The sequence below is a fragment of the Equus quagga genome, chromosome 10 (assembly GCF_021613505.1).
Source record: "Equus quagga isolate Etosha38 chromosome 10, UCLA_HA_Equagga_1.0, whole genome shotgun sequence".
NCBI classification, from domain to species: Eukaryota; Metazoa; Chordata; class Mammalia; order Perissodactyla; family Equidae; genus Equus; species Equus quagga.
The window spans coordinates 50,841,937-50,914,025 of NC_060276.1; the positions used below are offsets into that span (position 1 = coordinate 50,841,937).

At 35.0% G+C, this 72,089-nt stretch overlaps 1 pseudogene; it reads left to right on the top strand.

Moving 5' to 3' along the window:
• Positions 1-42,582: 42,582 nt before the first annotated feature.
• On the top strand, positions 42,583-43,401 carry LOC124245897 (60S ribosomal protein L7a-like; annotated as a pseudogene).
• Positions 43,402-72,089: the final 28,688 nt, after the last annotated feature.

Sequence of the window (72,089 nt, forward strand, 5' to 3'; positions counted from 1 at the left end):
GAAATAAGTAAGTTGTACCCCAGAATGGATTTGATATCTTTGGAAAGAGACATACAGCTATAATCTAATTTAATAATCACACGTGATTCATCACACACATGCAATTAAAAACAGAGAACAACTGTGCACCATTAGTTCATAAGTTTTCACAACCTCTGGTAGAAAACATGAAAAATGTGTTTCTACTATATACTGTACTGGGGTTGGGACATTTGGATACTGTACTAGTAACAACCAGAATTTATTACAACCAGAGGTAAAAAGGCAGAAGGAGGAAGAGCAACAAAATGGCCTATTTTATTTCACTAACATACTCTTTCTAAGGATGGTTGAGAAATTTTCCATTTAACAATAGCTTTAAATCTTTTCTTAATTTTTGTCTGGAAGTTTTCTTTGAGTTACCTTTTTCTCAAATAATCCTCTTGAAGCTATTCTGGAAAATCCCCCAGCTTCATTTAACCAAAAACTGCTGAGTCCGTCTTATTTTTAGAGCTATACACTATATATTTAAGTTTCATTCCTTTTGGAAATCTTTTTGCATTTTGAAAATACATGTTTATCTTCTCCTTTTCATACTGAAGTAAATTAAGAAGTAAAAGTGATTCTAGTAATTTGACAAAAGCATAAAAATAAGGAAAAAATGATCTATTCACATTTGGAAACAATCTGAAGCTTACAAAATATTTGCCAGTACAAAGAACATTTTTTCTGATCTATTTGAAAATAAACTGCTGGTTGATGCCCCATGACCTCCCAATACTAGTTTAGTGTATATTTTTTACGAAAAAGGACATTCAAGCACAGTTCAACGATCAAATAGGGAAATTAACATAAACACAATACTACCAGCTAATCATCAGACTCCAAGTTTTGCAAATGTTCAAATATTGCCCTTTATAGCAAAAGAATCTGGTTCAGAATACATACGTAGACTTTCGTTATCATATTCCTTTATTCTCCTTCACTACAGAATAGCCCCAGAATCATTTTTAACTTTCATGATGTTGACAATTTTGAATAATATAGACCAATTATAGTCTAGCAAATCCCACAGTTTGGTTTTGTTTGATGTTTCCTCATAACCTGATTCAGGTCATGCACCTTTGGCAGCAATATCACAGAAGGGATGTTGTGTTCTTCTACTTGCATCCAATAATGGGGTGCAAAGTTTCAATTTGTTCCATTATGACGATGTTCACTTTGATCACTTATGTGATTAAGAAAATGTCTGCTAGACTTCTCCACTATAAACTTTCTACTTTTTCCTCATTGTAATCATGAATTACTTTGATAACAGAATCTATGTGAATATCTCATTCCTCATCAAACGTACGATTTATTCCTTTATTAATTTATACAGGTATGGTTTCACAATTTATTTGAAACGAACAATTTATTAATTGTTTATTTATTATTTACTTTCCCTAATTTATTTAGTGGACTATAATATGCTCTGTAATGATTTATTTCAATGCTGAAATTGTCTCAGATTTGACCAGTGGGAACCTATACAAACTGTCTACTGTGTCCTTTTGACACATCCGCATCATTCCTTGAGCACTTCCTTACTTAATAGTGTCTGAAAATGTCCAAAGCTCATCTTGTACTCTCCATGCCCCAGACCTGGAATCATCTTTGCTCCAAGAAATTCGGATTCCTTTTAGTGGAGAATGGTATTCAGAAACTGCTATCCAGATGCTAATCCAATCTAAAACCGCAACACCACAGAGTTTATTCAGTTTCTCCCTTTCCATATTTGTAATTCCCTTCTTCAATGAAGAAAAAGTGGGCTTTTGTTATCACTTATATTTACTTATTTATTCCCCCCATATGTAACTAATCTCCCATTGCTGAGAATGCAAACCTTATTTCCAGCTAATTGCTCTTTTAATCCTTCATAGAATTTTTGGCTCTTGAAGCAATTGTGAGGAGAAGCTCAAATATCTGTAGTTTTTTCATTTTTCTGCTGACATTTTTTAATATCTTCTTACACAGAAACTATCCAAAAGTTCTTAAGATCTGAATAATATTTGCTCTTTTCTCCTTGTTCATATTTTGTTAATCCCTCTAAGAAAATACAACAGAGTTACTGCACAAAGGGCTCAATCTGCTCTCTACGAAACAAAAGTCAATTCTCAAGAGGCAAGACGTTAGCAAGGAAAGATCATCAGCAAGGGGGAAGATGCCCGACTAATGTATGAAAGAACCATCTTAAGAGTGGCACAGAATCTTGAAGCAGTGATGTAGACTAGGGGGTTACAGGGAAGGGAGTTAGGAATGTTGATCATCTGGTGTTACAGACTGGGAGTGCTGACACCAGATAGACTCTCTTTCCAGGGGTCATCACATTCCTAAGGAGCTCAAAAGAATAAAGATATCATCTTATTGCAGTTGGGAGGTACATGCACAAACAGGAGTCATAAAATCTACAGACCAGTTAGATCTCCTGAAGGGTGCATATCCAGCTGGGTTTGTTATTCAGAGGTCATTCAAAGTTACAATATGGTTTTTTTTGTACAACATGGCTTCCCTTGTGTCAACCTTTGTTGAGTCAATATCAACAGCATATATTATGCTGGCTGAAATGTTCACTGGCTATACTTCCATTATAATGTCTACCTAATATAACTTACCTTGTATGGAAGTTATATTTTTCAGAACTTATATGGCCCTTTCTTCAACTTTGATTATTGGAAGGACCATAGTGGGAGTTATCCAGTCTAGAGAATTTTGTGTGTGTTCATGTAACATATTTTGATCAAAAGTTCCCTGCTTTTACATTGGGATTTTCTCATATGCTTATGTTGGTATTATACATGCCAAGGGGTATATCATAAAGACATGGAAACATGAATTTATCAAAAAAGTTTATCAACTTTTAGGAGTATCTTATCCTATGGAACACTATTTGATTCAGTTCTGGTTAGGATCTTGCACTTTGTGGCTACTACTTCTAAAACTGATTATGCTTCTGGATTAAATGAGGGATATATAATTTAGCAATCTTCTCCACAGATTACTTACTAATTACAAAGGGGAAGAAGAAGTTCCATTAGAGTGGGAAACTCTGATGGATACTACCTCAATCAAGTGATCAAAGTTCACAGTATTAAAATAAATGGACTTTCTCTGCCTCCTGATGGGATAAACCATGAACAACACACATATGATTTCTGTGATATTGTTGCTAAAAACCCATACAATCAATCTAATCATGAGGAAACAATGAGACAAAGCAAAATTGAGAGCTGTTTACAAAACAAGAGGCCTGAATCCTTTTAAAATGTCAGTGCCATGAAGGGAAAAGAAAAGTTAAGGAAATCTCCCACTTTAGTAGAAACTACAGAAAACATGACAATTAAATGCAATGTTTGATCCTGAATTAGAAATATAATTTGTTTTAAAGATATTATTGGGACTATTGGTGAAAGTTTTATAAACTATAGAGTGGATGATATCTTGTATCATGTTTAAATTTCGTTAATGTGATAATTGTATAGGAGCTCTGCAAAAGAATGCCCTTGTTTTTGGAAGACACATGCTAAACTTACTAGGGATAAAGAGTCATGATATCTGCAATTTACTCTCAACTATTTAAGTAAAAATAGTTATATATATCTTATACATATATTCTCATATACACGTATACATTTATGTATGTATACACAGACACACTTATGAATGAGGGAGAAAGAGATTAAGCAAAACGGTGAATCTAGGTGAAAGTTGTACAATTCATGCAATTTTTCTGTAGCTTTGAAATGTTTCCAAAAAATGTTGAACACAGAAAAAATATTCTGTTTCTCCCCCAAACACTATAAAAATCAGATTTCCTCTGTACTCTTCATCATCTTCAGTTGTATAACACAGGTACTGCCTCCAACCATCTTTCTATAGGTAATTTCCTTAGCTGTCATCAAGGGGCCTACAGTGTATCATTCACCAGAATTTGCCTTTTTGCTTTTCCCCAACCAGGCTCTCCATAATCTTCCTCAGACTTCCATTCAAACCCTTAATAATTCTCAAAATCTGGAAATACTTTCTTATATCTACGGCAAATCCTACAAATTACATCTGAAGCTCCTTTTGTCTTTATTTTCTTCCTTCAATCAATATGTGTATGAGCTACTTATAATCTTCTGAACCATTTTTTACCTGCTCAATGACATTGTTACCTCTTTGCTTCTCTTTCAGAAACTGTAAATGTTTTAAGCCGTAAGATATATTCTTAGTAACTAAAATTGAAATTATATAAGCACAAATGTCAATTTAAATTGGAGCAAAATTTCAGAAAATAAGCACTGCATAAGTTTTTAGCCTTAAAACTAAAAAGACCTAGAAATATGAACCTATAGCTGTAGCTAGGTAGACATTAAAGAAACTAAAAACTTTTTTTCCTATCCCCAGAATATGACTTAAAGTGTTAAAGTTGAAGATTGATTTGAAAAGAGGCGCTTTTAAAGAAAAATCAGAATAAATAAAGAGGAACAATTTTCCCATCACAGTTAATAAACTATACATTTTCCCTTCTGGGTCCATGTACTATTTAAAGATGTGATGATTATACGAGCCATCCTGACAGATACTGAATGAAGAACACAACTACATAGCTTCTTAGTTTAGCTTTATTTCTTTAAAGAATAAAGGCTCTTTGTGTCTCTTAGAAGACCCAAACTAAAAAGAAAAGGATGTATGTATGTCTTGAGAGGATGGGGCTAACTTTCTAAATGTGATTTTTCAGACCTCTATGTAAGCCTAGTTCTATTTAGCTTTTAAAATATGATTTAGATTTAATTTCCGTGCTATTATCTCCAAGTCCTTTTTTCTATATTTTTCTGTAAGTGTTTCATGTGCTCATTTTAGTATTACTCATTTTATTTTGTATGTAATCTTCATAGGTCAGTCTGATTTGGAATTAATGCTTTGCTAATATGTCAGATCACTCTGAATTCTACTTCAGCTTTTTAAATTTTAGCAATTGCTGGTGCCCAGGGCAGGCCACCCCAAAATGTTCCACAATAGCATATTGATTATTTCGAATGAAAGTTACTTGAGAAGCAAAAAGGGCGTTCTGACCCTCCTGTCTCTGTTCCTCTGACAGCAGGAAATAAATCTCCCTGTGAAAGGTGCTCTCCTCATCACCAGAGCTAGGAATTCAGGGCTGAGAAGCCTGCGTCAACAAACCTTGCTAATTTACTACCTCAAGCCTAAACTCTGCTTAAATTCCTCACTAATTATGTACCTCAAACCTAAGTTTCTCTATCCTGCCATTCCTCAAAAATTTATTGTTTCTTTGTATAAAAGATATATATATACTGCCTGCTTTGTTCACTGTCCGAGCATCATTTCTTTATGATCTGCAATATGTACATGTTAAACTGGGTTTTTCTCCTGTTAATCTGGTCTTGTGTCAATTTTACTATTAGTCCAGCCATAAGAACATAAGAAGGGAAGAAGGGGGATTTTCCCCCACCCCGAGACAATCTTTTCAGGTTTAGCATCATTCTTTGTGTGTTTTAAATATTCAGCGAATATTTATCGAGGACCCCAAAATTGCCAGGTACTGTGGTGTGGGAATTATAGAACAAAGAAGATACAAATATGCAAAGAAGACACCATCTATTCACTAAAGGAATCTCCTAGAAAAACAACTTAGCTATACAATATAAACCAGAATTTTTAGTGTGCAATTCATATATGTTCATTTAAAATTAATATAGAAAAGAATAGTGAAGAAAATAGAAGTCACTCTAAGTTTCACCCTCTAGAGTGACCATTGATAAAATTTTGGAGATCATGCCTCCAAATAATCCATTTTCTGTCTCTGTCTTTCTCTGTCTCTCTGTCTCTCTCTTTCCATCTGTCTGTATATCTTCCCACCCTCTACACAGATTCACACAGACACAGACAACCAAGTACAGTTTTATATGAATAGTTTCACACTACGCACGTTATTATCTATTTTTCATTTAAACACTAACAACTTTCTTGTATATAACTTAGACATCAATAACAGGTCTATTTCATTATTTTGAAAGCCTGAAGATTATACGATTGTACCAACTGGGTATCCAGTGGTACCTAAATTCATATTATAAATCCCTTACCAATGTTTATCAGTAGATACCTGGACTCATCATTTTTTTGCTATTGTTTTTTGATGTGACAAAATTCCTTATACATAAATATTTTCACACTTGTTCAATTGCTTCTCTAATATATATTCCTTAAAGAGTATTGTTGAGTCAAATGGAACCTAATTTTAAATACTATTATATGGGATTAAAATGCTTTCTAGAAGTATATAAACCTATACTCCACACCTCTTGACCAAAAGTGATTATTCCTAACCTTTTTAGTGTTTGGCAATAGGTCATAGCATTTTCCATTTACATTGTTTTCACATTCAGATGTGAGTACACAACTCCAGTCTATTTGGTGTCATGCCCATAGTTCAATCAAAAGTATAGATGAAAATTTTATGTCATTCTAGAAACATGTGTTAAGTATTTAGTCCCTATCAAATATTAATATTAAAAGAGTAACTGGAAAATATATTTTTTTCATTCACCCTTCTTTTATCGGTTGTGTGCCAAACTCCTTTTAACTTATGTTAAATTATAAATATTTTAATTTGGCAATGTATTATATATTTGTATTCATTAATGCAAATGATGAGTGTATCACCACGTCTTTAGTATATATTTAGGAATTTTATAAAATGTCTTTCTTAATTGTTATAGTTTATGTAGTCATTATGGTTTATTGTGTTACCCATAAGATTTTTAATGTCTCTTTTTAAAACCCTGAAGAGACACACTATAAGATCAATCTTTTTAAAATACGCCATAATACATTGTTTTAATTTTGTGGAGCTTAACAATTTTATTCAAGGTGATATCTTCCTGCTGCAATATCATATCTCAGTTACTGCTCATGGTAAGTCCTCTTTAATTATTCATTTTTTGCTCTTATGATTGTGATAATTTTTTAGCTTTTCTTAAGCTAATAATAAAAATACAATATGTGGCATACAAAATATTTTAATGCATTGTGAGATTGATAATTTTATGACTAAAGAAAGAAAAGAGTGTAAATGATTAAAGAATTATAGACTTTGGTGTTGAAGAGATTATTTTATATTTCTTTAGCTAACACATTATTTCTTTATTTTCTTCTGACATTCTTGTTTACTTTTTTACTGATCATTAAATTGGTTTTTGAATATCTACCTTAAACTTTAATAGACAGTTGGCTAATAAAACCATACTCTGAAAACAGGAGTCTCTATTATAAATTAATTCTTACATAAGCCTAGTAAATCTCACAATTCACAGTGGATATATGAGCTCCATCTCATATGAAAAGATTGAAAATTACTTTTGATACATTGGTAAATTGCAAAATACATCTTTGATTGATTCACTAATACACTGTTAAAATTTAATATTTTTTTAGCTTTAAAATAGATGAGTTTATGAAATTGACTATTCAGAGATAGACAGTAGCTTTACCTATGGAATCGTATTATATCATTGTACATATTTTCAAATTATGCCTTCTTTTAATTATTTTAATTAATTTTAGTCATTATCCACAGCTTATTTCTATTGTCTCTATTTATCTTTCTCTCTCTCTCTCAACACACACACACACTCAACATAGTTTTGTGGTATTTTTATGATTACTATGTTTAAATGAAATCATATTAGATAAACAGAATCAAAGCATTAAATGATAGGTTTTGAATTGCCCATTTTAATCTCACACAAGGACAAAATAATTGTTTTACATAGGCCATGCTAAATAATTTGTGGATTAATATTCATTAAGGTTTCTAAAGTTATCTATAAGGGATCGCATTTTTGCAACAAGTCTAAGACTCATATTTGCTTAGTTAATTTGCATGAATCCACATTAAAATTGACACATATTTGAATAATTTGCCTCCTGAAATAAAAGTCCTTTTGATGTGGATTAAGGCTGCCCCAGCTAGAGAAGCCCAAGGTGACCTGGCCTACATGCCAAACTATATGACCCAGTGGACTTTTTTTATGGTATGAATTAGGACTGCCCCAGGGAGAGAAGCCCAGGGCATCCTCACCTGCATGCCGATCTATATGGCCAGATTCTTATCGAAAAGTTATATGACCGCACAATAACCAGACCCCATCTGCACTGAAATCATTTAATGACTTTTTACATCATCTTTTCTTTTTCCAGTAAAAATAAGTCACGTACCCATGCCTTATAAAATTAGCCCTAACCCTCAACTGAGGGCAGCAGCAGGAGCTCTGACTGCCCATGGGTCCTGTCCCCATGCAGCAGCAGCAGGAGCTCTGACTGCCCAGGGGCCCTGTCCCCATGCTATTCCACACTATTCTCTAAATAAAAAGAGCACTACTGCCAGATCTTGAGAGTCCAAGAAATCTTTCTTTCGACTCCTCGGCTCACTGACCCTGCAACATTTCCTCTAGCTCAAAATTTTGAGAATCGAATTAAAAGATACAAATTTATTTTATATATTTTTCAAATATAAATCAACACAGTTGCAATCTAAAGCACCGAATCATAGTTTTCTTGAGTTTCTGCTTTGAACCTAGAAGGTTGTGTATTTATCGTTTTTGTTAAGGAATATATCAAAGTAAAAACTGTCTTTAAAAACAATGGAGCTGGGGCAAAAGAGGAAGATTCTTGGCTTATAAGATCAAGAGTTCTGGTTCTAGTGAAGCTGGACCAGTTATATGCCTTTGGAAAAGATCAAAAGTTTCAAAATTTAAATGTGAAATGAATATTCATTTTGGATTCCAAAATATTGTGTCATTTATTTGTTGAGATCTTGCTACAGAAATTTAAAACTATCATTTTAAAAATGTTTTATCATTACTTGATCAAAGAATCACAAGGGAAATTAGAAAATATTTTGAGATGAATAAAAATGAAGGCAAAACAAAACTTATGACATATAGCTTATAAAGTGAATAGAGAGAAATTTATGCTTGCAAAAATTTGCATTTAAAACAGAGAAATATTTCAAATAAATTAGCTAAACTTCCACTTTAAGACACTGGAAAAGAAGAGTAAACTATATTAAAACAACCAGAAGTAAGGAAATAATAAAAATACTCTAACCAAGAATAACAGAAAGGTGATTCAAGTTACTAAAATCAGGAAAAAAAACAGAGGACATTATTACAAACCCTAAAGCTATAAAAATGAATATAAGAGAATACTATGAAAAACTTTATGCCAATAGATTAGATAGTGTAGATTGGATAGACAAATTCCAAAAAAACCCCACTAACTATTGAAACTGACTCAACAAGAAATTGAAAATCTAAATAGATTTAGAAGAATGAGGAAATTGAATTAGTTATCAAAAACTTCCCTACAAAGAAGAGCCTAGGCCTAGAAGGTTTCATAGGTAAATTTATCCAAAAATTTAAAGAAAAATTAACATCAATTCTTCACAAATTTTTTAAAAAATAGAAGAGTGAAATTTTCCCAACTCATTCTATAACACCAGTATTGATCTGATATCAAAATGAAAAAAAGACATCGCAAGAAAAAAAAACTACATACCAATATCCTGTGAACAAAACCCAAAAATCCTCAACAGAACACTAACACAGTGAATCAGAGATGTATAAAAAGGATTATACCTCATGACCAAGCAAGATTTATCCCAGGAACAGAAGATTGGTTTACCATCTGAAAATCAATTAATGTGATACACCATAGCAATAGTATAAAGGACAGAAACCATATGACCATATCAATTGATGCAGAAAAAGCATTTGACAAAATCCAACACTTCATAAGGAAGACACCCAAGAACTAAGAATAAAATGTAAATGTCTAAACCTGGGAAAGAACAGCTGTGAAAAACCCTCAGCTAACTTCATACTTCATACTTCATGCTTAATGGTAAAAGATTAAATGCTTTTTCCCCAAAGATTAAAAGCAAGGGCAGGAAGTCTGCTATCACAATTTTATTCAACATTGTTCTGATGTTTCTAGCCACGGCAATTAGGCAAGAAAGTGGAACAAACAGTATCCAGATTGGAAAAGAAAATTTAAAATTATGTCTATTTGCAGATGACATGATGTATTATAGAGAAAAATCCTATTGAATCCATGAAAAATATGTTGAGGGAGTAAATAAGTTCAGCACAGTTGCATAACACAAATTTGATATGTAAAAATCAATTGCATTTTTGTGTACAAGCAGTGAACAATTCACAGATTAAAACAAGAAAATTCCATTTATGATAACATCAGAAAGAAGAAAATCAGAGTAAATTGAACAAAAGCAATGTAAAATGTGTACTCTGAAAACGACAAAGTATTGTTGAAAGAAATTAGTGAAGAAGAGAACAAATTGCAGAAAATTCCACGTTCATGGGTTAGAAGATTTAATATCAAGATGACATACCACATACGTGACAGTGGTCTCATAAGACTAGTACCACATAGCCTAAGTATGTAGTAGGCTATATCATCTAGGTTTGTATAACTACACTTGGTGATGTTTTTGCAACGATGAAATCACCTAATGAAGCATTTCTCAGACTGTATTCCCATCATCAAGTGACATGCTACAGTATATAGGAAAAAGCTTATAACTCAACAATAAAAAGACAAATAGCACAATTTAAAAATTGGGGAAGAATCTGAACAGACATTTATCCAAAGAAGATGTACTAATGGCCAATTACCACATGAGAAGTTCCTCAGCAACGCTGGCAATCAAGGAAAGGCATATGAAAATCACAATAAGATACTTCTCCACACTTACTAGGATGGCTAATAGTCACAAAACACATACGATTTGTTGAGACTGTGGAGATTGCAAGCCTTGTATACTACAGATTTGAATGTAAAATCATACATTCACTTTAGAAAATATATGGTAGTTGCTCAAATGGGTAAACAGAGAGTTAGCATGTGCCCTAGCAATTCTACTCCTAGATACACACCAAAAGAATTAAAAACATGTCCACAAAAAAATTATACACAAATGATCTTAGCAGCATTATTGGTAATAGTCAAAAAGTGGAAACAGCCAAAATGGTCATCAACCGATGCATGGTTAAACAAAATGTAGTATATCTATACAATGTAATGTTATTTAGCCATAAAGAGGAATGCAGTATTGTTATACACGAAAACATTGATGAAGCTTCAAAACATCATGCTAACTGAAAGAAACCAGTCACAAAACACCACATTTTGTATGACGTCATTTATATGAAATCTCCCGAATAGGCATATCTACAAATAGGGATACTAGATTAGTGCAGAAACTATATTAGTTGTTGACTAGGGCATGAGGGTTGGTGGTAGGGGCAATGGGGAGTGTCTACTAATGGGTGTAGGGTTTGTTTTTGGGGTGGGGAAAATGTTCAAAATTTAGATTGTGATAATCTATGCACAACCCTGTTAATATACTAAAAACATTAAATTATAAACTTTAAATGGATGAATTGTATAGTATGTGAATTATACCTCAATAAAGCTGATTAAATAAGGAAATGGCTTTATTTGTGACAATGGCTGTAACTAATCTAATGGGACATTAAAATTGCTCAAAAAAAAAAATTCTTGAGGCCGGCCCGATGGCTCAGTGGTTAAGTGAGCACACATTCCGCTTCAGCAGCCCAGAGTTCACTGGTTTGGATCCTGGGTGCAGACATGGCACCACTTGTCAAGTCATGCTATGGTAGGTGTCCCACATATAAAGTAGAGGAAGACGGGCACGGATGTTAGCTCAGGGCCAGTCTTCCTCAGCAAAAAGAGGAAGATTGGTAGCAGATGTTAGCTCAGGGATAATCTTCCTCACAAAAAAAAAAAAAGAAAAAAACTCTTGCGATGTATAGTGAATAAAAATTAATACTAAAACTTGAGAGCAATGTTGGTTTTTATTTTTTTAATTGAAAACCAACTCTAAATATGACCCAATGTTGGGGAAACAGCTATTGTGTAACCTGTTCCCCCTCTCTGGGATTGCCCAATCAGTGCCACGAGTCTGAAACTGTAACCCCAGAATGGGAGCTGGGGGTAGAGGGAGTTCTGTCTTCATTGTCATAACTGCCCAGAATAGAGCTCACCAGGAAAAAAGCTTCTATAATCCAGGGGAGGAGGTGATAAGAGAGTGGATCATGACTGAAATGCTAGGGTCTCATTGTTCTTACCGAGATTTAGCAGATTTTTTGAATGAAAGTTTCTCCATTTCTTGTGTTCCCTTAGGACAATTCCCAGAGACATTAAATTATTGGGTTTTTTAAAATAATTTCTTCCAATTAAATTGTTATTTTCTAGCGAGAGAGTCCTCCAAATTCCTTACTCCATAATTTTGGACCTATAGGATAATATGTGGTATTTTCATTATTACTCAGTTCCAAATATTTAAAACTTTCATTACAAATTTTTCTTCAACATGTGAGTTCGCTATTCAAGTACCCTACAGTTTCCAAATAGGTATTTTCGTAATTTATTTTTATCTTAATTGCAATGTAGTCAGGCAACATAGTTTGTATGATATGAATATTCGAAATTTTTTGAGATTGTTTCATGGTTTAGGACATGGGTAATTTTGTAAAAGATCCATGTGGCCTGAGAAGGTGTATTTTCTCATTGTTTAGTCCTGAACTTCACTATTCTGATCTTGGTGCTATCAGCAACTACCCCCAGCTCTGGCCACAGATTGCAGTTTCTTTTTGTTTTCAGTAGGGGGAGCCCTTGAGAACAAATCCTTTATCACCTGCTCAGCAATCCACTGAAAAGAATGCTTTATCTAGTATCCAGTTCCTCTGCAGGAAGCGGTTTCTTCAATTGTCTATTTTGCTGTATCAAAATTTTTTGCATTCTTCTGTGAGCATGCAAAACCAAGTGTAGTAAGATGTTAAAAGTGGAAATACGTATGAGCAATTTACAAAATGGGAGAAAAATACTACGTCTATCATTCCTTGCCTGATGAATATGAACACCCTCAGGATATTTGAATAAATGGTTTAGTCTATTACAAAGTGATATATTTTTAAATTCAAGTTAAGATTTTCTTATTTTTTGTTTTTGTTTATTTTTTAAAAAATTTTTTTACATGCTAAACAATATTGATTTCCTTTCTGGAAAACAATATTATTGAGTGGAGAGTGGAAATGGAGTTATGTTTCATATTACCTTTATAATCTATTTTGGGGGAAATACTGAGTGCTCATAGGCTAAAATTTTCTTGTAAATTGTGCATAGTTAAGAAGCAGGAAAAACGTTATTTCTAATCTGAAAATTATGGAGGTTTTAAACAAATACATTGCTAAATATCCTTGGAAGAACTCCAATGTGGATGATGATAATGGTAGTGCTGATATGACAGTAATCAAAGAGTTAAGCTCTAAAAAGGTTCAAATGATTTTCCTGCACAAGATACTTAATGGTGAACAGAATTCAATAGGAAAAATAGGTGGTTTGTGGTAGATATGTATGCTTTGCCTTGTTCTGTTTTTCATGTGACAAGTCACCTTTAGTGTATAGTATATATTGCATTGACTTTCACTTAAAGTTTTGACTCATAAGACCAGATTAAATATGGAAACTATGTAAAATTTCTGGAGCTTCTTTTCACTTTAAGTCATGTATGCTATTTTTGTTATTTATATTTTTTGATTTTTACTAAAACCATATAGAAAAGATCAATTTGTCACTCTGAATAAGTATACCCTTATATGAATGTTTCATTCAGGGTCCAATCAGGAAAATAGAAACTACTCTTGGTATTTTGAACAGAAGGAATTAGTTTCTAAGGTGCTTTAAGGGCTGGAAGAGTGAAAGAAAGATGATGGGATAGGGAGAGGGCCTTCAAAACCAAAATGGAAGAATGGATAATACAAGAGATCAGAAGATGCTAACAAACAATCCTAGATGAGAGGCAAGTGTCAACAACTACCAGTTACCACACTTGGAGGACCAGAAGCATGAAGTTCCTGTCTTCTTCCTGTCTTCTCATCTCCTGCTTCTGTCTCCTACTGAAACAGGCAAACAGTTAGCCATTGATGATTAAGTATCTAGGAACTAAAGGCTTTTTTTTTTCCTTTTTGCAATTACTGATTATAGCTTTTAGCTGTTTACCCCACCCATTGTTAACTCTGCTGATTAAGCAATATGCTATCTGACTCCCACTAGGCTTCTATAGATGACATCTTCCTGGAGCCCGGGTCACCATGGTAATAGGTGTTTGGGCTGTTCTTCAGGAATTAGAACCCCTTTGTCCAATCCAGGCTGGTTGAGACCATCAACTCATCAACTACACCCATGCAGAGGTCTTATAGGCTACCTTTTGACGTCAAGAGGCTAAAAACTCCACCCTCAGATCATGCTATCACCACCATTTTGTGAGCACGCCTCCTATGAAGAGGCATAGAGTCTGACTATGCTTGTGCAGATCATCAATTACCTCACCTCTCCTCACCTCCAATCACCTCTCTCCACATTTTAGTCCACCTTGCCCCTGTATCCCATAAACATCCCTGAGTCCCTATTTTCAGGGAAGCAGATTTGAGACTCATGCTCTCGCTTCCTCACATGGCTGCTTTATGATTAAAACCCTCTCTCTGTTGCAATCTCGTTGTCTCAGTGTTTGGCTTTCCAGGTGGCAGGCAAAAGCTAACCTGGTACAGTAATACTGTTAGCAGAAGGTAGCTGGAAACCGGCTGTCAAGCGAGTATAGGAACCATGATTTGCAGAATTCCAGGCACAGTCTTATAAAGCACAGTGTAGAAAAGCAGATGTGAGGATGAGAGTCAAAACAACCAACCTGCAAAATCACCTAATGAAGAAATAGGAAATCCCTGTGTATTTTTAGTACACTATAAAATCTGTAATAGCTGAGCATAATATATCTTGTTTGTTCTGAATTTAAGATGACTTAAAATATTCACAATGTGTAAATTGAATATATGTTGCATCTTACAAGCATAATAGTAATTCTAGAGGAATATACGATTATTTTTAATAAATATCAGTAAAACAAAATTATAGCAAAATGAACTACTATCTTAAGTGGAATTATTATGGATGGTTTCATATAACGTGGGCATAATGTTAAATCTTATATGCATATACTGTGTTTTAAAAAGTAAGTTTACAAGTTTATCATTTTAATGTATATTATCACTTTCATTTCTCACTGTTTATTCTAAGTTATAATTTGGATAAAGAGATGTTTTGTTCTATTTTTTCTATTTTATAGATGAGGAAATTGAGGTTCAGACAGATTAACTGACTTGCTCCATGTCACTGAGCTTGTTGGTATGAAGCTGGAAGTTGCTCTCAGTGTTGTTAACTCCATGCTCAGCATGCATTTCCCTAGCTATACCAGGAAATCTGTGCTGAAAACAGGTATGCAATTTCTTCCTAGAAGACGTTTATTTATTTCACTCAGAAACAAATTATTCATACAGATTAATTCTAAACTTTTTCCAGTGCTGGAATGTTTAGCAGGTGTTGGTTAGAAGGTTGTAATTTTAACACTCACAAAATCTGTTGGAATTTCAGTATATTTAAGCCTTCTACTGGCCAGAGTATAACACCTTGGGAGAAATGTACTAAATTACCTGGTAGGTGAAAACTAACTTGACTATTAAGATGCTGATCCCTACATAACAAATCCCTTGTTCTGGCTTTTGTTTTCTTTAAGTAGAAAATAAATACAGAGTTGAGATAAAATAGTTCAAGTAAAGTTACTAAGATTGCTTCTTTAGGTGGAATGAACAGAGGAGATTGCAAAACGTGAATATTGAAAATTCACCAGACTCAATACAGTTTTCAAGAAAGCCTTTGCCGCTGATATCAATTTGTCCCTTGAGATCTTTGAACACAAACTTACCAACTTCATTACCCCGCAGATTAATGATGGGATATAGACACTGACACCACATAAGCTTATTTCTTATTATACTAATGTGAAGAAGTCCCTAAAGTTTTCAGACAAAATGCCATATTTTCTCACTTTAAAGGTCAAAAGGATTGATTGGTATAATAAAGAAGGACAAAACTGAATGTCAACAAAAACAGAAAAATAAATAGTTTTAAACTTTCAATATGCTTAGTAGTGAGATGGATTGATCAAATGTGGTTATAAGTGATTTCTCTGTTTCAAAGACGTTGGACTTAAGACTTTCAGGATTCATTTTTACTAGCTTTGAATTTAATTTTCCTTTAGTCTTTCTGAAACACCTTTAGTCCTAGCTAAAATGCTTAATGCTATTCTCCTCACCCCACCCCGCCTACACACATACACACACTCCATTGTTGAAGTCTGCCAATTCTTTACTTGTCAACTGCCTCAAACCTACTCCCAAATCTTTCCATTTCCAGACCCAATGAGCACCTCCCAGTTCCTAGCAAAGTTACGACTGGATTATTGAGGTACGTTTCTAACCTGAATACCTGCTGCCGATTTCTTTACTTGCTAATCAACAGAATTGATAGAACAATCTTCCTCAAACACCTTTTTCATGATATCAACACTGTGCTTAAGAATATAAAATTACTACAAATAACCAATAACCATTCTATAGATAAGATGGATAGGGTGAGTTTTACTTGAGCCAAGCTGAGGAGTATAACCTGGGAAGGCTGTTTCTACAAAGAAAGAAAGCATTCCAGAGAAACATGATTTTCAGTACAGTTTTATACCTTTTTAGAACAAAGAACACACTTTAAACACGTCCAGGATACATATTCATCAAAGTTTCAAAGCGGTATTCAGTTGCAAATTAGCAGGTCAACATGACTCTGAAGTCCAGAAAAGGGAACTTATCTTCCAGGGTGCTAATACAGGTGTTATTGATACTGATGGGCGTAGGAGGGGAAGCATACATTTTTATCTTAAAATAATGCATTCCTTTGCTTTGAGATAATGTTTAATGCATTCTTGAATGCTTAAAGCAGATGTATAATGTACGTTTGATAGACCATAAGGCAGGCTTCTTTAGTTCAAGTCAACAGAGTTTTGAACCAGAATAGCTACCCCATATACCTCAATATGTGAAAAATCTCTTGTCGCATATAACATATTAGTTTAAGGTGTACAATGTAAAGATTTGATATTTGTGTATATTGCAAAATGATCACCAGAATAAATCTAGTTAACATCTATCACCATGTATATTTACAAATTTTTTTCTTTTAAGATTTATTCTCTTAGCAACGTTCAAATATGCAATACGGTATTACTAACTATAGTCACCATGATTTACATTAGATTCCCATGACTTACTTATTTTATAAGTTGAAGTTTGTACCTTTTGACCACCTTCACCAACTTTTCCCACCCCTCCCACCCCCTGCCTCTTGCAAACACCAATCTGTTCTCTGTATCCCTGAGCTTGGTTTTATTAAACTGCTTTAAATACTAAAAAGATAATTTGTTCTATGTTATAATGTCTACATATGCATATCTGTACATGGTAATTCTATACTTATTAAAGAAGACTTTCCCGTTAGATTTTTGACAGGGTTCTAGTTGTATCTGTGAGGGGAAAACAGCTACAGTACTATTTTTATTTTTCACCCTACTGGGAAGTTTTAAACAATCATTTTGTTGTTCACAGCATACATATATTACCAGATTAATAATTATTATATCACAAATTTATGACAGCATCTTTTCAGAAGAATAGAAAACAGTACCCTATAAATAGAAAATAGGTTTCAGATTGATTTAGCTGTGGTATTAGAATATTATGCTATGCTTTTAAATATATTATTAAATTATAAACTTTAAAAAGTCTTTCATTGAGCCACTGGAAAATCAGATCAGGAAATTAAGGCCCAGAAATGAGAAAAGAATTGTCTAAGGACACAAATATTAGTGACAGAACTAAAAAATGTACCTAGTCTCAACTTGAAAACATCGTGCTCATTTCATCAAAACATGCTGTAGTTCAGCTGAAGTATTTATTCCAGAGATATTTTATCTTCAATCTACTCATCACTCAAACACTCCTATGAATACCTCCTATGTGCAAAACACTGTAAAACACCATGGAGAATAAAATAATGAAAAATACTCTTATTATAGCACATTTGTATAATTCTTTATATTTTATCCATATGATCCTTGAAATAAGTTTGTTATATGTACAGTTAAAATTATCACCACTTTAGAATGAGTCAAAGGGAACCTCGTAGACCATAAATGACTATTCACGGTCATTTGGCTAGTAAGTAGCAGAACTAAGTATAGACCTTAGGTCTTATAAATATAGGTAGTACATATGCTAGTAGGAAAGATGTAAAAGGCAGAATAAAATAATATTTATAGCAGATGTATAAGTGCTTTAATTTAATACTAGTATTTATCTTTTTAAAGATTTATATTGTCAAGGCTACGTTTTTATAAACAAATCATGCTTCCTTCATATGAATACTTTAGTAAACTTATCAAAAGATTCTATAATTACAACAAAACATTGCCTCTCAAGGGGCCAGCCCAGTGGCCTAGTGGTTAAGTTCACGAGCCCTGCTTCGGCAGCCTGGGGTTCGTCAGTTCGGATCCTGGGTGCAGACATACACACCGTTCATCAAACCATGCTGTGGTGGCATCCCACAAAGAAGAGCTGGAAGGACTTACAATGAGGATATACAACTATGTACTGGGGCTTTGGGGAGGAAATCCAAAGACGAAGACTGGCAACAGATGTTAGCTCTTCCTCACAAAAAAAAACAAAACAAAGAAAGTATACTTTGAAAAAGAAAATTGCCTCTCAACATTTGCAATGTATTCTTGATGAAAATCTATTTCTAACTTATCCCAGCTTTGCATTTATGAGTATACAAATTGCAAGCAATAGATTTCAACTCTGAAATTTCTTGAGTCCCATAAAGTTGAAATGAAGTGAAAGGCAGTGATACTATAAATGATACTAGCTAGGAATTTAGAGTAAGTCTGCTTATGTACATTTGTATTTGGATGAACAGGTATTGGTAATGCACTATGTCAGTTTTTATGAGTAGCATACCAGAATCATATGAGTAAAGTGTTCTTTCTATTTGTTTGTTTTCCACACTGATTTTACATTTTGTATAATAGTCTTAAAATTGAACCTTTGGTAATTAAATTTTCAGTCAGTGAGCAGTTAATTCAACATGGGACTCACTCTATAAACACCCATGATTTTTTATCCATGAATAACACCTTTAAGTTTAGGATAGAAACTTCGTACAATTGTCCACACCTAGTAGAGACATCAAAACATTGATGAAATAGATGTGTGTGTGTTTGATTTTTTTAAATAACTATCTTCCATAACTAGAACTAAATGGAAAGCTGTGCTCAAGTGGTAATACGGTAATCTCCCCTTATCTGCAGTTTTGCTTTCCTCGGTTTCAGTTACCCATGGTCCAAAAATATTAAATGGAAAATTCCAGAAATAAACAATTCATAAGTTTCAAATTGTGTGCCGTTCTGTCTCATGGGATGAAATCTCATGCTCTCCCACTCTGTCTCACTCAGGATGTGAATCATCCCTTTGTCCAGCGTATCCATGTTGTGTACGCTACCTGCCTGTTAGTTGCTTAGTAGCCCTCTTGGTGATCAGATCAACCGCTGTGGTTTGGCAGTACTTGTGTTCAAGTAACCTTTATTTTACTTAATAATGGCCCCAAAGTGCAAGAGTAGTAATACTGGCAATTTGGATATGCCAAAGAAAAGCCATAAAGTGCTTCCTTTAAGTGAAAAGGTGAAAGTTCTTGGCTTAATAAGGAAAGAGATACAACGTATGCTGAGGTTGCTAAGATCTATTGTAAGAACGAACCTCCTATCTGTGAAATTGTGAAGAAGGAAAAAGAAATTCATGGTAGTTTTGCTGTCCCGCCTCAAATATGTATATATAGAAAAAACATAGTATTTATATGTTTTGGTCCTATTCTCAGTTTCAGGCATCCACTGGGGGTCTTGGAACGTATCCTCCACTGATAAGGGAAGACTACTGTAGTTGAAATTGGGGGAAATAAAATTTTTAAAAGCCTTCCCTTCTATTATTAAGTTCGTTATACCTTTAAAGATAGTTGAATAGGTTACTTCTTTATCTCAAGGCTTCTCAGTATCATTATCGTCTTAATGTGTGGTGCAGTAGTTAAAAGCTCCATCCCAATGGTCAAAATTTCTGGGTTAAAAGACTGATTTTGGTATGTTATGCTGTGCTTTGTAATTTATTATTCAGCTGAAAACTTATTTTATCAAAGCATACTATTACGTAAGTAGAAGTATTTATTCCAGAGAAAAACAAAATAAATATTTCTATAGCTGTGTAACTTTGGATAGGTTACTTAAATACTCTTTGTCTCATTTTCCAATCCAAAGAATATGTATAAATTTAGGATTGCTGTGGGGACTAAAGAGATATTCCACACACAATACTTAACACAATGTCTAGCACACAAGGTCTGTAAGTGATTTATTACTATTTTTTCTTTATTGATACACTGAGGTAACATTTAATAGGTTATGTTTTCCAAACTTATTTGACACTAGATCATCAAAACACCTATTAACATCTCCCAGGACTCAGTATTACTTTAATATATAAGATATTGGTAAATCTTTCTGATTATTTGCATATCTTCACTATCGCTAGACTGTGAAGTCTGTAGGGGCAAAGAGCTTGTCTTGTCAACGTTTTTGTCCACAGAGCTCAGCATAGTTCTTGCCGCAAAGTGGATTCTTTGCATGTGTTAAATAGAATTGAAATTTCTTCCCAGTCTGCACTCTCAACCAGACTATGTCATCTACAACTCCAACTTATAGGTTCTTATGTAAGTGTCTGCCTCTCAAATCTGTCTTCAGCTTTGGCTACTCTCTGGAATTAAAGATCTAAAATTCCAACTGTCTGTTATATATCTTAACAAGAATGACTGCTCACATTACAAAATATCTGAAACTAATCCCAGTATATAATAACCACTCCCAGAGTAGAGGTGAACTTCCAGTTTCTTATTTCTCTTTAATACATCTTTCTCACCGCCATCAAATTACTCTTCCTTAAACAAAGGTCTCATCATATTTCAGTCTTGCTCAAAATATTGCATAGCTCCGTAAGCTTATTAAAAAACTCCAAATTATTTGGCATAGCATGGCACTAGCCATGTTTTCCAGCCTCAACTCCTGTCTCATCTTCTCCAAGAGCCTTCAGTTTGGCCATATTTGTCACATAAGACTTTATATGTTTGTAAGCATTGGCCTCATGTAAAGAGACTATTTGTAACTTCAGAAAGCTTCAGAAACTATAATTTAATTTAGAATACAAAATCAATCATTCTCTTCACTAAACTTATTGACAAATTTTTATGATTCACAGTGGATTTGGATGAAGATATGCTTAAAAGATAAATTAATGTGAGATAAGATAATAACAATAGTCACGTACTTTTCAATAGAAAATAAATATGTCCATTTTTAAGGGGCAGCCAGACCGACCAACAAACTCTGACATTTGTATTTATTTCTATCATCACATATTTATCATGTTCAAGGTGTGATTTAGAAAAAAACAAAGCAAAAAACAAATTCTTTCAGGTAGAAATATGATTAGTACTTTGTCTCCTGCACTTTACACTAACCTCTTATCATTTATAAAACATTATAGGGTATAACTGTGAAAACACTATTGATCTCTCATTAGAGCACGCCAGAATGTGATTCATGATGTGAGTCACAGATGTCCTAAAATAGCATAATCTACCCTCTGCTCCCATCACTAATTTATCAGGTGTCAGGATAGAAAGTCATTGGCAGAACAAAGTTGTCAGGGTAACAAAACACCAAAAGAATGTCTTAATAAAAACAATCTGTGTGTGTGTGTCCACTCAACATAAAATTCAGATAAAAATAGACAAAGTTAAATAAAAGAATTTTATAAACTTCACATTTTGCTCTGATCTATAGTAAAGATGAGCATAAACTATCAGTTTAAGCCATAAACTTTTGCATATTATAAAAAGTGATTTGGATTCAAGAGAACCTAGGAGTCCTACTGCTATCTCTAGCCATAATGGGAAATCTTTCATTAAATGCTTACTAAGTACCAACTATATGCAACTCACTGTAGGAGAAACCATTATGAACAGGAAGAATCCTTGCTTAAAAGAATCTTATAGTTTAGTGCAAGAGACAGGAAAGGACACACAGAAATGCAAAAATGGCAGAATATGAAAAGTTCAATATTTAATTCCTAAAAATACAGACTTGAAATGAGCAGGCTTTTTCTTTGGAGTTTTACCAACATTAGCTAGCCAGCTAGCTAGAGAGAGAGAGACAGATGTAGACAGAGAGAAAGAGAGATGAGAGAGAGAGAAGGAAAGTGTTGTGGTTAAGAGTATGGACTCTTGAGCCAGATTGTCCCATCAATACTTCGGCATGTGTTATGGGTTGAATTGTGCCCCCCCCGCCCCCGCCCCAGGCAAATATGTTGAAGTAATTTTTAGAACCTCAGAATGTGACCTTATTTGGAAATAGGGTAATCAAGTTCAAATGAGGTCATTAGGGTGGAACTTCAACTAATACATCGTCCTTATAAAAAGGGGAAATTTGGACACAAAGACAGATACACACAGAGAGGGAAGACAATGGAAAGATACGCACAGAGGATACAAACATGTAGCTGGAGAAATGAATCCAAAAGTCAAGGAATGTCAAGGATTGCTGTAAACACCAGAAGGTAGAAGAAAGGGAAAATTCGTGTCTAGAGTCATCAGAGAGAGCCTGGCCTTTCTCACATCTTGATTTTAGATTTTAGCCTCCAGGACTGTGACATGATAAATTTCTGTTGTTTAAAGTCACCTAGTTCTTGATGCTTTGTTATGTCAGCTGGAGGAAACTAGTACAGCATAATAGATGCCATTTTCTCATCTGTAAAATGATGACAATAATAAAATTTATCTCATGTGATTTTTGAGAGTGAGTTTATACATGTAGGTACTCAACAAATGTCACTTATTAGAATACAATGTTAGAAGATGAGGTAAACAAAATTAAAACCTCCCTAGATGATTAATCTGGGGACACTGGGTTTAGGTTCAAATGATCTCCTTCTTTAAATAATTTCTGTACTAGATGTTTATCTTTCATTCAAAATAAACAAACAAGAAACAAACAAAAAAATCATTAAGAAAACTAATACCATCCAATCTATGCACATTTGAAACAAAAACAAAAATTCACAGATATTCTTACCTACTTCTAAATCATCTATTGTAGCATACTAGGGTAACTGGATGAATTATCAAAATTCATAATCTACTAAACTCATATTAATCAATATTTTCCTTTTTTCTTCCTATGCATTTTTGCCAAATTTGCTAATTAAATATCACAAAATCAATGTCATTAAAGTATTTGGCTTATCCTAAGAACAAGAAGTAACAATTTTAGAGGAGTAATGTTGATTTTCTAGGTCATTTATATCAACTGTATCTTTGTCTTGCTATCTTTGGTGAATATATAGGAGAAGCAATAAGCATTATTTAAAGTTTAGAGCACAAAATAGCCGAAGAATAGATGTAAATTCTTTGGCATATACTAAATGCATTTTAAAGATGCCTTGGAGAAGGAAATTTTTATGACAATTCACATAATTCTATTATAAAGAGTTCTATATCTTGAATATATATATTGATATATAATTTGAATATATATTTTGTATTACTACTTGTGGTTTAGACTGTCAGATGTTCATCAAATTTGCTCTTTTTTTGGCACAAAGCTCGACTGCATTTTCCAATCTCTCTTACAGTCAGGTGTGACCAGGCAGACTGACCAAGAACACCCATATTGAACTTTTGTGTCAGTCAAAAATAATCTTTTATTTTTTTAAGACATGGATATTTTGGAGATTTATCAATCACAGAGGCAGATGTACCTTATTTTATATACGATACTGTACTTACTTTGTGTGTACCAAGAGACAACACAATCCAAAGATTTGTTTAGCCCATCATCCTTCTTGCATAGATTGAACTCTTTAGACATTCCTGCAGATAACATACTAAAATAGTGCCTGAGTAGTAGATTATACAACCTTTTCTAAAACCTATTATTAGAAAATAATAAATTTACATAGTTTATCTTCTACCTGTAACTCATATGGAGAACAGATGTTAATCAAAATTTGGGTAGTCCCCATTTATTTGCTTGGAAGGTGTTATGAAAATGTTCTTTTTCTCTTTTATTGTATATAAAAATAACCTCTTTTTTTTAAATTTTCAGCTTTCTTATTAAAAAATGCTTCTTTATTTTGGTGTCTTTCTTCTTCTTCTTCTTCCTAAAATTGGGACTGTATTAGTAGCAACTTATTTTTATTAGCTCTTTTAACAGTTAGGAGAACAGATTTATTCATGCTAACTCAATAAATAAAGGGCATTATTGGAAGGATACAGTGAGAACCTTAGGAATCTGGAAAAAGGAACTGATATAAGATATTAACTAACTGTAAAGCAATTGGAAACCAAGGCTGGCAGACAGTCTCTTTATCTCTATCCACAGCCATCTCTGACTCTGTTTGTATATCTCCTTCAGTTGCCATTTTTTTCTGTGCTAATATGTGTTCTCTGCTTATTCATGAATACTGTGTTTACATGACTCTTTGTGACCTACGGCTCTAATTCTGATCTCCTGCTTTTATCTCAAAGCCTTTGTACTTCAATTTCCCCAGAAAATTTTTCAGTCTCTGCTTCCCAATTCGGCAATTTCCAAGACAGGTATTTGACTAATCCATTTTACTTATTTTTATGAGTAAATCTAAGATTTAATAGCCCTTAAAACATGCTCGCCCTCTGGTCAAGTCACCTAGATAGAGAGCATCTGGTATAAAAATGGCTACCTGTGCCAGTGCATTTAGCAATGGTGGTCTTTTTAGAAGGAGCTTTTGGCATGGGGATGTTTTGAAAGCAATAAAGAGATTCAGTGACTCTAAATCCAGTGAATGATGGGGCATGGTAGGGTAAGGTGAAAGCTGTTTTAAGAATTAAACAGACAATATCGTGTATTCAAAGAACAATTGGACTTCATAGCAATTTCAACTGTTGAATAGACAATACTATCTCTATCTGTCTCTGAGAAGTTTCAGAGCCCCGAAGGTGCTATCTGTATCTAATTATATGCATATCTATCTATCGATCTATCAACTGTACTGTTCTTACGTTGCTGGTTATTGTGTTTACTGTGTCAAACATTCTCAATTCTTTAAATCTTTAATGCTATACTTATAGAGAATGAACGGCTCTACTTAAGGCATTATTGCAGTTCAAGAGAAAACTTACTAAATTATAACTTTCAAGACAACATTAGTGGTTTGCCTGCATTCCCTTTATGTTTCTTACATTTCCATAAAAATACTAACCTGATGTACTATAATTATTTATCCCTTCCACTGAAATAGATATAACTCTAGGGTGGGAATAAAATAATATTTAACTTATATTCCCAGAGCCCAGCATAATGTTTAGTATATAGTTAGTGCCCCAAATACATTTGTTGCATCCATTAAACTAAGTTCTTTGAGGGAGGATTAGAAATTCACATTTCTAAAAATGTCCCTCATATTGCCAAGCACAGTGGTTCATTTCTAAATGATCAACAACGATTCATTGAAATCAAGTGAAAAAAAGTCCACTAACCTTTATTTTGTTTCTTTTGAAATTTACACCTCAATAACTGAAGATATAAAAAGCCAGAGTTTATGAGTGCCTACATCATTTAAATGTAATCTTCACTAGTTCCAGAAGGAGAGATAATGGATAAAAAGATTAATACCGAGAATTAGGAAGCTCAGAGATGAATTTGTGGCCCATTTTAAATTATTTTGTAAGACATAATGGCATGAATTTCTGCATACTAATTTTCTATCTGGCCTCATCTTATAAGTTTGCCTTTATTTTTTATTTACCTTCATTTACTTATTTTGTATTGCATACTATTTTGTAAATCAATGGTCTAGGATAGTATTTATTTCATGGTTTCATAGTCCATAATCTCCATTTTAGTTATAATTTTACATCTAAACTTAGTTTTAATGCAGTGTATTTTACAATATTGTTGTTCATTTGCTTAATTTCATATTTGGAATTTGAAAAGTATTGCTGTAGAAAGGATTAAATGTATTGTACTCATTGATAAGTCTTTTAAAAATCTCTTGTTGTTGTCTTATATGACCATTTAATAAAACCTTTGGAACTTGAAAAGTAAATCATATATAAAATTTAATATTCACTCTGAAGTTCCTTTCAAAAAATATTAAAAAATTATATTTTGCCATGTTGAATATTTGAATAAGTATAGTATGTTCAAATTATATTATTTTATTTCACTAAACCAAAGAAAAACACACTGGAATGGCTTTAAGTTCATTAAATTGTGTACCTTGATATGTATTTATCTACTTCTACAAATAGTGTTTTTCAAGTGGTTGAAAAAATGAAAAAAACTTCTTGTTTCGTGGCATTCAGTAGTTAAAATTTGTATTTTCAAAATTATTTCAGCAATTATGTTCCCAGTGTCTGAATTGCTTGCATATCACAAAATAATGGCTGTAGAATGAGAAAAATAGCAGACTTCTGCCCTGATAAATATTTCCCTTTTAAGTATATGTAAGCTGATATTTCTAAAACTTCCTGGTTCACTCAGTTTTAAATGATGTATGCTGACAATAATGACCCAATTGTTGGTCATTATTACCTAATTATGTAATTTCTCAGTTCTGAATTAACTCAGCTTGGCATAGAATTGCATTAAGTTCTTTTTCAACATCTCCCTGTGGTACCGTCAAAGTCAAACACTTTCTTTTGAAATTGCTTACACTGTTGAGAGATGCATGCTGCTGGCATGTGTTTCTCATATAGGCACTCTGCAGAGTTCCTTCCAGCAAAATGCAGGAAGCCCTCACCAGTCGGGGTGTCCAACCATAACTCACAAGAATTACAACCTAAAATGAGCAAAGGCAGTAGCTCTATAAGAAAAAAACCTTTAATATCATGAGAGATGCCGTTACCGTACAGAGTGAGATCACTCTTTGTACAGTGAAATCACAGTGTTTTCTTCTATAGCTAATCCTGTGCATCTCACTAATCACACTTTTAAGGCTTTTGTCATTTCTGATACTCTCCATTCATGCCCTGTTCTTTCTATCTTGATGCTCCCAACTACACTTTATTCCTTTTTTAATTGTTCTTATCTCTTAATGAAAAGAGGAAACATGGAATGAAGTACTTTACGCTGACCTCCCAGAAAGTTCCTGAGTACATTATATTTGTCATATTACTGTGCTGATTAAAACCAGACAAACCTTGCCTCACTGTCTTGGAAATGAAGGTAGGATTAGAAAAAAACCCCATCAATTTGACTGAGATCTGAAGTCAAAGAGGAGCCAGAAGATTCTAGTGAATTCCACAGGGCAAGTAAGCTTCCTTCATTGCTTCCATACAGCAGCCCAACTGATGATATCACATGTTTTTACAAGATCAACAAATCAAGTAGAGGTTTTACTGTTATTCTCTGTAGTTCTCTACTGCTGTTCTACAAATATTTTGGGCACAGCACACGACATTGTAGTCTGTGAGCAACAACGTAAGTAATATATCTGTGAGTACAGCAGTTCTGTGTAGCAGACAACTGAGCAAGGACTTCAAGAATGATTCAGAAATGAACAGAATATATGATAATTCAAACAAGTGAATGCAACTATCTTTTCATCTGTAAAATTAGAGAAGTGGACTTGAATCTATCCATTTATAAAGAAATAGATTGACAGTTCATTTACACATTGATTTCCAGTAATACTTGTACTTAGAGATGCCAGCATTGCAATTTGCATACTTTTTAAAAAACATGATTCAAGATTATGTCAAAAATTCCGAAAGTACAAAAATTGTCTGAGATCAAAAAGGTAAGTCTCCTTCCTTCCCACCTCAATTCCAAGTCCCATTCCTCAGAGGTATTTAAAATTAATGGAACATGACTTTTGAAATAGAAAGGAAGTATATTTGTGTATGTAGACTGGACTGCAAATGTGGAAAATGGCTGTGGCAGATTGTATTTTCCAAAAATTGCCACAGCCACCAGATCAGAGGTTTGATCCTTTATGCACTTCTAGAATCTTAACACTCTCCATCAGGAGGTGGAACATATTTCCTCTCCTGTTTAACTTGGGCAGGCCTTTGTTACTACCTTACCAAACAGAAAGTCATAGAAGCCAAACTGTCTGACCGCTGAGACTGTCATAAAATTCACTACGGTCTCTGATTAGCTTTCTCTTAATCATGGGATGATTATACTTGGCACCCACTCACCTTGTGGTAAGGAAGCCCCGGTCACATAGAATGGATGTGTGTAGGTGTAGGTCTCAACCAGCCCCCCACTACAACTAAGAAACATAGGAGTGAATAAGTTTTCCCATGATCCCAGTCCCCTACTCTAGCCTCCAAACTATTCGACCTCATGCAGTGTAGAGCAGAGACAAGCTAATCTTCCTCAAGCATTGCACAAATTGCAAATGTTCGAGCAATAAAAATATTGTTATTGTTTTAAGCCACTGAGTTTTGGGATTATTACACAGCCATACTAACTGAAACACTTGCCAATTTTAAGCTGGCTAAAGTGATCTTGCCCTAGTTTAAAGAATTTCAAAACCAAATATAGTGGGATTGCTCTTTGAAATAAGTGGCTGTGGGTAAATTAACTTACTTCTAACTTGCATGAGAATAATAAAACCATGCATCTTTTAGAAAGTGCTGTCCAATAGAAATTCCTGCAATGTTTGAAATGCACTATATCTACACTATCTGATAACGGTAGTGACTAGCAACATGTTGATTTTAAGCACTTGAAATGGATCTAGAGTGATTTATGAATTGACTTTTTAATGTTATTTAATTTTAACACAAATTTAAATAGTCTTACATAGTTAGTGGCTCCTGTATTGGACAGCACAGATTTAAAAGGTGCTTATAATTCAGGTTCAATTTTTGCTTAAGTTTAGAAAATTAGTCAAAGCCACCACAGCTAGTTTTCTAGTAATTCAATGATTAAGGTAATAATAAAAAATATGTAATTTTACTGTATGTTCTAATGGCTAGCTCTAAAACTATGTCCATAAAAACGTCTATAATATGTTTGTAGAGTCCTTTTATTTTTCAAAGTACTTTCACATGCACTGTTACAATTAACCATCTTTTCATATAAAGACATGTAGCAATTTATTTTAAGTACAACCATGAGAATATTGGTTTGTTAAATCTGCATTGTTAATAATTTAAAATCAATATAAAAAATAAAACTGAATGAAGAAGTAAATAATTCTCTTATGGTTAATATATGATATTTGAAGCTAATATGGACTCCTCACTACTCCAAAATCATAACAATGCCAGAACAAAACATAATAAAAAATTTTAACGAGACAATGAAGGAAAAAAAATAAACTAAAATGTACATTGAGTGGCAAGCAGAATAAATATAAATAAATCTACATAAGATATATGCTGGCAAAAGCATAGAACTTTTTTTTTAATAAATGGAAAATCAAATGATCAGGTAGAGATAAAAGAGAGATCATTTCCCAATAAATAACATTCTGACTGACAGCTGATTTTCAGAAAGAACAATAAAGGCATGAAAGGCATGGAATAATATCTTTAAAGGGCAGAGGAAAAATAATTACCAAACTGGAATTCTATACACAGCTCAAGTATAATTCACTAGTGAGAGTGAAATAAAAATAAAAAAAATACTTCCAAACAAATATTTGGAGAATTTATCATTCATCAAACCTCACTGAAAGAGGAGATGGTATAGTTTAGTAATACAAAGGATATAGAAAAGAGAAAAAGTGTTGACTGCAAGAAGCAATGGTGAGCAAAATGGTAAGCAATGGTAAACAAGTTGGTTAAATCTAAAGAAGCATTGGTAAGTAATTCTGGGAATTACTTCAAAAGGGGAAACATATGAACTAGAAATAATATGTAAGGGTGTGGACCGAGGTACAATATTCTGATATATTTATGTTGTTCACAGCAATGGTAGGGGTGTTAACTAACATTAGATTTATTAATCGTGTTAAAATTTTTAATAATTACCACTAAAAGTGTGTGTATAATATAAATTCCCAAAGCTCAAAGGCAGATCAATTCCATAAGTAGTAGAAAAAATAATAAAAAGAAGAGCAAGGTAATAAAAGCAACAATTGTAATGGTAGAAAGAAGCTCAAATGTCAGTAATCACAAAAATTGTAACTTGTGCAATTATAAAAATTGTAAATGTAGAGTAAGATGCAGATATTTTAAAGTTGGGTTTTTTAAAATCATTAAATGTCATTTATAGGATATACATGTTTAAACAAAGAAAGGATGAAAATAAAAAGATGTAAAAGCTTTCACTAGGCAAATACAAAAAGAAATGTCTTTTTTTTCCTCTGGCTATTTTGAGAATTTTCCCCTATTCTTGGTTTCAGCACTTTGATTATGATGTCTCCAGGCGTGGGAGTATACAATGATACAGTCACTTTGGAACTGGTTATAGCTGTTTCTTAAAAAGTTAAACATATATCTGCCCTAAGACCCAGTAATTCCACTCCTAAGTATTTGCCTAAGCAAAATGAAAATATACAACCAAATAAAAAGCTCATATTAGAATTTTCACAGCAAATGTATTCACAATAGTCAGAAATTCGAAACAACAAAAATGTCTTTCAACATGAGAATGATTTTAAAAATTGTGGTATATCCACATAATGGAATACTATTCAACATTTTACAAAGGAACAGGCGCTTAATATGCATGGCAACGTTGATGAATCTCACAAATATGAATAAAATAAGTGTGACTCAAGAGTACTTACTATGTGTCTATTTATATGAAATTCAAGAACAGGAAAAACTAATCTATAATGATGACAAAAAAAGATACAAGAATATCGCTTGCCTCAGGGTATGGGTTGACTGCAAATGGACGCAAAGAAATTTTCTAGAGTGTTAAAAATGTCTTATATTTCAATTGAAGCCTGAGTGACATTGGTATGGATAGATAGATAGATAGATAGACAGATTTATCCTTATCTGTATCTATATATATTAGTGACATTGATATGTATATATCTCTCTATCTATCTATTTATCACGTATCTGTTACTCGGCTAAGGATGCCATAACAAAATACCACAGGCTAAGTGGCTTAAACAATAGAACATTATGTTCTCACAGTTCTGAAGGTTACACGTTCAAGATTAAGGTGTCTGCAGTTTTGCTTTCCCCTGAGGCCTCTGTCCTTGGCTTTGGGATGGCCATCTTCTGGGTGTGTCCTCACATGGCCTTTTCTCTGTGCATGCGCATCCATGGTGTCTCTCCTTGTAAGAACACCAGCCCTATTGGATTAGGGCCCCGCGCTTAAGACCCCATTTAACTTTAATACCTCTTTAAAGGTATTGTCTATATCCAAATATAGTCACATTAGGGGTTAGGGCCTCAACATATGAATTTTTGGGGGGGAAAGTGGACTCAATCCAGTCCATAACTCTATAAACATCAAAGTTTGTTTAAATGTACATTTAAGATGTGCTGTGTGTTTTATGTCAGTTAATTCTAAATCAATTGAAAAATTGTGCCATGAGCTTGTTTTTAAATGCACTTTTAGCACTTTCTCCTTCTCATGAAAAAGAAGTTTTATTTAATTGTTCTGCTACTCCGTCTTGGATTCTACTGCTTTTTATGGAAATCCTGACTAATTAATGTCAGTCCAAACATTTATAGAGTCTCCACAACAATAAATGGAGCTCCAGCTTCCAACGTATACTTTGTCCTCTCCCTTATTTGATGCAGAATAGAATATCCATCGTTATGAAAGGCTCTTTTTTATCATTTTGGTCATTGTTGTCCAAGCCTATTTGATTTCTTTAGTCCCTGCATAGTGTCTCTATACATGGCAAGTCTGACCATACCAAATCTGACCAGAGAAGCTACCTGAGCTAGCTCTCTGCTCACATACTAAAGGCTTGTTTCCTTCTGGTAGTCACTTAATCAAGGCCTTTCTTGGCATTCACTACTCAATTTGCCCCATAGTGTAATTTTCAGTTTGCTAGATTTTTCCAGCAAAGACGCAAAGGAGCAAAGATGTTTCTCATTGTATCTATATCCTAACCATAAAAGGAAGTTCTAGCAGTCCAATTTAATAGGGTGGCGTATTTTTAAGTTGTAGAGATTGAATTTATTGGATTTTTCTCTTGGCAAAGTACAAGAAAACCCAAGATAGGACAGGAGCCTATAACATGGCACAAGACTCCATGGGATTTTGGGTAGTAATCTTTAGCTATATGATGAAACGTCAAAGGACAGGTATGACTGAAAAGTACAATGACATCTCCCTCAAGGTCTTTGTGTTTTGGCTTGAATATAAATAAGTTTATGCAGATATTTTATTTTGGAAGTATATAGATGTCCTTAAGAAAAATTATAGAATCAGCATGATGTAGAGATATACTCTCACATAACTGTGTATTGCTAAGTTTTGGAGGGACTCATCAACAATCCATTGTCTATTAGGAATAGCCTACGATTAGGCAATTTCGGCATTGAGACTGGACAAGCAGCATAGGTTTGAAGTGCCTTGAAACTGTGAAAAGTGTGGGAGACCTTGTCAAATGACCAGTATGTAAAACTTCAGATCTTATATCACAATTTGTTTTGTCCATGTATTAGAGGGAGCTCGTTGTTGCAGCCTCTGAAGTTAACAGGAGTAGAGTCTTGTGAATATTTACTCATCAAAGTGCAAAACAGTTAAGTTTCTGGTGTACCTGATGCTGGCATAGAAATAATCAAGATGTGCTCAATGGTTATATCCAACAGGCACAAAGATATGAAGCTTTTTAAAGATTGAAAATTTCTAATGTACAGTTTTCATGAAGTGTTTTTACTTTCCCATGGTGTCTGTGACAAATAAGCAATAGCTCTTGAAACAGGCTATTCCAAGAGCAATTCCTGTTGAGAACAATGTATTTATTGCTCTTTACTATCCTCTCTACGTCAAGGGATATGCAGCACGGATCTGAAGCACTTTTAAACTACAGCTGGAATCGCCAACTCTCTAAATATCTGTAGCATGCTAGAGGCCTTGGTATGTGACTGGCTAGTACTTCTATAAGGGGAAGAAATGTCACACATTTTTGACATGTAGTTCTCCACTTTTATTATATTATTTGCTTGTTATTTCAAACTAGTCAAATTGATGGTGGTCTACTCAAAGTTCACTACTCCTTTCTTTACTATCAGAGCTTCAAATTTATTTAGGGTGTTGATGTGCCCAGATTGAAATACCTGATTTCCCAGCCTCCATTGGAGCTACAGTCACTGTGTGACACAATTTTAGCCAATGAGATATAGGGAGAAATCCCTAGGGAAGGAATCCATTCTAAATATAAAGGCAATGTTTCTCTAAGAAGAATCTCTTCATCGCCTCACCTTTGACCCTTCTATCTGTCTGTGGTTTTGAAGCTAGCAGATATCATATGACTGCTTGAGCGTAAAAGTCTCTACACTCTAAGACTGACAGAATTGAAAGTTGGAAAGGTCTGAGCTCCGCTTTAGCATTGGTGAGTTTCATTAACAACCCTGAACCTCCTGCCATTGGGCTTCCGTTCATGTCATAAAAATAAATCCTTCTTTGTGGCCGGCAGGTGGCGCAGTGTTTAAGTTTGCACATTCCGCCTTGGTGGCCAGGGGATTGCAGGTTCAGATCCTGGGTGTGGATCTACACACCACTTGTCAAGCCATGCTGTGACAAGGGTCCCACATATAAAGTAGAGGAAGATGGGCACAGATGTTACCTCAGGGCCAGTCTTCCTCAAAAATAAGTAAATCCTTCTTTATTTAGCTAAATTCTTTGAGTTTACTATTACTTGTAACTGAACATACTCTGACCTGATAACGTGAGAAGTGAAATTTTGTAAATGAACTGTCCTATTGTGGATGTGGTTTACGTATTATCATGTTGAAAAATCCTGTTAAGGAGTTGTTTGTTGTAAAGTTCTGAGAACTCATGTATGAATTCTCCTGGATACTGTTAATTCTTGAGTGGCACTAGTATATTTGATGGAATGATCTGATTTTAGATGTTAAGAGAGGGCATCAGGAGTATAAAGTTTTTTTTAATCTGAGAGGAACATTGGGAATTTTATATTTATCTGATGCATTTATGAAGAATAGAAATTGTGTGATGAACTAAAAAATAGGTATATAGCAAAGAGTAATAAATTTCTTCTTGTGGTTGATGCAAAGATAATATCATTTATTGGGTGAGCTCTCTGTAGAGGACAGCATAACACAAGATGGGGCGAGGGACTCTATGTTGAAATGTCAAAGGACAGGTACAATTAAAAATATAATGAACATTTTCTAGGACTTTCATTTATGGTGAAGAGAAACACGTGTATTTTATTTAAGAAATTACGTTGAAGCCTTTGGAATTATTTTAAAGGCTGGGTGATAGAGAAGGCTTATTTATGTCATTGATTCAGGAAGATAGAAAGCTCAGTCAACAGTCTGGTTTTCCTGTTGGGAGCAAAGTGATCACCAGCGGTTATGAATGCTAAATTTTATAGAGAACATGCAACCTAGACTAAAAGTGCCTAAGAGGTCAAGGAATTTATATTGTGATACTACAGCACATATTAAGTGGCAGATATATGTAGAAGGACAGGGAAACTCATCTTGAACTTGCTATGTAGGTAATGTATGAGCAAGTTCCTTATATGGTATCTAATATTTCATATCATTAGTGCATATCATCAGTAATCAAATTTGTTCATGTCCATGAATATGCAATATGGGTCTCTAATAACTTTTGACTAAGGGAAGTTTTTGAATTTGTTTATTCCTTTTCCTTTCTGAAGGCTCTGTTGTATGGTAGATGTATATATAAGGAAAGGCAAATTTATGGTGAATTTGCTGTGTCTAAAGCATTGGCCCATAAAACATAGGCATTTAAATGTAATTTGAAGGAAATCCACTGATGAGAGCTCTGATTCAGTTGAACAAAGCAGATCCTTTTTAGGGAATTTTTATACTTTTAGTCCAATAGTACTTTTTAATCAGTTGGCTGATATGAGGTATTTGGGATCCTTCTATGAAACTTAAATTTCTGTAGTAAGATAGAAAATCCTTTGGGATACTCTCAAGTCCCTGGAATGGAAGAAGTATTAAGTTTAAGGAAATGCTATGCTTTTAAATGTTGCAAGAAAACTTCCATAGAAAAATATGCCCCAAATCTTGGAAAAGTTCTTTAAAGATGATGAGTATATACATGTGTGTTTTTGTGTTCAAGTTTGTCCTTATTATTGGTGAAGTGGGTTCATAACTTGTAGCTCTTTTACTTATTAATGGACTTTCTAAAAAAAGCAGCAGATTCCAGGATGGGGCAAAGATTTGTAAGTTTGCTTAGGACTACATTCAAACAAATGATTTGTTTTCTAGCAGCATAAGAATTAAATGACTATCGTGATTATAAAGTAATAATCCTCTTCGAGTAGACTGGGTCTTTTGAGAGAAGAAAATCTCTTTTATAGAGAAACTGGTTTTAGACAGTGATAAATTTTTTAATTGAAAATTTTATGGAATGAAAATAAAACATTTAAATGAAATTGTCCTACAAAACTAAAGTCCCTTTGAAGGTGATTATGCATATTTTCTTTTCTAAAAAGGTCAATCCAAGGGAATTTTTGAATCTCTCTAAGCTTAAGTCCCCATTTTGCTTGCACTTTTGTATCATATTGGAGTCCTACTAAGTAACTGGTTATGTGTAATTAAAGGAGCTACTATCCTTAATTTGCTGCAATGTGAAGGAAACAAATTTATGGGAATTGTGATATGTTAAATGATGCATTTCCAAGTTGAGAAAGTCTAGAATGTGATGTATGTTTCCTTTGTTTAGACTTGATCAGTTTAAAGGGAATGAACACTATCTGAATTCAGAGATCATGTCTGAGGTCAGCTGTGTGTACATAAAAGAATACCCTCCCTACTTAGTGGGTAAGTCTGTGAGTTAGAGGGGAGCATTAAGTGAGTGAGCCTTGTAAAGGAAAGGAGAGCACAAGCAGGGGCAAGGTTCTGTAAGGTTACACAGTACCACGTAAAGGGAGATGGTTTTTAATTTAGCAGCATGGAGTAACTTAAAAGGACTGGTGTCAATGAAAATTGTAAAGGTCTCCCTCAAGAGGCTGATGTCTTTTGTGTGAACCATAGGACATTTATGGGGGAGGACACTAGTTTGAGAAATTGCCTAGCAGACCTTTGAAAGAGTGTGGAGTCTGCAGGATGTTAAGGATGTCTCTATGGTGTCTGTGGATCGATAAGGCACAGAAGGGCCTGTCAAGAGTTTTGTGATCCTGCTGTGAGAAGAGAAAAAGTCAAGGTCAGTTTCTTCAGCACATAAAAAGAACATGTAATATAGATCTGAAGAGCCTCTGTTCTAGAAGAGGTTGGTAAGTGTATTATTAACAAAACCCTAAAAGCCCCAATTATAAAGATAAAATTAATGAATTTGACTATATTAAGCTCAAGATCTCTATTTTGAAAAAGATATAAATAGAATTAAGAGAGAGATGGCTGAATGGGAGAGAATATTTTCACCATTGATCTCTAACAAAGCATTAAAATCTAGACTATGCAAGGAACTCATTGAAAATCAACAAGAATAAAACTCATAGAACAATACCATATACATAATACAAAAAATACTTATTCCCCAAAATACTATATTTTTTCAAGGCTTCTTCAATAGATAAGTAAGCATATGAAGGTAGATTGGAAGAATATATATTAAATATATTAAAGTAGTTGCTTAAATGGGTACAGGAGTGGGATTGCAGAAAAGGTGTGAAGGCGAAAATGTTAATAGTAAATAAAGAGTGATGGATGAGTTAATGATAGTAAGCCACAAAATGAAGAATATAGTTAACTTAACCTGAGTTCCCAAACATACAGAGAAATCATTCAGCACTCACCCCAAATGTTCACACTAGATTAGACCTTCTTATTAATTCTATGTGCTTGTAAATTTTAAGGATAATGTATAATAGGTGGTTTGTATATTCTAAATGGCAAGAGTTCCTTAGATGTCCGAGGGGTCCAAATGTTGGCGAACACATCCAGTATGATATTTTCTTCACAATCAGTTACAAATAAAGAAAATTATGCTTTTGCATTTGAACTCATGGAACATGCTAGAGGTTCAGTTGTGGGAAAAACGAAAAATGATACACAACTTTCAGATATGATTACTTTTGGAGATGGAAGTGGGAGAATTGATTGAATTGATTATATTCTTCAATTCACAGCAAACTATCTCTAGTTCTACTGCTTTAACATAGAAATTCTAGAGTAAATATAGTAAATTGCTAATTTTATCTTTGTAGTTTATATGCAGATACCAGTATATTCACAGATTTCAGTATTTCTGAGATATTTAATAATTAAAGATATAAAACAAGTTATTTACTAAAAGTAGAGATTAATTCAACTTCTACGTTTCATAGTTTCTGTTTATACATATTGAGCTCTTACTCAGTTATTTCTCGTAATTTACTAAAATAGGTGCCTAATACTAAATTAGTAAGTATTTTCTGACTATCTATTCATTCTTCTTTTAGTCTAACATAATATGCCTATAGACTGTAGTTTCAGAGGGTCAGGGACGACTTTTTTAATGGAAGTAACGCTGAGATCCAAAGGAAGCATAGCTGCTAACAAGAGAACAAGACCAGGGTACACAGTATTTCAAGCAAAGGAAATCATGTTCCAAGGGCCTACTGAGAGAGAACCTGGTGTGTCACAGGAACCAAAAGTCTTCTATTTTAACCAGATTGGTCTAGTTGCTACGTCAAAATTAGATTTTCAAGAGGGTCAGGAGTATAAGGTGAGAGAAGAGTTAGGAAGTTCTTGCAGTTTTCTGGGTAAGAGAGGATGGCGGCTTGGGCTAGAGTGGTAGCAGTGGCAGGGATAAGGAGTGATCAGATTTGGGATTTTCTTTTTTTTGAGGAAGATTCGCCCTGAGCTAACATCTGCCGCCAATCCTCCTCGTTTTGCTGAGGAAGACTGGCCCTGAGCTAACATCCATGCCCATCTTCCTCTACTTTACATGTGGGATGCCTACCACAGCATGGCTTGGTGGGTGGTGTGCAGGTCCGCACCCGGGATCCCAACAGGTGAGCCCCGGGCCACCAAAGCGTAATGTGCAAACTAACCGCTGCGCCACTGGGCCTGCCCCCTGGGGTATATTTTGAAGGTAAAGTCCATAGGCCTGGATTTGGGTGATGAGAAATAGAAAGAGATTGGAGATTTTTCAAAATGTTTTGCCCTGGTGACCTGAGTGCATAAATATCGTTTACTGAAGTTTGGAACACTGTTGACAGAGCTAATATGGGAGGAAATCCAAAGTTCAATGCTAGATATATGATATTTGAATTGACTGTTAGACATACAAGATTTTGAGTATGCAGTTGAGTATTATAGTGTGGATTTCAGGGCAAGGTCTTGGCTGGAAATATGAATTTGGGAATCATGAATGTATGAGTGTTTTTTAAGCCATGGAGCTAGATTAGATCACCTAGGAAGTGAGTGTACATAGAGAAGTCCTTGAACTGTGCCCTAGGGCACTCAAACATTCAGAGCAGAAAGAGAAAGAGTATATAGCTAAAGAGAGTGAGAAGAGACTCAGGTAGGAGGAAGCAGGAGGCAGGAAATCAACTGAAGAAACTACTTGCAAATAGTTTATAACACTAGATCACTAGAATGACCTCTCTTGTACAACCAAGTATAATTGTTAGTTCTTTAGTTGTGACCAATAAATATACATCTAGGCCTATGAATTGATACATTTAATGACTAGCCAGATAGGAAAACAATAACAACAAAAAAGTGTACAAAGACCATGGAAAATATGTAAAACAGATTTTATTGGACATTCACAGTAACATGCAACTTATCAATAATGATGAAATTTCTGATGAAACTCTTTCAAAAACAGACTAAAATAAAATAGGAAGTAGGAAGTATGCAAGGAAATAGAAATAAATTCAGAAAATGTCAGGCAGTAAAGGAAAAGAGTAGATGCCAGGTCTAGTCATTAAAGTCACATCTTGCATATGCTTATACACTTACACATTTGTACATAATGAGAAAAGCTATTTCACAAAAAGGTAAAAACAATATGGAGAAGGAAATAACGTGACAGCATAGTAGCTGGCTAATTATGAAGATATTATACAGTGATTAACAATCCAAAAAGGTAACCAGAGACAGACAAAATTTTCATTGAACAGATATCTATTAGAACTACATTTATAGAATTCTGTAAATAGCTGTGTGACTCAGGAAACGATTCTCCAAAATTGATTTTTTTGGTAATCTGTTAATCGATGCCCCCCGCCTCTGTAGAGAAAATGACTGTTGCCAAAATCCAATTAGTTCACAGGAATTATCAAAAATTAAAAAAGACAAACCTCTTTCTAAATGTCATGTCGCTCTGACTATATATGTGGTTGAAATCTGAGAAAGCTCTAAGAAGCTGACAGATTTGAGGAGATCATCCCATTAACGTCAGCGATTTATTTTCACTGAAACTTGTAAGAGCTTTTCAGGCCACCTTGGCCCACAAAGTATGAAGTGATTCATTTCTCTAAGAAGTTACTATTTTTATTGTGTTATACAATACCATGTACATATGCTATGTTAGGACGGTCTCCTGTCCATGCCTTTATACTCCAGGGAGAGATGTAGATTTGCTGTGCCTGAGCCTTCTATAAGTAGGAGGGGAGGGATCCCCTTTAAGAAATACAGTAAAAAAATAAGAATTAAACATTAAGTATAAACATAAGGATCTATTTAAATGAGAATATAAATCACAATAAATATAAAATTATAAAAAGGTGAATACTACGGAAAAATAAAGTTTTTTCTTAACTGCGTAACATGCCTCTAAAATACTTTAAAAAAAATTTATTGAAATGAAATTCACACAATATAAAGCTACCCATTCTAACATGAACAATTCAGTGGGATTTAGTGCATTCACAATGTGCAGCTACCACCTCCATCACATTTCAAAACATTTCTGTCACTCCAAAGTAAAACTCTTTATTTAATCATTAAACAACTTCCTCCCATTCGCCCCTTCCCCTAGCCACTGGCAACCACCAGTCTGCCTTTCTCTATCTATAGGTATGTACACCTATTCTAGATATTTCAAATAAATGAAATTACACAATAAGTGACCTTTTGCTTCTGTCTTTAATTTAGCAATAATGTTTTGGGGATTCATCCACATTGTAGCAAACTTCATTTCTTTTTATGGCTGAATAATATTTCATTGTATGTATGTACTGCAATTTGTTTATCCATTCCTCTTTTGATGGGCATTTGGACTATTTCCACCTTTTGGCTATTGTGAATAGTGATGCAATGAACATTTGTGTACATGTTTAGGTACCTGTTTTCACTTATTTTGGGTATATACCTAGGAGTAGAAATGTGAGATCATATGGTTATTCTGTTTAAATCTTTGAAGAACTACCAAACTGTTTTTCACAGCAGTTGCACCATTTCACCTTCTTACCAGCAAATGACGAATTCCATTTTTTCCAAATCCTCTATTTTGCTTGTTATTTTCTGTTATTTATTTTTAGTTATAGCCATCTTAGTGGGCATGAAGTGATAACTTATTGTGGTTTTAATACGAATTTCCTAATGATTAATGATGTTGAGTATACCATTTTTATTTCCTTCTCATTTACTTTCGTGTATATTTTTAAAGATATTTTCTTAGTGGTTACCATGAGTGTTACAATTAACAACCTAAATTTATAGCAATCTAGTTTGAAGTGATAATAGCTTAGTTTCATTAACATACAAAAACTCTGCTCCTATACAGCTCATACCCCTTTATGTTGCTGTTGTCACAAATTAAACATTTATACATCATGTTCCCAATAACATATATGTATATTTACATGCATTTGTCTTTTAAATCATGTAAACCGAAAATACAATTGTATTGGCTTTTATATTTACTTATGTAAATACCTTTACTGGAGATCTTTGTTTCTTTTTTTAAAAAATTATTTTATTGAGGTCACATTGGCTTATAACACCATGTAAATTTCAGATGTACATGATTATACATCATTTTCTGTATAGACTGCATGTGTTTATCACCAATAGTCTAGTTTTTATCTGTCACCATAGATATGTGCCCCTTTACCCCTCTTATCCTCCCCCCACCCCTTTCCCCTCTGGTAACCACTAATCTGTTCACCTTATCCATGTGTTTGTTTTGGATATCTTTATTTCTTAGTATGGGTTTGAGTTATTGTCTGGTGTCCTTTCATTTCAATCTAAAGTACTTCCTTTATCATTTCTTTTGGAGTAAGTATATTCCCTTAGCTTTTGTCTATGTGGTGGTGTTTTAATTCCTCTTTCATTTTAAAAGATATTTTTCTTCCAGATGCAGAATTCTTGGTTGACAGGTTTTTCTTTGTTTTCTTTCAGCACTTTGAATATATCATCCCACTGTTTTCTGGCCTCTGTTGTTTCTCATGAAAAATAGGCTGTCAGTCTTATTGAGGATCTTTTTGCTGGTTTCATGATTCTCTCTTTGTTTTTTAACCGTTTGATTGCAATGTGTCTCAGTGTGGATCTGAGTTTATCCTACTCCAGGTTTGTTGAACTTCTTGGAGATGTAGTTTCACATCTTTCATCAAATGTGGGAAGTTTTCAGCTTTTATTTCTTTAAATATTCTTTCTGCTCCTTTTTTCTTCTCTTTCTGGGACTCATAATGCGAATGTTGATTCACTTGATGGTCTCCCAAGAGTATCTTAGGCTCTGTTCACTTTTCTTCATTTTCTTTTCTCTGCTCCTTAGACTGGACATTTTCAATTTTCTTATCTTCAACTTTGTTGATACTTTCTTCTGTCTGCTCAAATCTGCTATTGACTATATCTGGTGAATTTTTCATTTTGGTTATTATACCTTTCAGCTCCAGAGTTTCTATTTGGCTCCTTCTTATTATTTTTACAGTTTACTGATATTCTCATTTTGCTCATCCATATTTCCCCTGATTTCCTTTAGTTCATTGCTTGTGTTTTAGCTCTTCAAGCATATTTAAGACAGTTGATTTAAAGTGTTGGTTTAATAAGTCCAATATCTGAATTTCCTCAGTGATGGCTCCTGTCTATTTATTTTTTTCCTTTGAATAAGTCAAACTTCCCTGTTTCTTTGTATGCCTTGTTATATTTTTGTCAAAAATTGGCTATTTAAGGGGCTGGCCCCATGGCCGAGTGATTGGGTTCACGTGCTCCGCTGCAGGTGGCCCAGTGTTTCGTTGGTTCGAATCCTGGGCGCGGACATGGCACTGCTCATCAAACCATGCTCATCAAAGCATCCCACATGCCACAACTAGAAGGACCCACAACAAAGAATATACAACTATTGGGGGGCTTTGGGGAGAAAAAGGAAAAAAATAAAATCTTAAAAAAAAATGGCTAGCTTTCTCTCTCCTCCAGCTGCCCAAGATGCTGAAAGTGAAGAAGGCCAAGGGGAAGAAGGTGGCCCCGGCCCCCGCGGTCGTGAAGAAGCAGGAGGCCAAGAAGGTGGTGAACCCGCTGTTCGAGAAGAGGCCCAAGAACTTCAGCATCGGACAGGACATCCAGCCCAAACGGGACCTCACCCGCTTCGTCAAATGGCCCCACTACATCAGGCTGCAGCAACAGAGGGTGATCCTCTATAAGTGGCTCAAGGTACCTCCTGAAATCAACCAGCTCACCCAGGCCCTGGACCACAAGACAGCTACTCAGTTGCTCAAACTGGCCCACAAGTACAAACCAGAGACAAAGCAAGAGAAGAAGCAGAGGCTGCTGGCCCGGGCTGAGAAGAAGGCTGCTGGCAAAGGGGATGTCCCCACTAAGAGGCCACCGGTCCTTCAAGCAGGGGTCAATACTGTCACCACCTTGGTGGAGAACAAGAAGGCTCAGCTGGTAGTGATTGCACAGGACGTGGATCCCATCGAGCTGGTCATCTTCCTTCCTGCCCTGTGTCGGAAGATGGGGGTGCCCTACTGCATCATCAAGGGCAAGGCCCGGCTGGGGCGTCTGGTCCACAGGAAGACCTGCACGACGGTCGCCTTCACACAAGTCAGCTCGGAAGACAAAGGAGCTCTGGCTAAGCTGGTGGAACCTATCAGGACTAACTAGAACGACAGATACAACGAAATCCACCGTCACTGCGGAGGCAACGTCCTGGGTCCAAAATCAGTGGCTTGCATCACCAATCTGGAGAAGGCAAAGGCTAAAGAACTGGCCACCAAGCTGGGCTGAGCACACGCAGTTGAGTTTTCTGTTCATAAGTAATAAAAACTCTCCTTCAAAAAAGAAATGGCTGTTTAATAGTATAATGTGGTAAATATAAATATAGGATATGCTCCCTACCCCTGGGTTTGCTGTTCTTTATGGTTGAAGGCTATAGTTCATTTTTGTAGTGATTTTTCAAAACTAGTTTTTTTTCTTTTTTTTATTGAGTTATTGATAGGTTACAATCTTGTGAAATTTCAATTGTACATTAATGTTTGTCAGTCATGTTGTAAGTGCACCACTTCACCCTTTGTGCCCACCCCCCACCCCACCTTTCCCCTGGTATCCACTAAACTGCTCTTGGTCCATAATTTTAAATTCCTCATATGAGTGGAGTCATACACAGATTATCTTTCTCTCAAAACCATTTTTTGAAAAGACTGTATTTTTGATCATGTGTGGTCACTGAAGTCTCTTTTCCTTTAGCTTGTGTTCAGCTAATGTTTGACAGAATTTTTCTTGAATACCGGGAACATTTTTAAGTTGTCTTGTTCTTGGTTGATGTAAGCCTTTGAACATTTTCCAGGAATCTGGCAAAGTTGATTCTGATAGTTTCTGCTTGTTTTTTTTTTAATATTTCTGTGAAAGAATAGGCCTTTGGAGCTGTCTATTCTCTCATTTTACTTATGCAACTCCTCTATAATACTTTTTTTTCCCTACATGTTGGCTGCATATGAAATTTGGCCAGGCACCTTCATGTAAGGATGCTGGGTGAACTCACATAATATGAAGGATAGCTAGCAATAACTTGAAATTGAAAGTGAATGAAAATTACATCAATATATCCCACTAAACCCAAACTAAATGTCTCCAGCTCTAATTTCCCTTAACCAGATACCAAAAATGCCTGTGAACACTGTAACTTTATCTGACATGAGAAGTGTGTTGGAGGAGAAGTCACGGGGGAAAGAGACAGTTGTATTAACTTATTGCAGTTTTCATAAATTCAATAAAACTAAGCAAAAACATATAAACCTGTGTACACGGTGCCAGGACCACTCTCCTATATTTGGAAGCTGTATGTGCTAATGAGCTTAAGCTTAATTAGCTTCATGGATAAATCCCCCTCTTCTATAAATACTCTGACTTCAAAGACCAGGAGTCTGAAGAACTCTCTGACATGACTGTTCCTGTTATATGAGAAAGACTATTATTGCGAAGAAGTCTTTTTCATTAAGGTTTGTATTTTGAAAATTATATAAATATTCAAAAGCCCTTTTTGATATTTATCAATTTACTCTTGCTTTCTGCTTTTAGGCCTCCAGCTTATTGACATTTCCATGCCAAATGTTCTCTGTTTGTCCATACTTCCTCTTCTTGTTGTTTCACATTCTCTCCTTTTCACACCAAGACTTTGCATCAGATCTGGGAGAACACTTTAAAATACCAATTGTGTTAAACGCTCGCAGTTACTAAATCTGTATCCTAATCTCTCTGTACTTGTTCTCTTCTGCATGACACTCGATAAAATGTGAGGTATAAATAGGCCTCAGACTTTAGAGTCAGATAGGTTTGAGTTTGAATTGGCCCACCACTCTAGTTATCTAGCTGCAGGCAATTTAATTAACCTCCAAGCCTCAGTTTCCTCATCTGTTAAGTGAGAATAATAATATCTTACAGAAATATTTTTAGAATTATATAAAAATATAATTAAAATAATATCTAGTAGATGCTCAGTTAATGTTAATTTCCTTGTGTTAGTCACGAAAAAGAGAAAAACAAAAAAACTAAAAAGTAATTTTGTGTGTCCCACACACTGTGGAAGTAGCTTAGTGGTTGCTGTGAGGGGTAGTGAGTGAGTTGGATGGGCAAAAAGAGGCAGCTTCAGCAGGACTCTGAAACCCCGTCTTCTGCTTAAAATAAAGGAGCTCTGCTTTTAATTTGTTTATGAATTGAGACCTCCATGTAATATTTACTTTGAAAATCAGCCAGGATTCTGCTTCTAAGGAGAAGATTTTCAAAGTACTAAAAAAGATTTAGCCCTGCTAAGATCTACTTCCCCCACACACGACTTTCAGGTACCATAATACCCTAACTAGTTAAACTCTATTTCACACTCATGAAGAAATCTGTGACAGACTGGAGTAGAAAATATTGGGGGCAAAAAAATTTTTTTAGTCTCTGCTTCGCACAATGTATGCGCTGTTGACTACTTATGTTTAAGGTGCTTGAAACAATCCCTTACACATGCAGAATATTTTGTTGGCATTTTAATTCTGTGAGTCTGTAGAAGTCATATTATATAGAATGAAGGTTTTTTTTTAATATATTAAGTTGAACCACACAAAGGTTGAATAGTGATAATTTCATACAATTCAACCTTACATTTTGAAGATCATTTCAAGCATTGCAGATATGTAGTATAATTTGTTAAATCTTTTAACAATTCAATGCAATTTGTACTTAGTACACAAAAAGAAGCTTAGCTAGAGTATAACCTCCTTGAATACAGAATACTTGTCTGCTACATTCAATTCTATACCCTTATTATCAAGCATTGTGCCTGACATATAATAAACATTCAAAACATACATGTTGAATTAGTAAAGTATGTTATTGGTTATAGAGTAATCAGGCCAATTGTAAAAATCTCTGATTAATACAAACTGCGAAAATTTTAATACTTTCATTATCAGTGATTTTATAATCTTAAGTAAATGGAAAAAAGTTTCGACAAATGATACTATGTAAAAAATTTTGCTCCATTTGCTTTAGTGAGAAGATGGGCTATATTCTAATTGACAGCATTGATTTATATACTTTACCACTTCCTAAATATCATAACACTTGGAAAATACAGAAACTTTCAGTTGAGTGCATGTTATGTATCAAGCACTGCACTAGCCATTCGGGAAAATAAATGATTAAGATAAGATCCCAACCTTGAAGTAGCACACAATAGAATGGAGAATGAATACAAGCAAAACAATGACGTCTATACGCTATGACAAATACTATTGATTGGTGTATATGAAGGGTGATAGGCAAGTTTAGATAAAGGGCAGCAAACTCAGACTGGGGTGGAATAAGATAGGAATGGGTGCCCGAGAAACTTTCTCAGAGAAGCTAACTCTGGAGCTGTCTCGAATATAACTAATAATCAGTCATTCATGATAGGAGGTAGAAATATTTGCAAATGTCTAATGCTCAGAGAAAGCAAGCCCCATTTTGAGAAGAAAATCTAATTGTTTATGGCCAGACATGTTTGCGGAGAGCTATGAGAACATAGAGAGATAAATGTTGTTTGTTATAGTAAGCCATTTGAATTTTGTTCTGAATGTAATTTGGAATTATAAAGTATTTTAAATAAGAGATCAAGTAGGAGCTGATGTATTTGTAATATGATCAAGATTTGGTTTTATAAAATCCATTCATATGGCAGTAGAGGATGCTTTATAGGAGAAAGATACTGGAAGCAGGAATACCAGATAGGATGCTATTGAAATAATCAAAGTATGAAATGATGAAAATCTGAACTAGGGAACTGACAATGGGGATAGAAATGGGAGAATAGATTTAAAATCAACTGAATAACTAGAATCGATTAAACTTGGTTTCTAATCAGATGTCGTGGCAGATATAAGGAGAAATCAATGATGATCTCAGGCCTGGACGAAGGATATATAATGTTATTAGTCACAATAGAGTATATAGCAGAAGGAGACAGAGATGCATGAAGGTCAGGTCCAATCAGGCGGCATATGGAATATCAAAGTTGGGTTGTCCATTAGGAATAAATTTAAGCAAGGAAGTGAAAAGTCTAACTGAAGACTATAAAACATGGATGAAACAAATTGAGAAAGACAAAAATAAATGGAAAGATATTCTGTGCTCATGGATTGGAAGAATTAATCTTGTTAAAATGTTCATACTACCCAAGTGATCTACAGATTCAATGCAATCTCTTTGAAAATTCCAATGGCTTCTTTTACAGACATAGAAAAAGCTACCCTAAAACTTACATGGAACCACAAAAGATCCTGAATAACCAAAGGAATCTTGAGCAAGAAGGACAAAACTGGAGGCATCACCCTTCCTGATTTCAGAAAATAATGAAAACCTATAGTAATCAAAACAGTATGCTACTGGCATAAAAACATACACATAGACCAATGGAAGATAATTGAGAGCCCAGAAGTAAACTCAGGCATATACAGTCAAGTTATCTTCAACAAAATTGTCAAAATAAATAATGGATAAAGGATAGCCTCTTCCACAAATAGTATTTGGAAAACTGGATATTTACATGAAAAGAATGAAATCGGACCCTTATCTTAGACCATACACAAAAATCAACTCAAAATGGACTAAAGTCTTAAACATAAGACCTGAAGCTGTAAAACTCCTAGAAGAAAACATAGGGGAAAATGTTCATGACATTGGTCTTGGCAGTGATTTCATGGATATGACACCAAAAGCACAGAGAATAAAAACAAAATTTGACAACATCAAACTTAAAACTTTCTGAACAGCAAAGGAAACAATCAACAAAATGAAAAAGACAACCTATGGAATGGGAGAAAATATTTGCATGCCATATATTTGATAAGGGGTTAATTTCTAAATACATAGAAAACTTCTACAACTCAATAGCAAAAGAACCAATAACCTGATTAAAAGATAAGCAAAGGAACTGCACAGACATTTTTTCCAAGGAAGAAATACAAATGGCCACCAGATATATGAAAAAATGCTCAACATCACTAATCGTTAAGGAAATGCAAACCAAAACCACAATGAGGTGCTGGCCTGGTGGTGTAGTGGTTAAATTTGCATGCTCCACTTCAGTGGCTCAGGGTTCGCCATTTTGGATCCTGGGCGCAGACCTAGCACCGCTTGTCAAACCATGCTGTGGCAGCATCACACATATAAGCAGAGGAAGATTTGCACATATATTGGCTCAGGACCAATCTTCCTCACACACACACACACACACACACACAGTGAGATTTCACCTTATATCTCTGAGGATGGCTATTATAAAAACAAATAAATAAATAAAAGATGTATTGGCAAAGATGTGGAGAAATTGGAACACTTGTACACTCTTTCTGTAATAAAAAATGATGCAACTGCTATGGAAAACAGTATGGAGTTTCCTCAAAGAATTTAAATAGGACTATCATATGATCCAGCAATCCCACTTCTGGGGATATTTCCCAAAGAATTGAAATCACCATCTCGAAATACCTACACTCTCATGTTCATTGCAGCATTATTTACAATAGCCAAAATGTGAAAATAACTTTAATGTCCATCAACAGATAAATGGATAAAGAAAATGTAGTGTATATATAAAATGGAATATCATTCAGCCTTATATAAATAGGAAGCTTTTCCATTTGTAACAACATGGATGAAACTTGAGGACACTATGCTAATTGAGATAATCTAATTACAGAAGGACAAATGCTGCCTCATTCCACTTATATGGGGTATCTAAATTATTCAAACCCATGGAAACAGAGAAGAGAATGGTGCTTGCCAGGGACTGGGGGGACAGGAAAAAGGGTAGTTGTTATTCGACATTTATACAATTTCAGTTATACAAGATAAATAACTTCTAGAGATCAAATATACAATATTGTCCATATAGATACCAATACTTAAAAATTCTTTTAAGAGAATAGATCTTACGTTAGGTGTTCTTACCAGAATACAAATAAATAAATAAAATAATAGAATAGTGCCGGGAGCCATCAACCTACAAGTTAAGCCTCTGCCTTGTGACAAGGTCCGGGAGAGAGATGAGGGGACGCACAAGGGAATCTACCAGGCTGCCCTTGCAACAAGTCTCCCTGGTACTTTTGACTTTCCTGCTTCTGCTTACTCTGTTCTGCACCTAGGGTTATTTCAGGGGAAGTCAGCCCGGCCCTGGGAATGAGAATGATACAATGCAATATTCTAGGGAAAGTTCTGGGGAAAAACATCTTCTAGGGAAAGAACATTCTGACCCGTCCTTTGGTCCGGTAAAGCGGTGGGAGTGGAGAGGGAACAAAGAAATCTGTGGCCCCCACAGATCTCTCTAGGAGGACGGTGGTTGCCACAGCCCATTGAGTCAGGAGGCCGCTGGGGGTGGCCTCCTTGAAGTAAAGGATTGCAGAAGCTTGACTCCCCCCAGGCCTACACACAATCAATTGCTCTTAGGACTATTGTCTACCTTGCAAAATCCCGCTTACGCGAGCCAAAAATATGTACTGGGACTGTTTCGTGAAATCATCCTTGCATATCCTGAGCCCTATATAAATCATACATACACAAAATAAAGTCAGACTTGGACACCAAACTCCTTGTCTCACTGCCTCCTCCTTCGCCGATGCCGTCCATCCCTCAGGAGACCTGGATCCGGCTGGGGCTGGACCCCGGCAGAATAGATAAAACCTTTTCTAAACAATCTTGTCAACAACTAAACCTTAAGCAACCAGATGAGAGCATTAGATGTTTGGCTTACCAATTTTTTTCTTGGAATCACAGATTTATGGACTGTTAGTATTATAAGAAATATAAAGAATCGTTTAATCTATATTACTGGTTTTGAGGTAGAAAAAATTGAGGCCAAGACGGTTTTGAACACTCTCTCAGGTCACCCACTGAGTTACTAGCAATACAATCTTGGAATCTAAAACCCTGATTTGAAGCATTGAATTATCTCTACAATATGGATAATGGAAATGTAAACTTCAACCTAAGTCAAAAAATACCCAATTCTGGATTTCTAGAGTTTTAAATAAACAAATTTAGAAATTTCTAAAATCATTTTAGAAATGTGAAAATTGTACAAGTATCTTTATTTAAACTAACACTATGAAGTTTGAATCTACAAAGAATGAAATATTGCCATACTTAGGCCTAAAACGTTTTCTCCCTACTTCATATTGTCTCTCTAGGGAGCTGGAGGAGGTACTAAACTGATTAACTGACAGTCATTGGGATATCTTGTGGCTAACTGAACCAACTATCTTTTCATGACTCTATTCCTTTGGTTTTATATAGGTCAATCTCTATTTGATCATGTTTCAAGCTCCATAGGTTTCATGAATAATATTCTAGATTTATAGAATATGGACAATTCACTCTAGAGGTTATCAGGTAATATTTTGTTAAAATAAAGACTTCATTCTGCAGGGGCGTCCCATTGTCCACCATGATCTTGGATTATGGTGGCTGTTTGCTGACATATACTGAAAGCATATATTGCTCAAGGTGGATTTAAGGAATCAGATTACTTGGGATAATTCAAAGGGATTAAGATAAAATAAAAATTGAACATACAACCTGGATAACATTTCATGCCTCTAGAAGAAAATGTCTTGTTAATGAGATATGATCAAAATGATAGCTTGAAGTCTTAAAAGAAATAAACTCTCTCTGTAAATTATGATCTTGAGAACTCCATCTGAGAAAGAGCAATTTGTGTTTAAGTGAAAATGGTTTAGAATTATTTTTCTCTTGAAAATCTTTTTCTTGCTGTTTACTGATAAGAAGAAAGGACTACTTAAAACAGGCTGGTGAAAAGTTCTAATGTTACAGATCTTAGGAAACACTTGCTGACAAACCCAAGGACAAGTTGGTAGGAAGCAAAAATACCTAAGGGTAGTCACTTTTATTTTCCCTATCATCTCTTTTCTTGGCTCCACATTTGTGAGCTCTGTGGTTTATAAGAAAACAGCATGACTGAGTAAATGGACAGGAATCATGGGAGCATAGACAGAAATGTGTAAACCAGTTTGGGGTAGAGAAGTTGCTGACCTTGGCAAAGTCAGTATCAATAATGTGCTTAACGAACTTCAGTTGGAATTGAGTGTACAATTAGAATATGGAGCACAAATATTCCTGAGGGTGGCAGAAGGAGTTCACACAGAATGTGGAGACGGGAGCAAAGTAAAGAAACTTTCCAGTTGGAAATATTTAATGAAGGCAAAGGTCATCTCTGAAACAATGTGCTATTTTTCCTCTGCCTTTATAAAACCCATGCTGTTTCTGAAAGATATTTTGCTCACCCTTGTCTTGAATCCACTCAATATTCAAGTTTTCCTGTCTCTCCTTTGGAGTTCACACTGTTTTTGAAAAGGCTTTCTCTTTAATTTATCAGGGGTACTTGTAACTAGTTTTGTGGTTTCTAAGATGTTGGTAGCTATACCCAATTTCCTGTCACCTAATTAAAAAAACGGAGCTGTAATTCAACTAACCACAGAAAAAAAGAAACTTTATCTCTCCTGGTATCTCAGAGCTGATTAAAGTTCCTAAAGAAAATATGTGTAGTCTGAACATCCAAGAGTAATACTTCCATTAAAAACCATGCCCAACTCAGGAAATTTGAATTCAAGTTGCGTATAGTTTGTTTTTAAAATTAGAATTGAGAGTAATTTTAGCGATTGTCTTCTCTCACATATAATGCTATCTTTAATTCCAAATACACTCAGATTTGATGTTTTGGTTTTGCACTGTTTACTCTCTAATTAAAAAATGAATTTCCAAGGTAGGTATGCATTCAAGCAGATATAATAACTGCTACAAATAATCAAGTTATTTTTGTGATATCATACTACTGGATTTTGCAACATTCTTGATTAGCGTTACAAAAATCTGTAGTTTTTATGTAGGAAAACAATATCAAAATCCTTAGGTTAGATTTCTAACCTAAAATTTATTCCATCATTCTATATTATGCTGTGCTTTCACCCATCAGTGTGATAGTGACTAGTTGAAACTTGATCTTTCACTGTTTGAACTTGCATTTCTGTGATAACTAGCAAGTTTGAACTGTCTTTTTTCATTAATTAATACTGCCTGTCCTCTAGAAAATTATAAAACATAACTTTAAGCCACCTCACTTCCTAATTTTGTATTCTTTTTTTTTTTTTTGAGGAAGATTAGCCCTGAGCTAACTACTGCCAGTCCTCCTCTTTTTTGCTGAGGACGCCTGGCCCTGAGCTAACGTCCGTGCCCATCTTCCTCTACTTTATATGTGGGACGCCTACCACAGCATGGTGTGTCAAGCAGTGCCATGTCCGCACCCGGGATGCGGGCCAGCGAACCCCAGGCCGCTGAGAAGCGGAACGTGCGAACTTAACCGCTGTGCCACCGGGCTGGCCCCCTAATTTTGTATTCTGTGCTTCCTTTCCCACCCCAGCCTCAATGACCTTGTTGTGCCTGCTATGTCTGAGCAACCCTATGTTCCATTTTTTAATCAGAGAAAGTGGGCTGATCTAATTAAAAGTTACAATTGTCATTTTAAATGGATAAATAAGCACTCCAGATTTTATCAGTATTTTTATGTTAGCTTGAAATCATTCCTCAGTTTCTAATCACCATAGGATGTACATGAATACATACACACATACATACATATTTTCAACTTACAAAGTTGATACTTATATAGTGCTTGTTAAATGCTAGGTACTGCTGTAAATATATTAACATAAGTTACAAATATTATCTCGGGTAATCCTCCCAGCAACCTTATGAGGTGATATTATTAGGATCCCTTTCTTACAAATGAGAAACTGAGGCATGGAGAGGCAACATAACTAGTCCAAGAGCACACATTTATTAAGTGATGGAACTAGGATCAGACCAAGATAACCTGGTTCAAAAATAAAGAAATAGATCACAACAATCAATGAAAAGATAATAACATGCAACTGTATGGATTTACAAACACAGGTAGAGAGATAAGACCTGTGGAATTCCTCCACTTTTTAGTACTTCTTGTTGTTGATTTTTGTTCTTTTTCTCCATAAGTCCTTCCACAAAGAAGGACAAATATACTAAGCACCTCTGAGTACAAAGAAGGTATTGCTCAGCTTTAAGTTAAAGGACTTTCTTAACTCTCCCCAAACTGGAATTGTGTCAAAGTGAACCACAGAGTCAGAGAGATGACAATATGGATAAGAAATGTCTTCACTCACTACAACTATTGCCTCTCTGGTGCCGGGAAGAAGAGCACGGAGAGAGAAAGAGGAAGAAAGAGGGACAGAACATAGGGAGGTTTATAGCTGTGAATTTCCTGGATTTTCCTTCAAGGTTAAAAAAAAAAAAAAGATAAACAATGACAACGTAGCAGTGAGGTAAAGACACACAGACAGGTTTGAGGAAATATGAGAAAATGAAGGCATGTTTCTTGCTTTTCTGTTCATACCATGGGTATCCTGTAAGCCTATGTTTGACACAGCTTTGTATCCAACATGTACAGATGCAAGAGTTTAGCTAGAGTTGAGATAAGGGTCGGGGTTCATAGATTTACAGGCAGTCCTTACACTCCAACTTGGTGCAAAGAAAGAAGCTAAGAAGTCCTTGATCCCTAAAAGGAATCCAAGATGATCAAAAGGATGGACAAAATAACTTATACCTTGGCAGAGTAGGAGCAGGTGGGCTCAGGTAGACCAAAGCCAATACAGTGAGTACAGAAAGCAGCATCACATGTTTCTTTCCTAAACCTATGAGAATATATGAACTTTCTCCTGTTCCTAGATGCCATCCTAGAAAGAAACCAGTGCAGAGTATTCCCATTGAGAGGGGCAAGCAACAACACAAGACTGGATTTGATATCAAAATAACTCAGGTTTGATCTAGACAGAGCTTGCAAAAAAGTTTGAATTTTGGTGAAAAAAAAGAAACAGTCAAATTGAATATGAGAATAAGAATAAGAATAAGAAGTCTGTTCTAGGAGAATTGAAGTTTGACAGGGTTTTTGTCTTTAACTGCAGAGAATCAAAAAAAATTCATTTCTACTCATCGAAGTTTAAAACATTTAAATTTTAATCTAGCTCCTTTATTAAATATGTAAAATCAAGCATTCAAAATAAAAGCCATACATGACCAAAAGCCATGTTGCTTTTGGGATATTTTTATGCATAATCCAGAGTGATTGATGTTTCTTGAAATAAGAATCAAATATAGTTGGACTAAAAATATCTTTTTCCCCTGGTAATATCCTTGTATTGCAAGTCTTTGTTGCTCCGAATACCTTTGAACTAAGTTTAATGTCAGAGGAGAGGTTTCTAAGGAAATGTTCCTTCAGTGGTTTCTCGCTTTTTTATTTTGAAAACAATCATCCAGATTACTGCAGATCAAGGCAGGCTTCTCATTTTGACCATTCACTCAATGAAATATTATCATGTGTTGGCATTGGCCACTATTATTTTAGTCAGAAATACGAGTTTTGTCCATGGCTATGGAGTGACAAAACAAGCCTTTGTAAATCAGAGATTTCCTGTACACCTAATTAAGTATGAGAAATGAGGAGAGAGAGTAGTCATAAATGGCTCTGGAGTTCGAGGCCTGAAAATCTAGGGAAATAAATGTGGCATTAACCAAAATGAGAAAGATGGAGAAGGAAGTGCCATGGATTCTCTTTAATAAACCAGGAAAGTGTCAAGATTTGTGGGAGCAATAAAGAATGTTTCCCTTAAAGAAAGCTTATACGCCTCCAGGGCTCATGAAGTAGTGATTTCTTGACTCTTGTGCCAACAGCTCTCCATTAATCTTATATATTATCACACCTTTCTTCTCACCAGACCTGCACTCTACAATATATGTAAGACTATACTTACAATTTTGGAATGAACTGAAGTCTAGCTATTGTGTAAGTGACACCTTCCATTTTTCTTCCGTTTGGACAGTGTCAAATTAAAGCCATCTGAGAGATTATAAAAATTGCCAGATGTTGCTGTATGTTATTTTGTGCTCTCACAGGAAGATATTGTTTCTCAAAGGTAATTACAATATTTTCTATGAAAATTGTTCTTAAAAAAAGTTGACTGAATGGATTGCATTTCCCCGTATTTTCCCTAGATGTGAAAAGCAGGATAATCCTTTGGTTACATGATTTTTATTAACTGGACACTGGTGGATTAGAGCCTTCAGTTTATCTATAGGACAGACCATACTTGTGAGGAGGTAGCTGGGGACAGTAAAGGACCGTATGGTGCTTGTGCTGTTGCGTCTTCTGACATTATCCCCATGCCTAATTCCATCAAAGTTAGTGTCTAGCTCAGATATGTCCTCATTTTCACACATACACCACTCCAAGAAAAGTAGAGGATGTATCAATAAATGAAATATTTTCCCTTTCCCCGTCACCTTCTCTAAGAGAATTTTGGAGTTTTTTTGGATAACTTACTTGCAGTCCTTAAGATCCCAGGCATAAGGCTATGCTTGGGCATATGATAGGCATTTACTAAATATAACTGGACAAATGAAATCTGTGTGCTTCCACAGGAAGAAAGTCAAATGTGGAGATAGGAAAGGAAGTAACAGTAGAAGCAGGGGAAATGAGAAGGAGAAAGCAGCTGCGTCGGTTGAGTCCTTTGGGAAGATGCTGAGGCAGAAGTAGAAGTACAAGAGAATTAGGGAGGGGGCAACACCTGTGAATAGAGGAAGCAGGATTTGGCAGAGAAAACCGTTAAACTGCAGTGCAGATTTGACACCTGTGAAAGGAAAAAGAGGAGAACACAAGACTGAGAAGGGAGAGCCTCAGATCATAATGCAGATTTGCTAAAGTCTTGCCCAAACCAAGAGGGTGTTCCCGAGAAAACATCTCCTCTTTGAAAGGTCCCACATTGGTCCAGAATGGCCACCCTCATTAATAATTCCATCACGCTTAGTCACTGGCTTAGGTCTAACCAGAAAGAGTGCAGCCTCTTGTTTACTGTTTCCAATCAGCATGATATCAACAATGTAACAGATAAATATGATGTTCTGCAGTATATAAAGATGCCCTAGATATCTTCAGACTGTATTACGACAAGGGGTGAGAAAGTTAACAGAGCTCTGAGATGAAGCTGTAAATGTATATTTTTATTTGTTCCATGTGATTGTGAATTGTTTCTGATCTCTCTTCTGACTAGGATAGAAAAAAACACATTTGCTAAATCGATAGCTTTATACCACGTACCTGAGGTTGTATTAATTTGCTCTGATAAAGATACTGCATTTGGCATGGCAGCTGTGAATTGGGGTTACTATTTGGTTGAGCTTGTAGTGATCTAGAAATTATACTGTAGGGACCACATTGGTGAATGGAGACATGGTAGTTACCACCACTCATGTAGTCTACAGATCCTTGAGGGAGGCAACATCCTTGTCCATCTCTGCACAATACATCATTATTTTGTATTCACTGTCTTGGTCAGGAGTCAGACTCAGAGACATCTATTTGGCTTTCTCTACTGTGAAAGCTTTTACTTGACAGGCCAACAAACCAAGGAGTGGATTACTCCAACTGCCAAGTTTGTCAAACCCAGTCATTCAAGGACTGGGAAAATACCTACTGGGTGGGTCCACATAAACCAGGTGGTCCATTGTGATTTAAATTTTGGCCAGGAAGCCATTTATTACCTGGTCCTCACATGTTCCCGGTCTAACAAGGAGCCATGTAAAATTTCAGGTCCCTAGGTATCAGTGTCACCTCAGACCCCCAACAGTTCTTGAAGTATCAGGTTATTCTTCTGTCCTCTGTGTACAGTACTAACCTGAGTAAATGGCTGTAGGTTCTTTAGTAGAAGATCTGATAGAATCACTCCTGTATAGACTTGACATTGTTTTTTAGGGTCTTCCCTCCTGGGGATCTGGCAGCCTCTTTAGTCAACTTGTTCCAAGCCTGAAAAAGGCTCATGTTCTGAAATTGGTCAGGGATTAATACATTTTATTGGGGGGATTGCCCTCAGACTCTTGCTCATTCTGTCGTGCTTTCTTTGGATTATATATATTAAGCAATATCCCTGTTATGTCTAGAGATGTTGTGTTCTTTTAACCACCTCTACAGCTCTCTGCAGATCTGCTGGTCATTACGGTAATTGCATCCTCTTGGCTTTTCCTGGTTAAGCACCACCACTATATCTCCCTAATTTGAGTGTGGGAGATGGAGAGGCATCATCCCCATGGATATTAATAAGCCTAGCTCTGAGACTGTCTCTCCTACCCCGAGCCCTGGTCTGCAGAGAAGAGCCATCACTGAAGTGCTTAGTGGGGTTGGTGCCCCTCTCACCGGCATTCCCAATTGCTTCAGTGAGTGGTGTGTCCTCTGGGCTCTCCAATGGAATATAATCTCTGCTGGATCTTCTGACCTCACATATCTATCCCAACATGCCAACCTCTCTGAGCCTCTTTAGGTCTTTCTTTACCATTTGCTAGGGCAATTCAGACATTTCCACTTCACCGAGCATGAGTTATCACTTTCTCTAATCTAGAGACTATTTTAGCAGTGAGTTGACCTTATCTATCTGAGGCTTTGTCAGGTGTTAAGTCCTTTATCCTGACAGGGAGACTCAAAGTCAATAAACTCTTCTTTATATGGTCTTATAATCTGCCCCCATTGATCAAGCATCCTGAAAATCCAGACCCATAGGTACTCCACGTCCACAGTCGAGGATGTCTACAGTGGAATTATGCTGAGAGCTATTCCTAGTTCTTGGCCTTGGAGCCAAGAGAAGAGGAGGGGCAGCTCCTGAAGAAGACTCTGTTTTCTTCCAGGAAGAATGATTCTGCAGTGTCTTCCTGTGTGGCAGAAGTGGTAATTCTTAATAAGAAGGTGTGGGCTGCCTTTTTGAGTGCTGAGTGGTCAGAAGTATCAAAGGAATCAAAATCTTCTGAGTTATCCACTCAGATATTCTGGAATAAAGTGTCATTGTCCCAGGTTTTCCCTATAAGGGCCCAGACCTTTATGTAACAGACCTGCCTTAGTCATGCATTCGATCATCATTTTAGCCTGGCTATTCTAACTATTAAACCTGAGTTTGGTTTTTAGCTTTTCTATCTTCCACCGAGGGAGATGAAGGTCACTTTGTAGGCTACCAAAATGGCTCTTAGTTTTTAATTGTTTATTAACTGCCCTTTGTAGAGCATCAATATAACTTAGTAAAAACCAACCAATTCTGTTGTACTTATATGTATTATTTCCCCAACTCCTCTACTTTTCAAAAGCCAGAATTATCACATAGATGAAGATAGTTTTGTTCACTGGAACTTTCTCTTAATTCATCATTATTGAATGTTTTAGAAACTGTGTCACAACCTTGTGTAAGGGACTCTTCGTGTCCAACATACCACTTGGAATAGGGTACTGATTGCCAAATATCATCTTACCATCTGTTTTTCTAATCCATTTCTAGCACCAGATTTGTCTGTTGGGCACCCTGGAATGCAGATGCTGAGACAGACTTAGAATTGCAAGTTTTTTGGGAATGATGATGGCAATGTCTGTATATAATAAAATGGGGATAAGGCAAGATTAGGTAGGGAAAATCTTAAGATTGCACACAGATCTAATATGTATGGAGGGAAAGGCAGGAGGAAGCAAACTGGATACAGAGACTCTCAAACTCTGCTGCCAAACCCACAGACAAACTTGGAGCAATGATTGCTCCTTAGTGGAGAATCTCATCAGGCAAGAATAGTCAGGCCCTATTACTGCTGCCATGATCAGTTACTGGTTGGGGACTGCTGGGAAGAGTAGGGCCTTGGTTCAAAAGCTGAGGCACATCCTGACGGCACTAAAAGCCAGAGACTATCAGCAAATGGCACTCCTTGTAGCTGGACTTCAAGTTCTTTCTTGAAAGATTTCAACAGAGCATCTTCGTGGATGCAGCAGCAATAAAGGATGGAAGAGAAAAGAGGTTCATAGGACAGTTGAATGAGGAAAGAAATTTTAGGAGAAAATTCTCAAAGGAGAAATGGAAGATGGATATCAAATGAAACATATAAGGCTAATAGTAAATAATAATATAATAATAATAAAGGGCTATTTACCAATTCATATTTAATATAGGAAAGTCAGTTTTTGCTTTTTTGCTTCTTGTAAATATATCTACAATCACATACATATTTTTAAATGTATAATATGTATATTATATATAGTCATATATATAATCATATTTATATAGAATTACAGAACTACAAATGTCAACACATAAAAGTATCATTTAATTCTCAAACTTTAAAAACTCTAACATTTTTCCACATAAAGAATAGTCATATAGGGGTAGTCAGTTTTTAGAGAAACTGTAATAAGCCTATTAAAAATAATCAAATTTATCCAGATAAGTGGTATCTGAAAGATTTTGCCTGAACTTTAGAAATACTTTTTTATCCTTTTCAATTATTACTGAAATTGTCCAGAAATCCTCTAGATGGTCTCTTGGAATAGTGATTCTACAGAAATATTTTATCAACACTATAGCCTGCCATTAAAATCCTTCACAAATCCAAAAGTAATTCTTGAAAAAGAACTACCAAATACTTTCAATTTCCATTTTGGGGATCATAGAATCACTATGGAATATAAAGGCTATATTTCTGAATATTTTCACTTCCCCATAATGTTTAAATGTAAGAAATGTACTGCTTGGCAAAAATTTTAATATCTTTTCAAAATATTTTGAAATGAACCACAAACACAAACACAGCTGCTTACGTGTCGTAAAAATGCATATGAACCTGAGCTATGTAAATACCATTATCTAATCCAAAATTACTACCTCCTGTCACCATCTGTGAGTTCTTCTACAGCAGCACACGAAGAAAAGGGTGTTAACGTGAAGTATTACTTCTTGCTTTGTTTATATCTAATAAGCTCTTTTAAAGGAGTAGTAAAAATAGAGTTTAAAGAGAATACATACAAAGTAGCTCTAAGCATTCAAAACAGGTTTTCATGAACTGCTCTTGGAGAGTATCCAGAGCGTATTAGTAATGCAAATTTTCCTTTAAATATGAAACACATACATTTATAAAAATATGTCATCAAATATTTTTATATCAAGCTTATGTCTCTTTTAATGTCCATTATATAACTGAAAATACACCTTAAAGGCCTTTTTAAAAGATAAGGAAAATATTAATTCTCTCTTCTTCCAACTAATTGGGACAGTTACTCCAGTCCACCCCCTTCACAGGTCAATTTATACTGTGGAAGTTGGAGCAAGAGCATTACATCTGAGATTTTCCAATGACTGTTGCCTCTAAAGAGACAGATAGCTTCTTGATAATTAAATTTAATTGCTTATTTAGTTAAGGGGTTGCAAAATGGCCATAAAATGAATTCTATTTCACCCTGGGGCCCTTATACTGACCTCGGAAAAAGAGGCAAGGGGACTAGGCAGGTATTATCCTGGATGACGAAGACTTTAGCATCTATTATTTAGATCCTGTTAAATTCAAGCTATTATGTTAACCATATTGCCCCTCAGCATTTGAGTTTTAAATTCCTGTTTTAATGTAACAAGAAAAAATAGTAGAAGGAAGAGAATTGGGACTACTAGAATTAATAGAGGAGATAAATTATTTTTCTAGTAGCATGAGATAATAATGCATATCAGACAGCAATCATGGGGAAAATGGAGAAAATGACCCAATAGGAATACTAAATATAGTTTGGAGGGTTAGAGGTTAATAAGTGCAAATTTATTTTGCAGTGTATCAAATCAATTCTTGATTCATATTTTATAATGAAGACTTCCTTATATGTGCTGCCTTTATTGGTAGTCATAACTACAGCAGACAAGTTACTACATCTTAAATTTAGAAAAAAATAAGCAAAAAAAGACACTATTATGTGATATATTTGGATGAACGTTTCATTTACATATATATTATTTTCTAGTATAGGGTCAGTAAACTCACAGTACATATTACTCTCTATTTTGGACCAAAGACCAACATTATCAATCAATCTTGATCCTTCTCCTCACTGAAATCAAAAGTGCTTCCTTAATCCTTTCCAATAAACAACTCTAGGTAGCCATTACCAGTAGTTTGGTACTTGCATGTAGGTCAAAAACTACTTGTCATCCCTTTATCTAGTGTTTTATTTTATTTTATTTTTTCACAGTGAGTTCATATTAAATGATCTGACCAGATTCGGTACATGCAATTAGAAAATGATGGAGTAACAGATGTATTTTCAGAATAAAATGTGTATAACACCTGGACCATGTATATTATTTCCATGTAGGGTATTTGCATGTACATTTGAACATAGAAAACAACTTTCATTCCCCTAAACTTGACTGGGTTTCAATAAGTTTCCGTCATAGACAAGTTGTCCCTGATTTGAGAGGCAGTGTTTTTCTGGAAACAGATTGTGATGAGGCAAAATATTGGCTCTGTATATGTTCTTGTTCAGGCATCAAGAGAAATCTGCCAAAGAGTGAATAAGTTGGGTAAGAAGTGTTGTGAGTGTAGAGCATAACAGGAAGCATTTAATGTCAGGCCTGCTGGTATTAATCATAGGAAGATTTGGGAGTTTTGTCATTGTATTTCTCTCCATTTTCTTTTTCCTTTATGGTAAAGTATGTAGATCATATGAAATGCCTCCTCTCTCTCTCTCTTTCTGTCTCTCTGCTTTTCTGTCTGAAATTCCACTGAAAACAGAAATTTTCTTCAGCAATGGGAAATATCTGAAACCTAGACAAAAGATTAATGTTGATACTAGGTATATCTAATGTTGTGTTACTGTACACAAATTGAATCTAACAGATTAGAACCCTTCTTGAGCTCTAGAGACTATGATTTTATATTTTGAAAGATTTACCACTAAGTAATTCTCTCTTGTACTTGGCAACCTTGATTAATCAACTTTCTGATTCCTTTCAGGAACAGCCACAACCAAGCTAGAAGTATAAAATATCCTTTAAAAACCTTAAACATGTTAGCATTCAAATAAAACTTACACAACAGGTTCTCAAGAGGCATAAAAATAATGTGAGAAAAAATAAAACTATGTTCTCTCACATGAGATTTCTTTCTTCTTTAAGTCTGAATAATATTTTATTATATGCATATACCACATATTCCTTATCCATTCGTCCATCAGTGGATATTTAGGCTGTTTCCTTATCTTGGCTGTTGTGAATAATGCTGCAATGAACACGGAGGTGCAGATATCTCTTTGAGATTCTGTTTTGAATTTTTTGCGTATCAATCACACCTCAATAAAGCTGTTAAGAAACATAAACTTCAAGCAAACACACATAAAAAAGAAAAAATAAAACCAGTTTTAGGTTTCTAAGCTTAAATAGGGACTAGATATAGATTTCCAAACATGTATGATCTATTTTCTCAGATATGGGAAGATAATCTGCAATAGGACCTCTGCTTGTCAGTTGCCAGCTTGGTGGCTGTCATTTACTGAACTGCAAAGCATGAAGGCTGACACTGCCTTTGTTGTCGGTCTTTGAGCTTACTGTAATTTTCAAACTAGTCTCTAACTGGTCCAGTCATTCCTAAGACAGTTTTTGAAATATTTGAAGTATCAGGTCCTATTTTTCTACATCTTCACAGCAGTTTCTCAGTCTTTAATTAACAGCTGTTCACAGAGCACTACAAAGAAATTTTCCTTATATTTCCTAATCTCATTTTTATTCATTTGAAGATAAGAACTAGGCAGCTACATTACCTCCTGATTGGGTAACTTGTCTTAATTACCCATCAAGAACCTTACTTCCGTTCCCTTATCTAGCACCAGGCACAGATATTTCTTAATGGTTCTTTCACTTCACATAAGGCAACTCTTTTCTTTCTATTCTCTCTGGTCCTGAAAAACTTTGTGGGTTTAGCTTTTGGCAGTCAGCATCTATTTGAAATTTAAGTATTGTGGACTGCAGAAAATTTAGTTTAAAGCAGATAAATAAAATGCTCTTTTATTCTTGCTACAACTTTACCAGATTAGCACTATTACTCCAAATTTCCACCTTAAGTGTTTGCTTATCCTTATCCTTTAACATAAAACAGTAAAATTCAGTTATCATTGACCTGTTTATAATATAAATAATTTACTATTAGTATATTTATTTAATCAACAGTTTTACTCTTGTCCTATGCATTTTCATCTATGTCAACAATTTATTTTCTCTTAGATTTATAAGTAATTAGGGGACAAATTTTAATTCTGTGTAGTGTTCTTTATGTAGTACCTAAAGGAACATCATGCTTAATTAGATACTGAAATGACCTTCCTCATCATAATGATGGTGAACTAGACACCAGGTTGAGTATGACAAATTTCATCAGTGTTTATCTTAATGGATTTGAAGAGCCTGTGTGCATATGTAGCTATTATGCAGGAATCTGTAAAATGGTATTGCTGTGTTAATGGTATCAAGGAAGAATGACTCCCAGTACCCAAATAATTTATCTTCATCCTAAGAAGTACCTTTCATACTATTGCTGTTGCCATTTTAATTGATGGTATTATCTGCTGGTTAATTGATGGTTCAATTTAACTCTCTGGAAATCTAAACCATGGTGAGACTCTTTCTCTCTTCATTCAGTGCTTAGCACCTTGTTTAGCACATAGTAGCCCTCGAAAAATATTTTTTGAATCAATGAATTCAGTATCAGCTTTATAGTTCATTTTAAGATAAAGTTCACAAAATCTCTTAGGATAGAATTTCCCTCATACAGAATTTCATACCACTTCCTTAGTATAGTATGAATTAATTAAATAATTTGTTAAATTCCTAGTATTCCCAAAGCTCTGTGCCAGAGAGAGAGAGTTGTTAGCAAAGTAAATAAATGCTAAATCAAGGCACAAAGCAGAATCTGCACATAGAAAAGTATTATTTATTATGTATATTTACACAATTTCAACCATTATATTTTCAGAATTCCAGTTATTATTTGGAATTCATCAACTTTCATTAGACCAGAGGCTACGGCTTTATATTTGTTTTCCTTCTCAAAATTCTAGTACATTATATGTTCCAGCTTCCCTAATTTCTTCAGGTAAATGCCAATTTTATATATATGTATATATATATAAACTCCAAAATATAAAAAGATAGAGAGTGAAGGCTAAATCTCATCTTTTGTTTCTAGCCAGGAATTAGTTGGCAGTTGCAAATATTCGCTCTTTCTGTATCAACACAACAAAAAAATAAGTTAATAAAGTCTTGTTTTAAAGGCCAAAGGAGAACTATGAAACAACCAGTAGATGAACTGAAATTCTCAAGAGAAAGAGATCCTCCCAGGTGAGTTCAAAATGCCTCGTACTTTATTCCTTGGAGGCATTTGCAGATTTTAGGTGTTGGCTGAGTTTGAGCTTGCCATATCAAGGGACTAGAACATAAGCAAGTGAAACCAGTGAAGATTTGATGGCCACAGGACTAACACAACAAATTCTTATCAAGAGTGTCCTCAAATACGAAGTGAGTTTCCTCCACAGGGCATTTGCTGACTAATGGGGAAGTGTGGATAACAGAGATCCTGGCCTTCAAATGTTCAATGAAATATTCCCCTGTAGTGTGATGCAGAGAAGACTATGTTTTACTAGATGGAGGAACCTATAACACACACAAAAGCCTTAATTTAAAGACATTTGAAACCAGAGATAGCCTGAGTCTAGCTAACAGTAAAAGCCAGCTCCAACTCAGCTCCATTTCTGTTTGGATTGAAATGATCAGTTCCTCACTGGCTGAAGGAAAATGTCATTAACTTTAGTCTCCATAACCCTTTTATTCACCTGTCTGACATCCTAAAAAAAAAAAAAAATGATAAACATGCAAAGAGGCAGGGAAAAAATAACCAAAAGCCAAGAAAAATACCAGCAATGGAAGCAGACTGATAAATGACTCAGATGTTGAAGTTAGCAAAGAGAACTTTAAAGTAACTATTATAAAGATGTGAGAGAAAGTAGAAGCTAAGATGGGCAAAATTAATGAAGGGACAAAGAGTATCAATAGAATACTAGAATCTATAAAAAAGTATCAAAGATACATTCTAGACTTCAAAAACGCATCCCTGAAATTAAAAATTATGAATACTAGACATAACGGATGATAGAATTAGTGAATTTAAAGGCAAGTTAAAAAAAAATAATCCCAGTAAGCCAAAAGGTAAAAAGAAAGAAAGAACAGAACAGAGCATAAAAGATGTAGGAAAAAGTTAAAGAGAAGATTAATAATCAATTAGATTTAATTAGTGAACTTTCAAAGATCACTGGCCTCGAGGATATATAAAGAACTCCCCTGATCCATAGTAAAAATATAAACACCATCATTTCCCTCTTCTTTCTGCCCAAAGGACAAGAGGTCTAAACAGACACTTCATAAAAGAAGATATAAGAATGGTCAATAGACACATGAAAAAAATATTAAATCCCATTAGTTATCAAGGAAATGCAAATTAAAACCAAAATATCTGCTGGACTACCTAAAATGAAAATAGAAAGAAAGAAAAAGATTTATTATGCCAAGCATTGGAGAGAATGTGGAGCAACCAACTCTCGTGCAAAGTGATACAATTGCTTTGGAAAACTATTTGGCAATTTCTTTAAAAGTTATGTTCCCCTATTCCCACTCTTAGATTTTCATGAGAGAAACTAAAACGTAGGGGCCACAAAATACCTTGTACAAGTGTTCATATCAGTTTTATTCATAATAGCTAGAAAGTAAAAATTACCCAGGAGTCCATCAAGAATAGGATGAAAAGACGAACTGTGGTTTACGGTTTTTTCTTTTTCTGGTGAGCAAGACTGGCCCTGAGGTAACATCCATTGCCAATCTTCCTCTTTGTGCTTGAGGCAGATTGTCACTGAACTAACATTTGTGCCAGTCTTCCTCTATTCCGTATGTGGGATGCCACCGCAGTGTGACCTGATGAACTGTGTGTAAGTCTGTGCCTGGGATCTGAGCCCAGGAACCCCGGGCCACCAAAGCAGAGTGCGCCAACATAACCACTATGCCACCAGACCGGTCCCAAACTGTGGTTTATTTACACAATAGAATGCTATTTAGCAACAAAAGTAGATAAACTATTGATATAGGCAACAACATGGATGAGTTTCAGAAATCTTCTGCTGAGCAAAAGAAACTAGACACAAAGCAGACATATTGTATGATTCTACTTTTTTTGAAGTTCTAGAATAAACGTAACTCTTTAGTGATAGAAATCAAATAAGTGGTAGCTTTCAGGGGGAATTCCCTGGGAAGAGATTCAAAGGAATTTTCTGGGAGTATGGAATTCTCTATCTTTTGATAACAGTATGAGTAACACAGACGTACTCATTTATCAAAACTGAATGAACTTTACATTTAAAATCTGTACACTTCACCATCTGTAAATTATACCATGATAAACTTAAAAGGTGGAAAGTTAAAAACTAAATTCCCAGACACATTTTTAAGGAACACGACAGACTGAATCTAAAATTTATATGGAAATGCAAAGGACTTAGAATAGCTATGATATACCTAAAGAAGAAAAAATTTGGAGGATTACACTACAGTATTTCAAGACAATAGTAAAAAGATAACAGTAATTCAGGCAGTATCTTATTGCCACAGGTTATAGACAGAAGGACCTTTGAAACCAGATAGAGTTCTGGAGTAGAACTGCATGTATTTAGCCACTTTATATTATGGAAATGCCATGGCAGTTCAAAGCGGGTCTAGATCGTATCATTAAAAATGGTGCTGGGGGTAATTTCTGGACTGCGGAGCCAGGAGGAACCCTCTAAAAGTCCCACAATCCTCATTAGCTAAGCAAACAGACAGTGGAGTTTGGAGAGGCAAAGGAGGCTAAAATTTGAGGGGCAGAGTCTCCTAAAGAGAGACCTATGAGGAGAAAGAGCGCTAGAGACATACATAGGCTTCTTTGCTGTATGCCCATCTGTGCATGTGTAGGACAAAATCTCGCAAGGGGAGACAAAATCAAAGAAACAAACAACTTCTTAGGAAAGAATAATTACTACAGCGTTGTAAGAGGAACAATTCCTGAACTCACACAAGGCTGAGAAGAGTTTAAGTTCTCAATATCCAACATGGAGAAACCTTTCTGAATTCATGAGGTGTCTCAGTAGAGATGCCACAAGTAGTCACCTTAGAAGTAAAACTAAATTGAGGCTGCAGTAAATTCATTAACAGCAAATGTGTGCTACAAGAACTATTAAAGGAAGTTCTTTAGGCAGAAGGAAGATGACACCAGATGGAAACTTGGATCTATGCTAAAGAATAAACAGTTCTGAAAATGGTAAATATGTGGGTAAATACAAAATATAATTTTTACTCATTGATACATATTTTTAAACAAAATTTACTCAAAGCACAAAACATTAACAATGTATTTTGGAGTTTATAGCATATGTAGAAATAAACTTTATGGCAATGATAGCATAATGTTCAGAAGGGGGCAAATGGAAGGAAACTGTTGAGGAATCAGACATTATACATAAACTGGGAAAATACTACTTGAAGATTGAATGTGATAAGCTAAAGACGCATGTTATAAATGCACGATTGGCCACTGAATTATAGCAAACAGCAGGCAAATAATGGAGATAAAATGAAAAGCTAAAAAGTACTCAATTCATTCAAAAGAAAGCAGGAAAAAAGGGGAAAAATTGAACAAAAAACAGGTGGGATGAATAGAAAACAAATTAAAAAATGGTAAACTAAAACTTGACGATATCAGTAAGTATATTAATTGTAAATTGTATTAATACATCAATAAAAAGCCAGGACTGACATGTTGTTTTAAAAAGTAAGACTTGATTGTATGTTCTTTACCAGAAACTCACTTTAATACAGAGACAAAGATTGTTAAAAATAAAAAGATGAAAAAAGATATACAAAGCAAACACTAAGCATAAGAAAGCTCTAGTGATGATATAAATATCAGAAAAAGTAGACATCAGAATAAAGAATAACAACAGGAAACAGAGACACTTCATAATGGTAAAAGGGTCAATTTGCTAAGAACTCATTACAATCTTAATTTATCTGCACTATACATAGTTTCAAAATACTGAAATAAAGCCTGACATAATTGAAAGGAGAAAAAGACAAATCCATCATTATAGTTGAAAATTGTAACCCTGTTCTCTCTTAATGGATAGAAACAAGTAGACAGAAAAATCAGTAAGAATGTAAACAGCCTGAATAACGTTATTAACCAAGGTGACCTAATTGACATTTACAGGACACATAATCCAACATCAGAAAATACATATTCCTTTAAAGCATATGTAATAGTTACTAAGGCAGACCATATGATGGACCATAAAACATGGCTCCATATATGTGAAAGGACTGACATCATGCTGAGTATGGTCTCTTACCACAGCAGAGTCAAATTAGAAACAAAAACCAGATATCCGAAAAATCAACGAGTATTTGAAAATTAAACAACACACTTCTAAAAAACCCATGTATCAAAGAGGAAATTATAAAAAAATATTGAACTAAATTGAAATAAAAACACAACATATAAAAATGTGTGGGTCAACAACATACTGGCAAGCCAAATTTAGCAGCATATCAAAAGGATCATACACCATGACGAAGTGCGATTCATTTCTGGAATGAAAGAATGGTTCAACACATGGAAATCAATCAATGAAATACACATTAGCATAATGATGGGGAAAAACCACATTATCATCTTGATGCAGAAAAACATTTGACAAAATTCAGCACCCTTTCATGATAAAACTACTCAACAAACTAGGAATAGAAGAAAACTACCTCAATATAATAAAAGCCATCTTTGAAAAACCACAGAAAGCATCGTAGTCGATGGTGAATGACTGAAAGCTTTTCCTGTAATATCAGGAACAAAGCAAGGGGGCTTCTTTTTGCCCCTTCTACTACTTTGTATCCTGCTACTTTGCTGAATTCATTTATTAGTTCAAACCGCTTTTTTGGGGCATCTTTAGAGTTTTCTACATGTAAGATCATATCATCTTCAAGCAAAGATAACTAGTTCTTTCTTTCCAATTTGCGTAACTTTTATTTCTTTTTCTTTCCTGATTCCTCTATTCCAGTACTATTTTGAGTAGAAGGGGAAAACATGATTAATAAAGAAAAATAATGTGGATTCCAATATTGATTATGTTGAATCCTCATTAGTATTACACATGATAATAGTTTTAAAAACTATCCTTAATATATACACACGCACGCATATTTCCTTCTAAAAGGATAGGCTATCCTTGGAAATGTGTACAATAAAATTATCAGTAGTTGTCTCTAGATAGAGCAACTGAGGGAAAGGAGATTCAAAGTGGGACAGAGACTTAGTTTATTTTTTTCTATTTAATAAGATAAAAACATACAAAGTCAGGAACAGAATAGTCACTCATCTGTACAGCTAGATGATATTTTACCTATGATACCACCATCCAGCTTGTAATATAGAATATTTCCAGTACCCTAGAAGCTTTTTGTTTTTCTGCTGAGGAAGATTCTCCCTGAGCTAACATCTGTGCCAATTTTCCTCTATTTTTGTATTTGGATTGCTGCCACAGCATGGCCTTTGACGAGTGGTACAGGTCTGTGCCCAGGGAACCGAACTCAGGCCGCCAAAGCAGAGTGCCCTGAACTTAACCACTAGGCAACAGGGCCAGCCCATCCAGTACCCTAGAAGTTTTGCTCTTTATATTTTCCAACAAATAACTCTCTGTACAAAGTAGTATCCATTCTTCTGATCTCTATCATGATCAGATTAGTTTTGCTTGTTCTTGAACTTCACATAAATGGAATCATCATTCAGCAGATACACTTTTGTGTTTGACTTCTTTCACTCAACATATTATCTTTGAAAGTAAGCTGTTTTGTATGTATCAGTAGTTCATTTTCTTGCTGTGTAGTATTCAATTGTAAGACAATACTATAAAATATTTATATTTTATGCTGGGGATGGTCCTTTTCTATATAGACTATTATGACATTCTTGTATGTGTCTTTTGATGGACATATGTGCTTATTTTTTTGAACATATACCAATTATATTTCAGTGTCTAAGTTTTCATTACTATTATATGGGCATTTATTGAAGATATTTATCTGTATATTGGCCTTGTATTCTGTGGCTTTACTAAATTTACTTATTAGTTCTAGTACCTAGTTTGTAGATACCTTAGGACTTTTCCATGTACACTATGACACACACATAAAGGCAGTTTTATTTCTTCCTTTCCCATCTTTATGGACTCAGTGTCTTTTTATTGCCTTATTGCATTGGCTAAGACTTCCAGTGCAATGTTGAACAGAAATGGTCAAGTGGCTATCCTTTATTTCTGATTCTAAGGGAAAAGAATTTGATCTTTCACAAATTAGGATAGTGTTATACTTAGGATTTTTTTTATATATGACCTTTATCAGGTTGATGATATTATCTTATTTTCCTAGCTTTCTGAGATATATTTGATTTATTATGCATGGCTGGGGAATTTTTTAAATGGCTTTTCTGAGTCTTTGAAGAAGAATATATGATATTTCTCTTTCAGTCTTTCAATATGGTGAACTAAATTAATTCACATTCAAACGTTAACCTGGAACTCCTGATATAAACCCCATTTTGTCATGCTGTATTTAATTATTTGTCCAACTGCACATGGCATCGTTACCAAGAATGAATTTGTTAGCATATACTATTATTTTTGCCAACGTGAAGAAAACAGGATTGTGTAAGTTTTATTTCCAGTAAATTAGATGTGGCATTTACGAAGCAGTCACTTCTTTGCTTCTATCTGCCTAGTAAGACTTTGTAGAAGAAAGATTGAAGGAACCATTTGTGTGTGAGAAGGGAGAAATTGTTGTTGGGTTTAAAAAAGAGAAGTGTCCTCGAGACTTACTGTGGGATTTCAGACTTGGATGTAATTACTCTTTTATCCTCAACTTCTTGAAATTATAATAACAAAGTGTCACAATTGCCTCCACCATTACTTCATACACTGTGTTGGAACAAAAAGTGTCCAAGGGAGATGTGATGAACCTCTTATTATTTTACTGTTTCTTCTAATCCCACTTGGCACATACAGCCTGTGGTAATGACAGACCGTGCCTCAGAATCTAATTGCTCTGAAGGAAATTAAAGAGAAAGATGAGTAGCTTTCTTCAGAGATATGTTACAAATTAAACATTTATGTAACAAAGAAGTGGTCTCTGTAGAGAGTATTATTCACGCGACATGAGGAAGAAACACTAAGGCCAAATACATTTGGAGGAAACTTTTCAGCAGGAAAGAAAAGGTAATTTTCAAAGTATGGACATAACCCAGTTAAGCTTGCAAAACTGCTAAACCTCACAAGAGACTTACTGAATTAATATTTGCCCACAAGAAGGGGTAAAATAATACTTAACAAAGAGTATACCTCTTTATAACACTGTCACTTCACACACCCAGCTGTGGACAATTAGCAGCACATAAGGAAGTGATAGTGACACATTAGTATTCCACGTACACTTTGTTAAACCTTTCAGTTATCTGTTCCTTGCTGTTTTCCCTCCTGTTTTACAGTTGGCAGCGATGTGGCCCCTATGGAAAATTTCTTTGGATAATCTGTAATGTGGCTACTATCTTAATAACTCCTCTACATGGAAGATAAACAAACAGCTAAAATTATGTCATTAACTTAGGTATTTGGCAAATGAGGTAAATGTTTCATTAGGCTTATTATTTGTTATTTACTATTTTTGGTTCAACTTGCTCTATGCTTTTGATTGCACATTCTATAAATCTTAAAACTCAGGAAATTTTTACCGAGTAACATGAAATCTTTGCAAGTGAAGATGACAAATATGGGACAAAAACTATGAGGCCCTTTTACATCTTTGTGAGGGAATTCGCTAAAGGACTAGAATGACAACTGCAGCAGACACCCCCTACATCTACTTCTGGTGCAACTTGGTTAACGATGCCCAGGCAAAACATGGGAAGAA